A 72,089-nucleotide genomic window follows, 5' to 3' on the forward strand; every position below is an offset into this window, starting at 1 on the left:
TTAGAGGATCACAGTGCAAGAAAAGATCGAATTGCATGGAAAATGTTAGAGAAAGAAGACTTAAGAATACCAATCAACTTTTGCAGTAGAAAAAAATGACCATAACTAAAGCAAGGCTATATATCTGATAAGTAGATCACTAAGGTCTGATGAGGACGTTTCGTTGAACAACATCCATGGTCGACGTGTATCGCGAACTACAGCGCGAAATAAAGGCAAAAGCTGGCTAGAAGCTTATATGTGTAATTGTATCAATTTTCTTTATTTCCTTTTTTGTTTCCTGAACACTCTTTGTAAGAACTGCCTTTATTTTAAATTCAATAAAAGCACAGTAGGGGGGGGGCACCCCCTCCTGTTTCCATAAAAAAAATAAAGGCAACAGAAATAAAGCTAAACATTAATTAGTTCTAATTAACAACCTCCATTGAGCCAGAGCACGAGAGGTTTCTGAGCCGGTGACGTCTGAGCCTCAAAGAACCAGTAGAAGAGCGCCCTCCCGTTGTGCTCGTTCACGGTGACATACCCCGAGAACTGTGACACCGCAGGGCTCCTCAGCTGCCCCGGGAGGAAACCCACCCGGTCGCCTTCCTGCCGATGCCGGTCTTGGGGTACCATCGCTGACACTGACAGCAAGGAGAGAGCAACTAATAAGATGGTGAAGGGTAGATGCCTCACTGCTGTAGGAGAGGCCATTATTGGGTTGCGATCTAATGTTGTAAGCTCGCTTCAGTGCTTCACGTTCACAATGCTGTAGGAGAGTGCAAAGCCGTCGCTAGATGGCTTCAGCTATTTATAGCAGAGGTGCCACTGCTTGATGCTTGTCATTTAGAGACTACTAGGGTGCTTTCCAAATATGCATGTGAGCATAATCGATGGTGAGCTCTCAAAAGGTGTTGACTGGTCAAATTATCCGGTTTATTATCCAAAGAAAAAAAGTAAGATGTTTTACTTTCCTTTTAATTCATTTTTTCCTAACTTTGATTAAGTCCAATTTCTCTATCATTTACTAACATCTAGCTTGCGATAAAAGATTATGATCAAAACTTTTAATAAATGACAAACTATTACGATATAAAATTGTCGGTGCAAAAACGTGTCAATGCGTCTAGCACACAGCAAGCCGGAAGGATCTGCTTGATGGAGCAAGGCTGGAGATCCGCTTGGCTTCAACGCAGAGCTAGCCGATCCTGCGAATTCCTCCCGGACAAAGTTTATCAATAATTTAAGGTGGAACATACCGGTCTTTATACAGACAGTTCCAAGTGTGCCGCTTCGGGAGCAGTCAAACGGGAAAAATCGACTAAATGGCCGATACGCGAAGAAATCGGCTGTTTACATACTGTAAAGCTCGTGGATCGTGATTGATTTTATGTTGACAAGTACAATGCACGTAGATATAAGTAAAATCATCTGCTAGGCGAGTATTACCAGTGTAAAGCAATGAGCCGATGAATCTATCGAGAAAGGAAATAGTATGCGAATAGATCGAATGTTTAATACAAATGGATCTACAAACGGTCTAAATCTAATCTGTTACCATCATCAGTGAGGTTTGAACAGATCGATGGTAGCTATGATGATAATAACAAACTAAAACCAAAGAATCCATAAAACTATCTACATATTAATAGGCTTTTCGAAAGACACGCTATATGTGTGAAAGCTTCAAGCAAATCGGCTGAAATAGCCGATTCAGGTGAAAAGGGACTACATCGTATGAACAATCGACTATTTAACATGGACAAACCTATGAACTTATCAGACTTAACATGTTATCTCTAACAGTGGGGTTCGACCAGATCGATGGCAGCCGTGATAAAGATAACAAATCAAACCTTTAAAGTAAACAGATCTATTCATATTTAACAGAATCATGGAGACACACTGTAGACGTTAAAAGCATAGGCGATCGGCTATTTAGCCGATGCAGGCATAGCAAACAGTCAAGGTCACGCCTGATCGAAAACAAATCTACCAACTAGCATCCTCCGATCTAAAGTGCCATCAGTGGGGATCGACCGGATTGTTACAGCCATAATAGCGAACTATATACCAGATTTAACTAACCAGCAAACCTTCTTAAGATCATACGTGCCTTAACCGCGTACTATACGAGATCAAGATCGAAGTAGAACAGACGATGAAACATAACTCGTCGTTCAAAGTAAGAAACATCGTATTGTAACAAAGCAAAACGACGGACTAAAAGGATATGAGGCCGATATAGATCGATCTCGACCGGGCAGGTTGATGTTGCTGAAAAAACTAATAACAATAAGAACATCAGTAAGATCGGTAACTTAATGAATCTACCCAAAGGATGCCACTCTTAGGTAGAACCGATAACTTGACCTTAATCTAATTCGAGCAGTGGAGGTCGAACTTAACCAATGCAGCCGTACTTAAACTAGATGAAGATCGATAACTAGCTTATGCTAGAGCTCGCAGTAGATGTTGAACTTAACCGATGCAGCCTAACAAACCAAAGCATAAGCCATGACGGTACTTACAGACAAGCCGGAGGTTGATCGGACCGATGCAGCCCTGCTTGTTGAAGAACTTGCCGAGATCTACACTACTCCTACTCCTAAGGGTTGGCATAAAGTAAAAAAAGTAACTTGTATTGATTGATTGGATGTCTGTTACAATAGCTGGTGGTTTATATTTATACCCTAGGCTGATAAGAGTCCTAAACGAACACGACTAGATAACAAAAAAAATATCAAGATACATGGACTCTAATTTCCCTTATGCAGAATCCTTGTTGATGAAGCTTCCTTATTTGATATGTGTCCTTGTTTCTTTCATCCTGATATGCACCTGGACGTCATGTCTCTCTCAAATTTATTAAATAATATTTCCTGGCTGGCTCATAAATATCCCTTAATTAGAAAACTTTCTTGCTTTTGACATCATCGACTAATCTCTTTCTTTCTAGAATAAGCTTATCAAATTTTGGTGTAAACAAAAACTTTTAGGAAACAACAAAATTATCACATAAAGCTACTTCCATTATTTAGAAATTAGAATCATAGCTAAATCAATAAACATCGAGTTATTAACCATGCTAGATGTCTTCATTTGATCCCTTCTCACTGTTAATCTCCTAGCATACTGATTCTTTATCGCTTGAGGAGTCATTGTCGGGTAGCTGGAAGCCTGTCATGGTTCGAGTGAAAGTTGTGGTACCGTGTAAACGAATTTGGGTTGAAACAAATAAAAGTGCAGATTTTCAGAGGAAAGATCACGTCTATTTGTACATAATTGTGAGAGCACCTACTGTTTCCAGTGGACACAAATTTTGAGGCGCGTGAGAAAATCACCAAATAATCACCATGGTACACAAATGCCAACACGGAGTAGTTAAAGAAGATGAGCAGCCCGAAGCCATATTTCCTTGCCGACTAATGAACTGTTTCAGTGGACAAACACTTTTCACCAACGGCAATGCAACAACGAGTTGCGTAGCTTGTTCCGGCTGGCGGTGTAAACCTCTTTCACCGTCAGCTTTGCGTATGGTTCGGTAGCAAAACGTCCCCGATAATCACTACCAAATCGTGTGCTCAGTTGGCAGTGAAAACACTTTTTACCTGCGGTTCAATTGTCCACTGTGCCCTTGGCCTTGGAACCGGTGGTGAAACTGTTTCACCACCGGTTCAGGAATAAACGGCGGTGATAAGGGTGCGATCATGACCATATTTAGTGGTCGACCAAAGCACTTAATGATAATAGATTAATGAGAAAGGATGGAACATACAAAACAAATGATAATATGATTGACGGGATGCATTTGGTTGTATCCACACCTCTAACAGGGTGGGCAGTTCCATCACCGATTTCAATAGTTTCCTTTTCATGGACGGAATGGTGTATATGAGGCAATAAATTAATTCCCCGATGCCCCCAATGACATCTCTAGAGGCACGTATTCAATTTGCATTAAATACACCTATGCTAGGATGAGCAAGGTTGACAAGATTGCCTAGAATTGTCAATGTATCATCTTTTCTTGAAAATTTGTTCCCATCATCAGGCATTTTTGAAATAGACATTAATTATGCACTTCTTGCAAAAAAATATATTTGGGCTAGCTCCACAAGTTCTTTTGGTGTGAAGAGCTCAATTAGCTTCGGATTATGCCACTCTCCGCCGTTGTTTAAGTGCACAAACAACAACAATATGTTTTTTTCTCTTCACTCTGTGCCAACAACTAAAAAATGGCTGTAAGCACTCTGCCTCTTTACAAGGTTGCAAAACTGTAGCTATTTGCCCACTTCAAAATGAGAGCTCTTTTCTCAAATAAGAAACACATAGGTCAAAACAAAAGCCACACAATGTCTTATTTATCTCCCTTAATGCAACAAACTCTAATCACAAATTGCAATTGAGGAAGCACTATGACATCCAACCACTAGGGATGAAAACGGTACGGATATTTTCCGACCGTATTCGAAACCGAATCCGTTTAGAGGAGTTGAGATCTGTCCATATCCGAGTCCGAATATCCAACATCCGATACCGTATCCGTATCCGAATACTCAAATCGCATATTTATGATGTCGATATCCAATCGTATCCTATCCGACATAGTTGACACTATCCGTATTCGAATCCGAATCCGGACAGAAATATGAAAACAAATGTAATATCGGTGATATCCGTCCGTATCCGATCCGTTTTCATCCCTACCAACCACTACCCTTCATGCTATTTGTGTTTATTTGTATCCACCTGCTCCCATCAACCACATTCACACCACCACAAACACAACTATCTCTTTCTTCACAGAGATCAAGAACAAATATCAAATCTACAAAGGTGCCCTCTCACAGCAGGATAACATCATGCACACAGATGCTCCTCTCCTTCTCTCTTCCACCTCGAGTAGTATAGGTTCACCACAGTCGCTTGCAGCCCTTCTCCCCTGGAGCACAGGAGCAAGAAACAACACAAGAAGACACACCTCAATCCTCAGAGCTTCATTCTCCACATAGATTTATGTGAGCTCACCAGCGGATCATGTCAACTACTACACGTGCTGATTCTGGTGCAACCCAACACTTCCGCAGCCAAATTGATAGATCCACAAGTCATGCCCTTCAAATCAAGCCCCATGTTCCTACTGGGTACACCGCAACTCTCACCTCCACTACTACTTCAGGTGCCTTTGCTTCTCCCTCCGCATGCACACACCACATACCTATGCCAGAAAATTTGATTTTTGTTTGCCATTGTCAAACGCTGCTGCTCCAAGACTCAATCACATGTCATCTCCAATCACACTAGCTCTGATACCATGGAGAATTGGGAAGTTCTAAAATCCCCTTGGTCTTGTATGTGCATGTACATTAGATTGGGCTAGGTCCATTACATAAACATGGACCAACATGTAGTATATAATTTATATCTAATAAGGCACCATAAATGACTTCGGATCACTTTTCATCTTAGTGTGCCTTATGTAGCCTTATATTGGCCCATGATTCATGATATGGCATAAACATATTTTTTAGTATTTTTAAGATTTTTTTCTTTAAGCATGTTGAGACATATTCTTATAGTTGTGTGTGGCAAAGTCAGTCATAGTATTAACATTCAAAAAATAAGACAAAACATGGAAAAAACTCCTAACTCTATGATGAGGATATCACTCCTTTAGATGCACTATTTGTTCCTCCAATAGCTATACTCCAATGATTAGAGCTCAAATGTGACATTAAATCTGGAGGTGAGCTTGTTTCAAGTGACCCTTTTCATGATTATGTGAATAGATTGCTTCCTAATTATGTTATCATTCTTATGAACAATGGAGAGGTCATAAAGAGCTTAGAGAAAGTCATGGAGGTGAAGGAGACCAGCAAGGGTGTCTAAGTCAATAAGGAGGTCTAGGCCAAATTGACTTCAAGTCTAGCTTGGACTCCAGGAGCATCCTGTGCTAAACTGGACGCCCATGATGCATACAAACTCCAATTTCGACATTCTACCCACACGCAAAAAAGATATGAACATAACCTAACCAGTGGCATTGGTTTCACAATAAAATACCACCAGAGTCAATAGGAATCATACAAGTTGGTGTCCAGAATGTACTAGGGTGCTATGACACTGTCTTTTGGTCTGCTGGGCCGTGTATCGTCTTAGAGTCCATTAGGGGGCGTGTCTAGGGGTATTCATGACACAAGGATATTATATTGAGTCATCATTGCTCATGTTAGGGATGAATTTTTCTTAGATTATTCTATCATTGAACCGTTGCTATTCACTGGTTTGTGAGACCCTAACTTTGAGTGCTTAATTATACATCTGCAAACACCTAGATCAACTCATGGTGGGTTTCTCAGGATTGTTTTTAAGGGTCTCATCCCATCACGAGTGATTCTCCAAACACCTAGGTCAACCGCTTTTAGGTAGCATGCCATTCGAGCACTCCAATAAAGGAAATTAGTTCAGTCAAATTAAGGAGGCCAAGAGGTATCCATCCTTCTGTCTCTAAATAACATCGGCTCAATGATGATTAGGCCTAAGATCCAAATTGAGCCAACCGGCTCTGATACCACTTGTAGGACCATGACGTCGAAGAAGGGGATGAATTAGAGTTTCTAAAATTCTGTTATAAACTCTTTCCTCTAATTTCCACTTATCAAAACATATGCAATAAAGTAATCTATCTAGATGTACAACTAATGTTTTACTAAGTGCGTTGCTATCTCTAACACAAAAAAGTTATGCAACCTAGGTACCAATCCTATCAATTATCCTAGCAAGCTAAACAGTAATAGTAAAGTACATAATACAAATGCGGAAACTTCATTGAGATACAGATGCAAACTCCCATCGGCAACTCTAGTATCTGCCCCTAGTACTTGTTGTAGCCCCTCACAAGGCCAAGCTCCCAGTCAACTAACTCCGTGGATATCCCATGGGCCTTCCCTACATGCAAGTGGGTCTCCGAGATGGCCACTCCTGGACTGCTCACTGCTATCTTCACTATTGAGCTTCCAACCAAAACGTTGTGGGCCTTGTTCCCTCCAGTACGTACATCAGTGGTGGCCACACCACAAACGCAGTTGGTGTGGTCTCACAAGACTACAAACCCCTCCAATTATAATAATGGTACACGTAAGCACTGAGTAATGAGAGGTGTGCAAACCTCACTAAATACTGGGTCTAAACCTAGTGCAAGTGCATAAATGGTGGTCTAACTAACCTAAGCACTTCGCAAAAAGCATCTATGCTAATCATCGAGTGATTTCTTAAGCACAATTGGTGGCAGGAGCACTAGAGTGGTGCCTTAACTCCCTTGATATGTTCCTCAACTCATAGACACCTCAAATGGCTAGTGGGGGGGCTATACAGCCCCAACATCCAAAACAAGTCATTGCCAAAGCCTATAGCTTTATGCGCACACACCAGAGAGGTCTAGTGGTGGCACTGGAGAGTTTCCATGTTGCTTAACAAACTAACCATTGGATTTCAATCATCACTGAACATTGGAGGATGATCTCTCTAGTGCTTCTTCTGGTGAGAGGTCACCGGACAATTCCGGTGCGTTGATTTTGCCTCCACTCCACTCTACAAACTCTTTGGACCAAAGGTCTAGTGGGCACTATCCGGTGACCATCACCAAAGAGTTCTAGTGAATTCTACCAGCTTTGGTCACTTCTCATGATGACACCTTAATAAGCTCCAATGCCTTGCAGTCCTGTGCACCGGAGATATCCGGTGCAACTATTGTAGCTGTCTCCAAAACCTTCCATGCTAACTATTCGGTGCCACTCCTTGGCTGACACCGAACATATCAAGTGCATGTAGTGAGCATGCATTCAACTTTGTTTCTTCGTGTCTTCGCATTCGGGCTTCTTCTATCTTGTGGCTTGGACTTCTAGCATCACTTATAGGTGTTCTATAGTAGCTCAATTGTCTTGCTTAAGGTGTTGATCATGCTGACCTCCATGTTGCTAAGTTCAAGTCCACCCTGCACCCATTTTAAATTTTTCATATATACTAGCAAACATCATTAGTCCAAATGGTCATGTTGTTCATCAAACACCAAAATCAACTACTGGTCCTTACCAATTTCCATTTTCCTTACAAGCCTATATATAAAATGATATGTGCGATCTCAAAGTGTTGGATATTAGCTTCGCTACGTTGGGGCCAACCCTCTCCTCCTTGTCGAGCACCATCACCAAGGTCTCCTGCCTGATTCTCAAGCATCCCTCGCCGTATCCACACACATTAGCACCAAGACCCACATCCCAATCACCATAAAACTAAATATGATAAACTTCTACGCCCAATTCTTCTACACCATGTGCATGAAGCTCGCAGTTCGACATTAGATCGGCTCGTCCCACCATGATCATCTAGCTACATACAAACACATGTGTGTGTGACTAGCTATACGGTAGTGTTGCTAATGACATCCTCAGTACTATATCATGATGCTCGCATGGCCATCAAGAACCTTTTCTAGGACAACAAGGAACCTTGCGCCATCTTCTAGCACCACGAGTTCCACTCGCTCTTGTGCAAAGAGTTTTCTTTATCAACATACTGCTAGTGCATGAAAGTCCAGTCTTTGCATCTATGACTCTCCCATTTTGTCTATAGATAGGTATTAAAGATATGTAAATGTATTGTGCACATATCTTGTAACAAAGTTGTTTGGGCCTATATATGGAAGTCACCCAAACCCAAGGGGTATGTGGTGTTTTTAATGTCTCCTCACAAAGGATCCATATTCCATGGTCCTGATTAAAAGTTACACAAGCATAAACCAAACCTAATGTTTTTATCTTATACTCCCTCCATTCCAAATTATAAGTCGCTTTAACTTTTTTGGTACATCCATTTTGCTATGTATCTACTGTTAGCGGAACTAGTTAGCCCAATAGGGTTTGTTAGCTGGGGCATAGTTGTGAGGAACATGTGCTGCATCTTGTACATGAAGTTAGGAGATATTATTAGGTTGTTGAGTCTATCCCTTGTAACTTGAAGTGTACAAGCTACAACAGGGGCTGTTCCTAGTCCTATAAACACGAAGTCGAGACCCTTAGGGAGAGGCATCTTGTTAACCCTATTCTTTACATGGTATCTAGAGGCTTCTTCCTCATGGACTTGAGCCATGGCTTCTTCCTCCTCCGTGCAGTCTGCTGTGCTCTACCAAGGGTTTGCTCCCATCAGCGAGAAGTTGACCCACGCAAATCATCCCCTATGGCGAGCATAGGTCCTCTCCTTGATCAGGGGGGCATAGATGGCCGTCTACCTCGACCCCTCAGCGCAGCCGCCCCCGAAGTTCCTTCTAGGGAAGAAGGAGGAGCACAATGACAAGGAAACCGCTCTAATCCTAAATAAGGAGTACACAGATTGGGTGGCCAAGGACTAGTAGGTCCTGCGCTATCTACTCATGTCCCTCTCCCGTGAAATTCTATTGCAAGTCTCGACGGCCGAGACCGCTGCTGCGGCATGGACCACAATCGAAGGGATGTACATGTCGCAATCGCTAGCACGTCTAACCAGCATAAGGATGGCGCTGGCCACTGCTTCTAAGGGCGAGTCTTGGATCAGTGAGTACTTCATGAAAATGAAGTCTCTCGCAGATGAGATGGCATCTGCGGGACAACGACTGGAGGATGAGGAGTTGGTCTCCTACATCCTTACTGGCCTGGACCTTGACTTCAACCCGGTGATGTCTGTCGTTGCCGCTAGGGTTGAACCCATATCTGTTGGTGAGTTGTACACTCAATTTGTTAGCTTTGAGCAGAGAATGGAGCTGCATGGCGGTGGAGGTTCTCAGTCTTCCGTGAACATGGCGTCCCACGGTGGCCGTGGTGGCAGCAACAACTCTCATGGCCACAATGATTTCAGCCATGGCGGTGGTGGTGGGTGCAACCAGAAGGGGGGCACAGCGGTGGTGGCTACTCTGAGGGCTCGACTTCTGCTCCAATCATCTGCCAGCTCTATGGTAAGGATGGCCACACCATCCTCCACTACTTCAAGCGGTTTGACGCATCGTTCACCAGCCCTCTGCAAAAGACCATCGCGTCAACCACTACGTCATATGGAGTCAATACCAATTGGTACATGGACTCTGGGGCCATGGATCACATCATCGGTGAACTTGAGAAGCTGACTATCTGCGACAAGTACTCCGGCAATGAACACGTCCGCACCGCCAATAGGATAGGTATGGAAATTGATCATGTCTGTCATAGCACTTTGCATTCCCATACTAGTAATATCCATCTAAACAACATACTTCATGTTCCTAAAGCTAACAAAAGTTTAATATCTATCAATCGGCTAGCATGTGACAATAATGCCTTTCTTGAATTTCATCCCAATCATTTTTTCATCAAGGATCAAGGGACCAAGAGGACGCTCCTTGGAGGTTGATTTGAAGGAGGCCTCTACCCCCTGCAATCGTCATTAGATAGGTCATCACCGAATAAACAAGTCTTGAGTGCTGTCAAGCCATCCATGTCATTGTGGCATTCTAGGCTAGGTCATACTTCCACTCAAGTAGTCCAGCAGATTCTAAGTGGCCACAAACTTCCTTTTGTTAGCAATTCGAATAAACATGCTGTTTGCAATGCATGCAAATGAGGCAAAAGTCATCAGTTTCCTTATCCACGATCTACTAGTGTGTCAACTAGCCCAATGGATCTCATTTTTTCTAATGTATGGGGACCTACTCCAACTTTAATTGGACGAAACAATTATTATGTTAGCTTTATTGATGATTACAGCAAGTTTACCTGGATTTATGTTTTGTGCCATAAATCTGAAGTGTTTCAATGCTTTCGTGATTTTCAGCAACTTGTGGAAAGACAATTTGATCGAAAAATCCTAGCTATCCAAACCGATTGGGGTGGTGAATACCAATCCCTCAATTCTTTTTTCAAGCGTGTTGGGATCACTCATCATGTTTCTTGCCCTCACGCCCACCAACAGAATGGCTCCACTGAGCGTAAACACCGACATATTGTAGAGGTTGGATTATCTCTCGTTGCTCATGCCTCCATGCCCTTGAAATTTTGGGATGAGGCCTTCCTAACTATGGTTTTCCTCATAAATTGGCTTCCATCTAAGGTAATTAGTAATGAAAATCCCCTTGAGTGTCTTACGGGACAGAAAATCGATTATTCCTTTCTTCAAACCTTTGGGTGCGCTTGCTGGCCCAATCTTCATCCCTACAATACTCGTAAGATCTAGTTCTTCACCCGTCGCTGTGTCTTTTTAGGCTACAACAATTCTCATAAGGGTTTTAAATGTTTAGATCCTTCCGAAGCTCGTGTATATATTTCATGTGTATATATTTCATGAGATGTCATCTTTGATGAGCATGTTTCCCTTTCTCACAGCTTCACCCTAATGCTAGTGCCCGGTTGAGAGCTGAGCTAACTTTGTTTCCTGAGGTTCTTCTAAATTCTTCCACTAGCTTCGGAGATGCAAATTTGCAATACCGCACATGCTCTATTTCTGCCCCTACTAATGTCGTGCCAAGCACTGGTGTTTCTGGCTGTGATGTAGGTGAAAAATCGGTGTTAATTGATGGTGATTTGAGTTCAGACGGGCATCATTTTATGTGCCGCCAAGACGGGGACAGATTGGACTTGCGATCCAATGCTAATGCACCTACGCATTTTGGTCCTCTCCCTGACACCACCGCTGGATTTGATTCGGGATCTACGCCATCGAGTGGCCTACCATGCACGGGCACTCCTTCTCCGGGTGGATCTTCTGTGGCTCCCACAGACTCCTCTCTACCTTCATCCAACCGTGTGGCCACACACGGTGATCCGGTCGACGGGGGGACTAGTGCACCTGTCTTTGATGTCGCTTTCTAGGAGGATTCGCCTAGATCGTCTATGGGTGAGCACTCTACATTGGTTCCTATTTCCGCCGCTCATCCTCCTACTTGTCCTATTGCCAAACTACAACAGGGAGTTTGCAACCCAAAAGCAGTACATCGATGGCACTATACGGTGGTGCATGACTACTACTACAGCTGAGGGACCAGCTACTATTGAAGAAGCTTTTCAAAATCCTAGGTGGGTAGCAGCAATGGATGCATAATATAGAGCCTTGTTGCAAAACTAGACTTTGGCACCTTGTGTCACCTCCTCATGGTAAAAATATCATTGATTGCAAGTGGGTTTACAAGATCAAGAGAAAGGCAGATGGAACCTTTGACAGATATAAAGCTCGTTTAGTTGCGAAGGGGTTCAAGCAGCGATACAGAATTGACTATGAGGACACCTTCAGTCCTATAGTCAAGGCAGCTACCATTCATCTCATATTGTCCATTGTTGTATCAAGAGGATGGTCACTTGTCAATTGGATGTACAAAATGCCTTTCTACATGGCATACTAGAAGAGGAGGTGTATATGTGGCAACCACCTAGATATGCTAGTAAAGAAGGGGCCAATCTTGTCTGCAAATTGGATAAGGCTCTATATGGACTCAAACAGGCACCACGTGCCTGGTATGCTAGGTTGTGTGGGAAATTGGAAGCTTTGGGTTTTGTACCATCAAAGGCAGATACTTCACTATTCTATTATCAGAGAGGAAAATATACTATGTTTGTCCTAGTTTATGTGGATGACATAATAGTGGCAAGCTCGTCACAAGAAGCAACTGTTGTGTTGCTCAAGGATTTGGAGAAAGAATTTGCCTTGAAGGACTTGGGTGATCTCCACTATTTTTTGGGCATAGAATTGAAGAAATCTCAGGATGGACTAAAGCTTTCACAAGAGACATATGCTGCTGATGTCATACAATGGGCAGGAATGAGCAAATGCAAGCCTATGGATACTCCCCTTTCTTCTGTTGAGAATCTTAGCGCATCTGAATGTCAGCCTCTTGGATCTAAAGATGCTACTCGGTACGGGAGTACAGTGGGGGCACTACAATACCTCACACTAACTGGACCGGATCTTTCATTCTCTGTGAATAAGGTCTGCCAATTTCTTCACACGCCAACTACAACAACTTCGGTGCAGTGAAGAGGATATCAAGATATGTGTAGGGAACCTTGAGTTTGGGACTCAAGATAGGTCGGTCAAAATCAACAATTGTGAGTGCCTTCTCTAATGCCGACTGGGCAGGATGCCCTGATGATAGGCATTCCACGGGAGGTTTTGTTGTGTTCTTCGGATGAAACCTGATCTCATGGTGTGCTAAGAAATAGGCCACAATATCACGTTCAAGTACAGAGGCATAATACAAATCTTTAGCAAATGCTACAGCCGAAGTGATGTGGATTCAAAAATTGCTTGATGAATTAGGAGTTTAGCATCCTCGGGCAGCTCGGTTGTGGTGTGACAATTTAGGTGCTACCTATCTTTCTGCTAATCCTGTGTTCCATGCTCGGACTAAGCACATTGAGATAGATTTTTTTTTGTTGGAGAAAGGGTAGCACAGAAATTGCTAGACATCTGATGGATTCACATTGAAGATCAGCGAGCAGATGGATTTACCAAACCAGTTATGGTAGCCAAGATTGATAAGTTCAGAGCCAATCTCAACCTAGTGGCCGGCTGAGATTGAGTGGGGGTATTAGCGAAACTAGTTAGCCTGATAGGGTTTGTTAGCCGGCGCATAGTTGTGAGGAACATGCACCGCATCTAGTACATGAAGTTAAGAGATATTGTTAGGTTGTCATTGAGTCTATCCCTTATAACTTGAAGTGTTGTACAAGCTACTCCTTTAGATGCACTATTTGTTCCTCCAGTAGCTATACTCCAATGATTAGAGCTCAAATGTGACATTAAATCTGGAGGTGAGCTTGTTTTAAGTGACCCTTTTCATGATTATGCGAATAGATTGCTTCGTAATTATGTTATCATTCTTATGAACAATGGAGAGGTCATAAAGAGCTTAGAGAAAGTCATGGAGGTGAAGGAGACCAGCAAGGCTGTCCAAGTCAAGAAGGAGGTCCAGGCCAAATTGACTTCAAGTCTAGCTTGGACCCTAGGAGCATCCTGCACTAAACTGGATGCCCATGATGCATACAAACTCCAATTTCGACATTCTACCCACGCACAAAAAAGATATGAACAAAACCTAACCAGTGGCATTAGTTTCACATCAAAATACCACCAGAGTTAATAGGAATCATACAAGTTGGTGTCCAGAATGTACTAGGGTGCTGTGACACTGTCTTTTGGTCTGTTGGGCCGTGTATCAACTTAGAGTCCATTAGGGGGTGTGTCTAGGGGTATTCATGCCACAAGGATATTATATTGAGTCATGTAACACCCTAAAATTTAAAATTTTGGAAATAGAGCTAAAATGATTTAATTTGGAATTTATGTGCTCCTAAAAACATAGGAAAATAATAGTTTTCATTAAATTAAAATTTATCATAAGCTAGCAACATGGATGTGCAAACATGCCGGTGCATTTGTTGCTTTGTATTGGGTGGATTTGATTCAAATTGAAAATATGCCAAAACGTTTTTGAAGTTGGTTTTGAAGTAAAAGTAAAGAAAACTTGAAAATAAAATAATTTTAAAAAGACGTAAAATTTAATTTTGGAAAACTTACCAAAATTTCTCATTCTTATTTGAGTAAAAAGTACATTGAAACTCTATTTGAGTTTGAGTTAGTTTTGAAAACAAAATGAAAAAAAATTGGCAAATGGAAAATTCCCTCTTCCCTTTCTCTGGCCCGGAGGCCATCTTTTTCTTCTTCTTTCCCCGCGCAGGCCTGCTCATCCGTTCGGCCTCGTTTCCCCGCTGCGCAAGCCGGCCCAGCTCGGTCGCTCTATCTTCCCATAGTTCTACCATAGCAAGTCTAGTCGCCTGGCCCAACGAGTGCACCGCCCCGCTCCCTCGCTTTTCTACGCGGCCTGTCTCTCATTTCTTCCCCGTGTGGCTGTTTCTTCTGCACGGCCCAGCATGTAGACAACCTAGTTACGCAGACGCCGAGCGGCCTTCCTTCTCCCTCATGATGGCTCACTGACAGCCCGACCCACGCCCTCTGTCGCTGCTGATGCGGCCTCGCCTGTCAGTCATTTCCTCTTCCTCGTGCCATCACTGAACCAGACTCCATCACCGTCGTCGGCCATGTTCGCCCCGCCCATGTCTCCCTCCATTTTGCGTGCGCCCCAAGCTGCGCCAGCCCTTAAATACCGAATGCCCGTGCCCGCCGCCTCCACCCCAAGCTCCTGCATTGCAGCCACTTGCATTTGTATTATGTACTTTACTATTATTGTTTAGCTTGCTAGGATAATTGATAGGATTGGTACCTAGGTTACATAACTCTTTTGCGTTAGAGATAGCAACGCACTTAGCAAAACCTTAGTTGCACATCTAGATAGATTACTTTATTGCATAGGTTTTGATAAGTGGAAATTAGAGGAAAGAGTTTATAACAAAATTTTAGAAAGTCTAATTCATCCCCTTCTTTGGTGTCATGGTCCTACAAGTGGTATCAGAGCCGGTTGGCTCAATTTGAATCTTTGGCCTAATCATCATTGAGCCGATGTTATTTAGAGACAGAAGGATGGATACCTCTTGGCCTCCTTAATTTGACTGAACTAATTTCCTCTATTGGAGTGCTTGAATGGCATGCTGCCTAAAAGCGGTTGACCTAGGTGTTTGAAGAATCACTCGTGATGGGATGAGACCCTTAAAAACAATCCTGAGAAACCCACCGTGAGTTGATCTAGGTGTTTGTAGATGTATAATTAAGCACTCAAAGTTATGGTGTCACAAACCAGTCAATAGCAACTGTTCAATAATAGAATAATATAACAAAAATTCAACCCTAACGTGAGCAATGATGACTTGTAGCTCCCAGTTTTAAGGACAAAACCAGATACACACCATATGTGAGCCCAGGAAGTCAAATCTTACATATAGCTACAAATAAAGGTAATATCAATAGACAATGCTTAAATACATAGCGTATTAGTATAAGGAATATAACCTTAGAGTATAGAGAGCGGAAAGACAACTCCGATCTTTAGGTGAAGACTCCAAATCCATAGGGGCAACTGATTGGTTGACCACAAGCCTAATTCCTCCAAACTCTACCAATCTGGTACCCATCCGGGATTTTTCCAAAGATTTAAAAAGTAAAGCAAGTGTAAGTACATGTGGTACTAAACAAATATAACATGGGGTTCATGAGGCTCAATAGGCTGACACTAGTTTAACTGCGATTAGCTTTTAAAGAATCATGTTTTAGCAATTGGGTGGCAACAAGTTTATCACAAGCCCATATGAACACATGATCAGGTAAACATGAATAATGAATAGCATAAACAGTAATCATTAATGAGCATATTCATCATCAGTATCATTCATGTTCATCATCATTAACCATTAGTGATCATCTATTCCATAAGGGTTCTAAGGCCGCTCGTGACCGTGAGCACGGCTGATATACCAGTTTTACACTCTACAGAGGTTGTACCCTTTCACTATGAGTCGTGATTTACCCTTTCGCCCGAGGTAGCTAATCTCTTGACCCACTTCCAAGGAAGGTCGGCAGGGTTCACTATGAAGCCTTTCAAAGGTTCATCTAACAAGTTAGGGCCATTAGATTCACTCGGCAAACAGATGTAGGAACCCCGCCCCCTTTCTGATGGCACAATGACACGCAGCCTATACACAAGGGGATAGAGGTTGTCCTATACCTGATTCATCAAGCCATTCTTATGCCAATAAAGGTAACCACTAACAAGGCTAGAGCCATGTAGCCCTCATAGCTATACTGTAAGTCTCTGATGATCACTTACAGATAAGTCCTTAGGGAGAGGAATCTAGAGCACCATAAAACAACCCAATGCTCTAGCCCCCTTGTTCCATGTTGCTAAAAAGCATCTTTTAGTGTTTATTGCATATACCATTAGTCAAGTTACAAGATCATGGCTTTCATTGAGCACTAGCATCATACTACCCAATGCAATTTTCCATAGGAATCAAGGAATCTAGGATTTCAAATAGCTAGAAAAATTACTATGGTTGCCAAGGTAGACACATGCACGTGATTAAAATGATATTAAGGTGAATAGGATAAGGAAGATCCCATGCTATACTTGCCTTAAAACACCGATCCTTCGGTAAGCTTTAATCTTCAACGTTCTTCTTCTTCTCGATCACCACGTATATCTCACCGACTGGATGTAATCATAAAGCACCACACAAACATCCGTACAATCATACATGAAGCAAACAATAGATCTAAATTAGAACAGTACACCAATCATAAAAAAAATAAGTAAAAGAGTTTGAAACATGATTCTACGCATCGCTATGAACACACATAGACGCGAGAGGCACGCTAACCGGAGCTACGATTAAAAAGATACATCTACCGAAAGATCTACTCATAAAACTATTAGTTTCATGTGTTTTAATTATATAAAAACATATATAAGATATTTTATAGATACTATAAATTGAATTAAGTCAAATTTAGATTTGAATTATAAAACTAAAGTGAAACAAATCATATTTTATCTATAAAATCCAGTTGCATAATTATTATTCAAATTAGAGGTTAAACCATGAAATTATAGAAATAGTGACATGGTAACCACTATTACTAATGCGTAGATCTCATCACTATGAATCTAGCACAACTTGAATGGGTTAAAATGGAGTTAAAACATAGAAGATATGATTTAAACAAGATTTGCTTTAATAAAATAATAGATTAAATCTAATCACAAATTTTAAAAGTTGAAAACATACTTAATAGTAGTATGAACATGTAGATTATGAAACTATGAACCTAATGCAAGTTGAATGGGTCAAATCAGAGTTAAAACGGAGAAGTTATGGCTAACTCAAAATCAGTGACAAATCTGTAAATAAGAGAAAACGTATTTTGGATCTAAACCGACGAAACTACGCTTTCCAAAGAAGAAAACGTAATATGTGATTGCGCTTTGGACTGCGGGTTCTATTTTGAATAAACTGAGGGTCTCTTTAATAAAAATTCCTACGAACCGGTATCTTGTAATCAGGGCCATAGATTTCCAGATGGATGGCCGAGAGTGGAGAGAGAGAGATGGGAGTCGCCAGCGTAATACCTAGACGGCGATGCCATGATCGGACTTCGCTGGCGGCGTTGGCTTCGACATTCCCGGTCACCACAGGGCACGAGAGGACTACGGGTAGCAAGAGAAGCTCGAGGCGAGCTCGATGGGGGAAGCTGTGACGGCACGGTGGTGGCCTTGGGTGCGGTTGGGCGGAGTGGAGCTCACGACGGTGTGGCTTCGGGCACAGGCGGTGGCTCGGTGAAGGTGGTTGTAACGCAGGAGCTTGGGGTGGAGGCGGCGGGCATGGGCATCCAGTATTTAAGGGCTGGGGTGGCTTGGGGCGCATGCAAAACGGAGGGAGACGTGGGCAGGGCAGACACGGCTGGCGGCAGTGATGGAGTCTGGTTCAACGACGACACGAGGAAAAGGAAACGGCTAACAGGCGTGGTCGCATCATCAGCGACAGAGGGCATGGGAGCCATCGCGAGGGAGAAGGAAGGTGGCGTGACATTTGTGCAACTAGGCCATCTGCATGCTGGGCCGTGCGGAAGAAACAACCACACGAATAAGAAATGAGAGACAGGCCACGCAGAAAAGCGAGGGAGCGGGGCGGTGCACTCGTTGGGCTGGGCGACTAGGCCTGCTGTGGCAGAGCTGTGGGAAGAGAGAGCGGCCGAGCTAGGCCGGCTTGCGCAGCGGGGAAACGAGGCCGAATGGATGGAGCAGGCCTGCACGGGGAAAGAAGAAGAAAAAGATGGCCTCCGGGCCAGAGAAAGGGAAGAGGGAATTTTCCATTTTCCATTTGCCATTTTTTCCATTTTGTTTTTAAAACTAACTCAAACTCAAATAGAGTTTCAATGTACTTTTTACTCAAATAAGAATGAGAAATTTTGGTAAGTTTTCCAAAATTAAATTTTACATCTTTTTAAAATTCTTTTATTTTCAAATTTTCTTTTCTTTTACTTCAAAGCCAACTTCAAAAACATTTTGGCATATTTTCAATTTGAATCAAATCCACCCAATACAAAGAAACAAATGCACCGGCATGTTTGCACATCCATGTTGCTAGCTTATGATAAATTTAATTTAATAAAATTTTTTATTTTCCTATGTTTTCATGAGCACATAAATTCCAAATTAAATCATTTTAGCTCTATTTTCAAAATTTTAAATTTTAGGGTGTTACAATTCTACCCCCTTAAGATGAATCTCTTCCCTGAGATTTGGAATACGTCGACTAGGAGATAGAGATACTCTGTCTTTGAATTCTTCTTTACTTCCTCGTATAGTTCCATCGTCTTGATAAGGATCCCACTTTACTTTGCATACCTGTTGTCCTTACTCCTAATAACTTACCAAACTGATTTCCAAGATTCTGATAGGTACCTTGAACAATTCTCAGGTAATTCCAATCACTAGGCCACCTTTCCTTTTTAGTCCATAATATTAATTCTCTTTCTTAAAATATTCACCTTCCAATGAAGCCTGTCGAATGTCTTGGTCAGAAGGAAATTTCACTACCAACCTTGAAAACATTAATGATTTCGATCAAGTTGCTCAAACTTGGAATACTATTCTTAGTCCTTGGTGTCACCCGAACCTTCTTAGCACAATTCTCCGTTGCTAAGGGCATCGGCCATGACTTTTTGCTTCTCCAAGTGATAACACTTTTTCCAAGTCATAATCAATTTCATTCGAACGAGGATATCATTAACTCAAGACCAACTTAGTAAAGATGTCCTGTAAATTCTTGTGATCCTCCTAGATATCACCCTTACATCCAAAAAGATAGTACTTCTGTGCTTCATAACTTCCAGATCATACGTCAGATGTTCCATCTCATGTTTTCTTTCATAAGCCTCTACTTTTGTTCTTGCATAAGGACACATCCCACACCTTGACAAGGTGCATCATTATAGATATGAAGCTCTTGTCCGGATCTGGCAAAGCTAATACATAGGTTTTACTTCAACCTCTTCTTGGACTCCTTCAAACATTTAGCTGAGGTCTTTTGATCCAAACTAACTTGAAAACTTCTCCGGTAGCTCTACCAAAATCTTGATGATCTTGGATAAACCTTCCTTGAACCTTTAATCAAACCTCATTAAAACTCTAAGTTTCTCTCACATCCTTGGGTACCACCACGCTTCTACTGCGCAAACTAGAACGTATGATTCTTCATCTTACAAATTCTTTAACTTGGTTACCCCCTTAAGAAAATTAAACTAGGGGACACAAAAATGGTAGCTTGCATCTTCTTCTAGAGGGATTAACAAGCATAAGGACATCCTGACATCTCAATGATACCTTATGTATGGGCAAGAACAAGAAATCTGAAATTCCTCACGAGTAGAAAAACAGCAGCACAGTAAAATAGTTGTAACTCTCATTATGTTAAACCAATGATATTGTATCTTATACCGTTGGAAAGCTTATAAAATTCTCCACAACTTCCTTATGAAACACTTTTCCAAATTCCTCAGTTTTCTTGGTCAAAAACAGTGCACAAGAGAAACTGTTCTAGGTTCTAGACAGCACAAATGCATCGTCTTGTGATTTTCGTATCTCCATAACCAAAATAGCTATCGAGATGATTCTTCTGCTCAGAGAAAGATATTGAAGTCTACTATTGTCCAGAATTTTCTTATGATTTTTGGTCATATTAGATTAGAGATATAAGCCGAAGAGTGCATGCTGCTACGAAAAGACAGGATAGGGAAAACAGAAGAAAACCATACCCCAACTATTTGTTTCACTAATCCTTATACCTTAGGCCTATAGACTAAATGAAATTGTGGGAACACCCAACAAGATCATTGCAATCATTACAAAGATTCAAAACAATCATAAGCATAATGACAATTCAACAAGCAATAAAGATGCACAACTCAATCATTGACTCAACTTGCGATACAATCGTCCTCATTATGCTAGGGGTAACAATCCTAAGACTTATCTTCAGATTACGCAAGAAGGTGATGAGGAACAGTTCTAAAAGCATATCAAACCAAGGAGTGGAGATGAGAACAATGACTTTAAAATAAGCACCAAGGTAGAGATGAATAGCAAGGGTAGAGATATAGTAGAGAAGAAAATATCAAGGTTCATAGATCAAGGGTTTTTGTAGCAACTTCTAAACTTAGAACGATCAGTTTCAACTAGGCTTGCGTCCTACAGTTAGCATTGCTCTGATACCACTTTGTAACGCCCTAGAGTCCAAATGGCTCAGATCCACTCTGTACGTAGAGCAAACCACACCTACCACCATTCCACTTACGCTTTCGTCCTCGCTTCGCATAAAAGGATTAACCCGAGGATGGTGGGATGGACTCTAGAAGCCTTATATGTTGGTCTATCCCACCTTTAACAAACAAGGTGTGACTAAACTCTCCACAATATCTCATTAACTTGCATATGGGCCACTATGGGCCAAATTCCAAACTGGGCCGGATGTCACATTACCTTTATTGGCATAAGAATGGTTTGACAAATTGGATATAGGACAACCTCTATCCCCTTGTGTATAGGTTGTGTGTCATTGTGCCATCGGGAAGGGGGGGTTCCTACATCTATTTGCCGAGTGAATATAATGGCCCTAACTTGTTAGACGAACCTTTGAAAGGCTTCATAGTGAACCCTACCGACCTTCCTTGGAAGTGGGTCAAGAGATTAGCTACCTTGGGCAAAAGGGTAAATCATGACTCACAGTGAAAGGGTACAACCTCTACAGAGTGTAAAACTAGTATATCAGCCGTGCTCACGGTCACGAGTGGCCTTGGAACCCTTATAGAATAGATGATCACTAATGGTTAATGATGATGAACACGAATGATACTGATGATGAATATGCTCATTAATGATTATTGTTTATGCTATTCATTATTAATGTTTACCTGATCATGTGTTTATTTGGGCTTATGATAAACTTGTTGCCACCCAATTGCTAAAAGATGATTCATTAAAAGCTAATTGCAGTTAAACCAGTGTCAGCCTTTTGAGCCTCATGAACCCCATGTTATATTTGTTGAGTACAACATGTACTTACGTTTGCTTTACTTTTTAAATCTTTGGAAAAATCCCGGATGGGCACCAGATTGCTAGAGTTTGGAGGAATTAGGCTTATGGTCAACTAGTCAGTTGTCCCTATGGATTTGGAGTCTTCACCTGAAGATCAGAGTTGTCTTTCCGCTGTCTATACTCTAAGATTATATTCCTTATACTAATACGCTATGTATTTAAGCATTGACTATTGATATTACCTTTATTTGTAGCTATATGTGAGATTTGACTTTCTGGGCTCATATATAGTGTGTATCTAGTTTTGTCCTTAAAACCGGGTGCTACATACAAGCCCCTCCAATTATAATAATGGTGCGCGCAAGCATTGAGTGATGAGAGGTGTGCACACCTCACTAAACATAGGGTCTAAACCTTGTGCAAGCGCATAAATGGTGGTCTAACCAACCTAAGCACTTCGCAAAAGCATCTATACTAATCACCGAATGATTCCTTAAGCACTATTGGTGGCAGGAGCACTAGAGTGGAGCCTTAACTCCCTTGATATGTTCCTCAACTCATAGACACCTCAAATGGCCAGTGGGGGGCTATACAGCCCAACATCCAAACACAAGTCATTGCCAAAGCCTATAGCTTTCTGCGCACGCACCAGAGAGGTCTAGTGGTGGCACTAGAGAGTTTCCATGTTGCCTGACAAACTAACCATTGGATTTCAATCATCGCTGAACGTTGGAGGATGATCTCTCCGGTGCTTCTTCTGGTGATAGGTCACTGGACAATTCCGGTGTGTTGATTTTGCCTCCACGCCACTTTGCAAACTCTCTAGACCAAAGGTCTGGTGGGCACTATCCGGTGATCATCACCGAAGAGTTCTAGTGAATTCTACCAGCCTTGGTCACTTCTCATGATGACACCTTAATAAGCTCCAATGCCTTGCAGTCCTGTGCACCAGAGATATCCGGTGCAGCTATTGCAGCTGTCTCCAAAACCTTGCATGCTAACTCTTCGGTGCCACTCCTTGGCTGACACCGGACATATCAAGTGCTTGTAGTGAGCATGCATTCAGCTTTGTTTCTTCATGTCTTCGCATCCAGGCTTCTTCTATCTTATGGCTTGGACTTCTAGCATCACTTGTAGGTGTTCTATAGTAGCTCAATTGTCTTGCTTTAGGTGTTGATCACGCTGACCTCCATGTTGCTAACTTCAAGTCCACTCTACACCCATTTAAAATTTTCCATATATACTAGCAAACATCATTAGTCCAAATGGTCATGTTGTTCATCAAACACCAAAATCAACTACTGGTCCATGCCAATTGCCATTTTCCTTACAAGCCTATATATTAAATGATATGTGCGATCTCAAAGTGTTCGATATCAACTTTGCTACATTGGGGCCAACCCTCTCCTCCTTGTCGAGCACCATCACCAAGGCCTCCTGCTTGATTCTCAAGCATACCTCGCCGCATCCACATGCATTAGCACCAAGACCCACATCCCGATCACCATAAAACTGAAGATGACAAACTTCTATGTGCAATTCTTCTGCACCATGTGCATGAAGTTTGTAGTTCGACATTACATCGGCTTGTCCTAGCATGATCATCTAGCTACAAAGAAACGCATGTGTACACGGCTAGCTATACGGTAGTGTTGCTAATGACATCCTCAGAACTATATCATGATGCTTGCATGCCCATCAAGAACCTTTTCTAGGACAACAAGGAACCTTGCGCCATCTTGTAGCACCACGAGTTTAACTCGCTCTTGCGTAAAGAGTTTTCTTTGTCAATGTACTGCCAGTGCATGAAAGTCTAGTCTTTGCATCTATGACTCTCCCGTTTTGTCTATAGATAGGTATTAGAGATTTGTAAATTTATTGTGCACATATCTTGTAACACAAGTTGTTTGGGCCTATATATGGAAGTCACCCAAACCCAAGCGGTATGTGGTGTTTTTAATGTCTCCTCACAAATGATCCATATTCCATGGTCCTGATTAAAAGTTACACAAGCATAAACCAAACCTAATGTTTTTATCTTATACTCCCTCCATTCCAAATTATAAGTCGCTTTAACTTTTTTGGTACATCCATTTTGCTATGTCTCTAGTGTTAGCGGAACTAGTTAGCCCGATAGGGTTTGTTAGCCAGGGCATAGTTCTGAGGAACACGCGCCACATCTTGTACATGAAGTTAGGAGATATTATTAGGTTGTTGAGTCTATCCCTTGTAACTTGAAGTGTACAAGCTACACTAGGGGATGTTCCTTGTCCTATAAACACGAAGCCAAGACCCTCAGGGAGAGGCATATTGTTAACCCTATTCTTTACGTGGTATCTAGAGGTTTCTTCCTCATGGACTTGAGCCATGGCTTCTTCCTCCTCCGTGTAGTTTGCTGTGCTCTACCAAGGGTTTGCTCCCATCAGCAAGAAGTTGACCCACGCAAATCATCCCCTATGGCGAGCATAGGTCCTCTCCTCGATCAAGGGGCGTAGATGGTCGTCTACCTCGACCCCTCGGCGTAGCCGCCCCCGAAGTTCCTTCTAGGGAAGAAGGAGGAGCGCGATGACAAGGATGCCGCTCTAATCCTGAACAAGGAGTACACAGAGTAGGTGGCCAAGGACTAGTAGGTCCTGAGCTATCTGCTCATGTCCCTCTCCGGTGAAATTCTATTGCAAGTCTCGATGGCCGAGACCGTTGTCGTGGCATGGACCACAATCTAAGGGATGTACACGTCGCAATCGCTTGCTCATCTAATTAGCACAAGGATGGCGCTGGCCACTGCTTCTAAGGGCGAGTCTTGGATCAGTGAGTACTTCACAAAAATGATGTCTCTCACAGATGAGATGGCATCTATGGGACGACGGCTGGAGGATGAGGAGTTGGTCTCCAACATCCTTACTGTCCTGGACCTCGACTTCAACCTGGTGGTGTCTGCCTTCGCCGCCAGGGTTGAACCAATATCTGTTGGTGAGTTGTACACTCAATTTGTTAGCTTTGAGCAGAGAATGGTGCTGCATGGCGGTGGAGGTTCTCAGTCTTCTATGAACATGGCATCCCACGGTGGCCATGGGGGCGGCAACAACTCTCATGGCCACAATGGTTTCGACCATGGCGGCGGCAGTGTGTGCAACCAGAAGGGGGGCACAGTAGTGGTGGCTGCTCCTAGGGCTCAACTTTTGCTCCAATCATCTGCCAGCTCTGTGGTAAGGATGGCCACACCATCCTCCACTGCTTCAAGCGGTTTGATGCATCATTCACTGGCCCTCCGCAGAAGACCGCCGCGTCAGCCACTACATCGTATGAAGTCGATACCAATTGGTACATGGACTTCGGGGCCACAGATCACATCATCGGTGAACTTGAGAAGCTGACCATCCGCGACAAGTACTCCAGCAATGAACACGTCCACACCACCAATAGGGCAGGTATGAAAATCAATCATGTCGGTCATAGCCTTTGCATTCCCGTACTAGTAATATCCATCTGAACAACATACTTCATGTTCCTAAAGCTAACAAAAGTTTAATATCTATCAATCGTCTAGCATGTGACAATAATGCCTTTCTTGAATTTCATCCAAATCATTTTTTCATCAAGGAACAGGGGACCAAGGAGACGCTCCTTGGAGGCAGATGTGAAGGAGGCCTCTACCCCCTACAGTCGTCATCAGGCAGGTCATCACTGAATAAACAAGTCTTGAGTGCTATCAAGCCGTCCACATCATTATGGCATTCTAGGCTAGGTCATGCTTCCACTCAAGTATTCCAGTAGATTCTAAGACACCACAAACTTCCTTTTGTTAGCAATTCAAATAAACATGTTGTTTGCAATGCATGCCAACAAGGCAAAAGCCATCAGTTGCCTTATCCACGATCTACTAGTGTGTCAACTAGTCAAATGGATCTCATTTTTTATAATGTATGGGGACCTGCTCCAACTTTAATTGGACGGAACAATTATTATGTTAGATTTATTGATGATTACAACAAGTTTACCTGGATTTATCTTTTGTGCCATAAATCTGAAGTGTTTCAATGCTTTTGCAATTTTTAGCAACTTCTGGAAAGACAATTTGATCGAAAAATCCTAGCTATTGAAAGCTCTAGTTTGGTTTTGGTTAATTGATGAAACCCTAAGTGCTAATCTAGTTTATCAAAGTGATTATGAGATAGGTAGCACTACTCCAAGTGATGAAGCAATGGCGAAGATCATGACGATGGTGATGGCATGGTGATGATCAAATGCTTGAACTTGGAAAAGAAGAAAGAGAAAAACAAAAGGCTCAAGGCAAAGGTATAAATAGTAGGAGCCATTTTGTTTCAGTGATCAAGACACTTAGCGAGTGTGATCACATTTAGGCTAGACAGCCGTACTATTAAGAGGGGTGAAACTCGTATTGAAATGCGGTTATCAAAGTGCCACTAGATGCTCTAACTCATTGCATATGCATTTAGGATCTAATGGAGTGCTAACACCCTTGAAAATGTTTGTGAAAATATGCTAACACATGTGCACAAGGTGATACACTTGGTGGTTGGCACATTTGAGCAAGGGTTAGAAACTTCATCGGTGGAGTGTCCACCCATAGAGTGCGGAAAGTCCGATGGTGCCACTGGCGCCCTAGACAGAAAAGACAGGGGTTCACAGAGTGATCAAACGCTGGTGGTGTAGTGACCAGACACTGGGTTCAGAGTCCAGTCAGTAGCAGCAGTGAGCACACATCTCGGTCTTGTGACCGGACGCTGGCGCGAAGAGTGACCGGACACTGGCAGGGTGCGTCCGGTCAATGCTAGCGTACGCTGATGTGTGGTGCACAATGGAGACATTGAGTGACTGGACGCTGGGTGAGTCTGGTCGACCGGTCATGAAAATTCACGTTTAGAACCTTACTGGAAATGATCGAACGCTGAGGTCCAGCATCCGATCACTTTCTAACTGACACGTCCGGTCAATTGACCGTTGTAATCGGGCGATCGGCGTTTGAAGCCGATGACACATGGTGCACATCGCATGACCAGATGCTGAGGTCTAGTGTCCGGTCAATCTGACTGGAGCGTCCGGTTGGCCCGTGTTCAGTGCAGTGAGTAGCCCAACGGCTCTATTTCGTGGGGGCTTCTATTTAAGCCCCAAGGTCAGCTCAAGCTCACTCTCTTGGCCATTTGCATTGACATAGCAACCTTGTGAGCTCTAGTTTGGTTGCCACCACCTAGATGGCTTGGTGTAGCGGTGGAGGATTGGCACAAGTTGGTGATTGTTCGTGGCCATCTCCGGTGATTGTGAGGGGATTTGTACCTTCCCCGACGGAGCACCAAAAGATAACTCTAGTGGATTGCTCGTGTCATTGAGTTACCTCACTTGTGGGTAGGTTCTTGCGGTGTCCAATCGTGTGGACGAGGTTTGTGCAACACCTCTTAGCCGCCGAACCACCAAGTGTTGGTCGACACAACGGGGACATAGCGTGTTGGCAAGCACGTGAACCTCAGGAGAAAATCAGTTGTCTCTTGCCATTTGGTATTCTCCTGGTGATTGATTTAATATTCATCTTGTGATTGGTTCACTCCTCTACATGGCGGTATAATCACCCTACTCACTCATTTATATTCTTGCAAACTAGTTGTGGCAAGCTCTTTAGTGTACTTAGAATTGAGAGCTTGCTTTGTTATTTTAAGTTCATCTAGTGGAGCCCTTTAGAGTAGCAAGATTGAGAGCTCTTAGTGAGTAGTAACTTTGCAAGTTGTGTGCCTAGGAATTGTTGCAACTAGAATTGTTGGATAGGTGGCTTGCAACCCTTGTAGAGCTAGAGCAAGTTTGCTTTTCTCTATTTGTCATACTAATCAAATTGCTCTAGTTGATTTGTAGATTTTTAAATAGGCTATTCACCCCCCCTCTAGCCATATTAGGACCTTTCAAGTGGTATCAGAGCTGTGGTCACCGTTTGATTGAAGGCTTAACAACCTCGGTGTCAAATTATGGCTCAAGTTGTGTTCAACCATGTGGGGGGCAAACCACCGTTATTTGATGGCACATGCTATGATTATTGGAAGAGAAAGATGAGGATATATCTTGGTTCAATCAATGATCAAGTGTGAGAAGTGACCGAGAATGACTATGCTATCATCGATCCCAATGATCCCACCAACCAAGATAAGATCAACAAGCAATGCAATACAATGGCTCTCAACACCATATACAATGCCATTGATTCCAAGGTGTTTGAGCAAATAAAGGATTGTGAAAGAGCAAATGAAGTGTAGAAAAGATTGGAAGAAACTTATGAGGGCACACCGGTGGTGAAGAGTGCCAAGTTGTATATCCTTAAGGATAAATTGACAAGCTTCAAGATGAAGGAAGATGAGAGCATTCCGGAGATGTTCTATCGATTGCAAGTGATTGTCAATGATTTGAAGTCATTGGGAGAAAAGATCAAGGATGATGATGTCTCTCATCGGTTCTTGATGTGCCTACCTCCAAGATTTGAGATGTTGAGATTGCTCATCATAAGAGGAGGATTGAAGGAGATTACCCCCAACCAAGTACTAGGTGATGTCATGACCCAAGAGACATACCATGTGGAAAGGGAGGGGGGTGACAAGAAAGAAGAAGACAAGAAGAAGAAGATTATAGCATTCTAGGCTAGCTCATCATCATCCAAGAACAAGGGTAAGTCCAAGAAAGAATCAAGCGATGATGATGATCTTAGTGATATTGATGATGAAGCTATGGCCCTCTTTATCCGCAAGATGGGAAAATTCATGAAGAAGAAGGGCTATGGTGCAAGAAAGAGAAGAGATCACACCAAGAGCAAAGAGTATGTGAGAAGATGCTACAATTGCAAGAGCCCCGATCATGTTATAGCAAATTGTCCCTACAATAGTGACAATGATGAAGATGAGAAGAAGAAGCACAAGAAAGATAAGAATGAAAAGAAGGAGAAGAAGGAGAAGAGAATGACCTTCCAAAAGAATAAGAAGGGTGGAGGCTATGTAGTCACTTGGGATAGTGATGGTTCCTTGGATGGTGATAGCTCTAGTGATGATGACAAGAAATCTATCAAGAGAGCACTAGCAAGCATCGCCATCAACAAGAAGCTCTCCATCTTCGACACTCCATCGACATGTCTCATGGCAAAGCCTACCAAGGTAAAATATGATGAGAGTGATGATGATGAATGTGAAAGTAACTCTTGTAGGAATGATAATGATGATGATGGGGATGAGGAGTACACCAAGGAGGAGCTCTTGGACATGTGTGAGCAAGTGCACGCTTGCAATGAGATGAAGAGAAAGGAGTGCAAAGAATTGCGCAAGAAAGTAAAATTTCTTGAGCAATCCTTTGATGAGCTCAATGCTACTCATGAGAGGCTAATGGAAGCCCATGAGAAGCTTGGCAAAGCTCACTCTAAGCTTGAAAAGGCTCACTCCTCTCTCATTGAGCAAGTCAAAGTGGAGGAAGCTAGGAAGGAGCAAGTGATCATATCATGTGATGTGGGATTAACATGTGATCTTATTGATGAATCTATTTTTGTTGCTCCCACTAACACTTCTTGTAGCACTACCACTTCCACTTCACCCTTGAGTGAAGGTCTCACTTGTGAAAACTCACTAAAAGTGGAAAATGAGACCCTTAAGAAGGAGGTGAATGAGCTCACTCGTGCCTTAGGCAATGCCTATGGTGGAGATGCCCGCTTGCTAAAGTGCTTGGGTAGCCAAAGGTTTTCTCTCAATAAAGAGGGATTAGGCTATACCCCCAAGAAAGGCAAGGTGGCCTTTGTCACTCCCAAAGTTAGCTTTGTGAAGGGCAATGGTCGATTTTGCAATAGATGCAAGCAAGTTGGGCATATAGAGCAATATTGCAAGATTAACAAGAACAAACTACCTAATGTATCCTCAATTAAATTTGATTCTTGTTATATGCTTTTTAAGGGTGCCAATGGTGTGAAGGCTAAGTTCATTGGTACACCAATTGTGGGCCCAAAGAAGAAGGCCATTTGGGTACCAAAGACCTTGGTAACTAACCTTCAAGGACCCAAGCAAGTTTGGGTACCAAAAAGGAATTGATCCTCTTTTGTAGGTCAATTATAAAGCCGGAGGAAGGCATTGGGTGCTTGATAGTGGGTGCACACAACACATGACCGGTGATCCAAGAATGTTCAATTCAATCAATGAAAACAAGAGCAATGGGATTGATAGTATCACATTTGGTGACAATGGCAAAGGCAAGGTCAAAGGGATTGGTAAGATTGCAAAATCTAATGACTTCAGCATTTCCAATGTGCTACTAGTAGAGAGCTTGAACTTCAACCTATTATCGGTAGCTCAATTGTGTGATCTTGGTTTCAAGTGCATATTTGGTGTGGATGATGTAGAGATTATAAGTGTAGATGGCTCTAACTTGATATTCAAAGGATTTAGATATGAGAATCTATACTTGGTTGATTTCAATGCTAGAGAAGCTCAATTGTCAACATGTTTGATCACTAAGTCTAGCATGGGTTGGTTATGGCATAGAAGTCTTGGTCATGTTGGAATGAAACAATTAAACAAGTTAATCAAGCATGACTTAGTTAGAGGCTTGAAAGATGTCACTTTTGAGAAAGATAAGCTATGTAGTGCATGTCAAGCCGGAAAGCAAGTTGGTAACACACATCCTAAGAAGAGCATGATGAGCACATCTAAGGCATTTGAGTTAATGCACATGGACTTGTTTGGACCAACCACATACACTAGCATTGGAGAAAATAAATATGGATTTGTGATTGTGGATGATTTCACTAGATACACATGGGTATTCTTTCTTGTTGACAAGAGTGATGTGTTTGCAACATTCAAATCATTTGTCAAGGGCATTCACAATAAGTTTGAAACAACCATGAAGAAAGTTAGAAGTAACAATGGTAGTGAATTCAAGAACACTAGAATTGATGAGTTGTGTGATGAATTTGGAATTAGACATCAATTCTTAGCCAAGTACACTCAATAATCAAATGGCTTAGTTGAAAAGAAGAATAGAACTTTGATTGACATGGCAAGATCAATGTTGAGTGAGTACAATGTGAGTCATTCATTTTGGGCCAAACCAATCAACACGGCTTGCTATTATAGCAACCGACTCTATTGTCACCCCATGATGGAGAAGACACCTTATGAGCTTTTGAATGGAAGAAAGCCAAACATAGCATACTTTCGGGTATTTGGATGTAAATGCTATATATTGAAGAAAGGCACTAGATTGAGCAAGTTTGAAAAGAAATGTGATGAAGGTTTCTTACTTGGTTACTCCACTACTAGCAAGTCTTATAGAGTTTGGAATTTGGCTAGTGGTACTCTTGAGGAGGTTCATGATGTGGAGTTTGATGAAACAAATGGTTCCCAAGAGGAAGATGAGAATCTAGATGATGTAAGAGGCACTCAATTGGTCAATGCAATGAAGAACACAAACATTGGTGATATAAGGCCTAGAGAGGTGATTGATGTTGAAGATGGCAAGAATCAAGTGCTCTCTAACTCAAATGTGCAAGCTAGTGGTTCTCATGATCAAGTTCAAGCAAGAACTAGTGATGACAAAGTGCAAGATCAACAACAAGTGGCTAGTTCATCATCTCAACCAAGTGATCTATCAAATGTAAGCAATCAAGTGCAAGTGCTTCAACCAACCAATGTTGCAAGAGATCATCCCTTGGACACTATCATTGGTGATATTTCAAGAGGTGTACAAACTAGATCAAGATTGGCTTCATTTTGTGAGTATTTCTCATTTGTGTCATCCATTGAACCTAAGAAGATAGATGAAGCTTTGAAGGATGTTGATTGGGTCAATGCTATGCATGAAGAGCTAAACAACTTCACAAAAAACTAAGTATGGGAGTTAGTTGAGAGGCCTAAGAATCATAATGTGATTGGAACCAAGTGGGTCTTTCGGAACAAGAAGATCAAGATGGGATAGTAATAAGGAACAAAGCAAGATTAGTGGCTCAAGGTTACACTCAAGTTGAAGGTCTTGACTTTGGAGAAACATATGCCCCGGTTGCAAGATTGGAAGCAATTAGGATCTTGCTAGCCTATGCTTGTGCCCACAACATCAAGTTGTACCAAATGGATGTGAAAAGTGCATTTCTAAATGGGTACATCAATGAGCTTGTGTATGTTGAGCAACCTCCCGGTTTTGAGGATGAAAAGAAACCCAACCATGTGTATAAGTTGAGAAAGGCTTTGTATGGATTAAAACAAGCACCTAGAGCATGGTATGAGAGATTGAAGGACTTCCTACTCTCTAAGGGATTCAAGATGGGAAAGGTTGACACCACTCTCTTCACCAAGAAGCTTGGAAATGACTTGTTTGTGATGCAAATCTATGTTGATGATATCATTTTTGGGTCAACAAATCAAGAATTTTGTGAGGAGTTTGGCAAAATGATGGCTAATAAGTTTGAAATATCTATGATTGGAGAGCTTAGCTACTTCCTTGGTCTTCAAATCAAGCAAATGAAGTATGGCACATTTGTGAGTCAAGGCAAGTATATCAAGGACATGCTCAAGAAGTTTGGAATGGAAGATGCTAAAGCTATTAGCACACCAATGGGGACAAGTGGAAGCTTGGATAGTGATGCTAGTGGCAACATGGTGGATCAAAAGATGTATCGGTCCATGATTGGAAGTCTACTCTATGTGACCGCATCAAGGCCGGATGTGATGTTTAGTGTATGCATGTGTGCTAGATTTCAAGCCTCACCAAGAGAAAGTCATTTGAAGGCAACTAAGAGAATATTGAGGTACTTGAAGCATACACAACATGTTGAATTATGGTATCCCAAAGGAGCAAGATTTGAGTTGATTGGATATTTGGATTTCGATTATGCAGGATGCAAAGTTGAGAGAAAGAGCACATCAGGCACATGTCAACTATTGGGAAGATCACTTGTGTCTTGGTCATTAAAGAAGCAAAATAGTGTAGCACTTTCAACCGTCGAAGTGGAGTACATTTCGGCCGGTAGTTGTTGTGCACAATTATTTTGGATGAAGGCCACTTTGAGTGATTTTGGAATCAAGTTCAAGCAAGTGCCATTGCTATGTGACAATGAAAGTGCCATAACGCTCACCAACAACCTGGTTCAACACTCAAGAACAAAGCATATAGATGTCCGTCATCACTTCATAAGAGATCACCAACAAAAAGGGGACATTTGCATTGAGAGTGTGGGCACCGAAGATCAACTTGCCGATATCTTCACCAAGCCACTTGATGAAAAGAGGTTTTGCAAGCTAAGGAATGAATTAAACATACTTGACTTCTCCAATATGTGTTGATGCACCCCCACTATATGACATGCCTCTCCTTTGAGCAAAGCAAGGTAAAATTGATTGACATGTCATCCATCCATCCATTGCTAAGGACTTGTTTAGTGCATCTAGTCATTCCTATCATGTCCTAGGCTCATTCATGAAAATCGAATGAATTTGATGCTTGTATGGTACAACTATTGCTTGTATGCTTGAAATGATCTAGTGGTACCATATGACATGTTTGTGGGCTTGTAAACCTAGTGTTTGATCTATAAAATGAGCTATAAGTGTTTAACTCAACATGGTACAAGATAACCCTTATTTGGAGGAGTGAAGAAGCTTGTCCTTGGATCAAACTGAGTTAAATAACTTTTGCAAGTAATCTAGATTAAACCAATTTGGGAAAATGATCCTCACTTCACATGGTTTCACCCCAACCTATCTAAAATTTGAGCCCTCTTTTTGTGCTAATTGTTGACAAAGGGGGAGAGAAATGCACAAAGATAGTAAGATAGATAGGGAGAAATGCACAAAGATAGTAAGATAGATAGGGGGAGCAAACAAATGAAATGACATTGTAAGGGGATCAATCAAAATTGCACACAAGTAGGGGGAGCAAGCTCATAAACTTGTATGATGCATTTGAATGTGCATTTCATATATTTGCTTGCATGGCACAAGTTTTAAATTTCAATATCCATGCTTGTGTGGTGTATGCTAGTTATAAGCTTGAATGATGAAATGAGAAACTAGCATGCATAGGCTAAAGTAACTAGACTTATGTTCATTTTATGGAAACTAGACCCTTGCTTGTAATGTTGATCTCATGGGGTATTCTAGTTTTTGTGTATGTCTAATTACTAATGGTGCTAAGGAAGGTATATTGGTGCACTTCGATTGGTATCACGCTTCAAAGGTCCATCTCTTATACCTTAGCATCATTTGGTAGAAATTGACTCCTATATTTCCTATCTAAGCATATGTGCAAGCTATAATCCAAACTCTTAGCACATATGTAGGGGGAGCAATTACTACCATTTGGAGTTCATGAAACTTGTCCATATTCTTTTACACATGGTAAATATGCTTGGGCAAGCAACATGGATTCAATTAAATCTCAATTCATATCTTTGTGAAAGGGTTGTCATCAATTATCAAAAAGGGGGAGATTGAAAGCTCTAGTTTGGTTTTGGTTAATTGATGAAACCCTAAGTGCTAATCTAGTTTATCAAAGTGATTATGAGATAGGTAGCACTACTCCAAGTGATGAAGCAATGGTGAAGATCATGACGATGGTGATGGCATGGTGATGATCAAATGCTTGAACTTAGAAAAGAAGAAAGAGAAAAACAAAAGGCTCAAGGCAAAGGTATAAATAGTGGGAGCCATTTTGTTTCGGTGATCAAGACACTTAGCGAGTGTGATCACATTTAGGTTAGATAGTCGTACTATTAAGAGGGGTGAAACTCGTATTGAAATGCGGTTATCAAAGTGCCACTAGATGCTCTAACTCATTGCATATGCATTTAGGATCTAATGGAGTGCTAACACCCTTGAAAATGTTTGTGAAAATATGCTAACACATGTGCACAAGGTGATACACTTGGTGGTTGGCACATTTGAGCAAGGGTTAGAAACTTCACTAGCGGAGTGTTCACCCGTAGAGTGCGGATAGTCCGATGGTGCCACCGGCGCCCTAGACAGAAAAGACAGGGTTCATAGAGTGACCGGACGCTGGGTTTAGAGTCTAGTCAGTAGCAGTAGTGAGCACGCATCTCGGTCTTGTGACCAGATGCTAGCGCGAAGAGTGACCGGATGCTTGCAGGGTGCGTCCGGTCAATGCTGACGTACGCTGACGTGTGGTGCACAGTGGAGACATTGAGTGACCGGACGCTGGGTGAGTCCGGTCGAGCATGACCGGACGCGTCCGGTCGTGAAAATTCACGTTTGGAACCTTACTAGAAACGACCGGACGCTGAGGTCCAACGTCCGATCACTTTCTAACTGACGCGTCCGGTCATCAATTGACCATTGTAATTGGGCGATTGGCATTTGAAGCCGATGACACATGGTGCACATCGCATGACCAAACGCTGAGGTCCAGAGTCTGGTCAATCTGACCGGAGCGTCTGGTCGGCCCGTGTTCAGTGCAGTGAGTAGCCCAATGGCTCTATTTCATGGGGGCTTCTATTTAAGCCCCATGGCTGGCTCAAGCTCACTCTCTTGGCCATTTGCATTGACATAGCAACCTTGTGAGCTTAGCCAAAGTCCTCCCACTCATCTCCATCATTGATTCATCATCATTGTGAGATTGGGAGAGAATCCAAGTGCATTGCTTGAGTGATTGCATCTAGAGGCACTTGGTATTCGTGTTTTGCTATGGATTTCACTTGTTGCTCTTGGTGGTTGCCACCACCTAGATGGCTTGGTGCAGCAGTGGAGGATTGACATGAGTTGGTGATTGTTCGTGGCCACCTCTGGTGATTGTGAGGGGATTTGTACCTTCCTCGGTGGAGCGCCGAAAGTTAACTCTAGTGGATTGCTCGTGTCATTGAGTTACCTCACTTGTGGGTAGGTTCTTGCGGTGTCCAATCATGTGGACGAGGTTTGTGCAACACCTCTTAGCCGCCAAACCACCAAGTGTTGGTCGACACAACGGGGACGTAGCGTGTTGGCAAGCACGTGAACCTCGGGAGAAAATCGGTTGTCTCTTGCCATTTGGTATTCTCCTGGTGATTGATTTAATATTCACCTTGTGATTGGTTCACTCCTCTACACGGCGGTATAATCACCCTACTCACTCATTTATATTCTTGCAAACTAGTTGTGGCAAGCTCTTTAGTGTAATTAGAATTGAGAGCTTGCTTTGTTATTTTAAGTTCATCTAGTGGAGCCCTTTAGAGTAGCAAGATTTAGAGCTCTTAGTGAGTAGTAACTTTGCAAGTTGTGTGCCTAGGAATTGTTGCAACTAGAATTGTTGGATAGGTGACTTGCAACCCTTGTAGAGCTAGAGCAAGTTTGCTTTTCGCTATTTATCATACTAATCAAATTGCTCTAGTTGATTTGTAGATTTTTCAATAGGCTATTCACCCCCCCCCTCTAGCCATATTGGGACCTTTCGGCTATCCAAACCAATTGGGGTGGTGAATACCAATCCCTCAATTCTTTTTTCAAGCGTGTTGGGATCACTCATCATGTTTCTTGCCCTCACACCCACCAACAGAACGGCTCCGCTGAGCGTAAACACCGACATATTGTACAGGTTGGATTATCTCTCATTGCTCATGCCTCCATGCCCTTGAAATTTTGGGATTAGACCTTCCTAACTGTGGTTTTCCACATAAATCAGCTTCCATCTAAGGTAATTAGTAATGAAAATCCCCTTGAGTGTCTTACAGGACAAAAAACTGATTATTCCTTTCTTCAAACCTTTTGGTGCGCTTGCTGGCCCAATCTTTGTCCCTACAATACCCATAAGCTCCAGTTCCGCACCTGTCGTTGTGTATTTTTAGGCTACAACAATTCTCATAAGGGTTTTAAATGTTTAGATCCTTCCGAAGGTCGTGTATATATTTCATGTGCATATATTTCATGAGATGTCATCTTTGATGAGCATGTTTTCCCTTTCTCATAGCTTCACCCTAATGCTGGTGCCTGGTTGCGAGCTTAGCTAACTTTGTTTCCTGATGTTCTTCTAAATTCTTTCACTAGCTTTGGGGATGCGAATTTGTAATACCACACATGCTCTATTTCTGCCCCTACTAATGTTGTGCCAAGCACTGGTGTTTCTAGCTGTGATGTAGGTGAAAAATCAGTGTTAATTGATGGTGCTTTGAGTTCAGGCGGACATCATTTTATGTGCCACCAAGACGGGGATAGATCGGACTCCCGATCCGATGCTGATGTGCCTGCGCGTTCCGGTCCTATCCCTGACACCACCACTAGATCCAATTCGGGATCTACGCCATCAAGTGGCCTGCCACGCACGGGCGCTCCTTCTCCAGGTGGATCTTTTGTGGCTCCCATAGACTCCTCTCTGCCTTCATCCGACCGTGTGGCTACACACGGTGATCCGGTCGACGGGGGGACTAGTGCACATATCTCTGACGTCGCTTTCTAGGAGGTGTCGGTGTTTCGAGTAAACACCAATTAGTAAATTTGTATTATTGCACGTCTGGCCTAGATGATGTGGTAAAAAGACACAAGGTTTATACTGATTCGGGTAGAATGTCCCTACATCCAGTTCGTGGCTGCTGCTCATGTTATTAGCACTAAAAAGTTCATAGTAGGGGTTACAAACGGGTGAGAGAGGGACAGGTCCTAAGTCTCTGATGGAAAGATCGAATGGGTGCCGAGAGCTCGGTCGCTACTCTGCTATGTGTTTGAGGTTCGATGCTAGTGGTTCTGCTATGATGTGGTGTGATGTGCGATGTCGTGAACCGATGCCCCTTAGTGGGGTGCCCGGCTTTCCCTTTTATAGTCCAAGGGAGAGCATGGGTTACAGATGGGAGAGCAAGGGACATGAGAGGCAAGGGAAGTCCTTCAGGGTCGTCGGGTCTTCCTTTTCCTCCATGTGGTCCCCGCTAACATGGCAGGCAATGATAGAGATAGCCCCACGCCGAGCGCCTATCCGCTGACAATGCCATGCCCTGGCACTATCAGTGGGCCATCACGTCCCACTCCACCTCGGCGGGTAGCATGGCGAACTAGCATGTTGATCAGCGGCCATACAGGGAGTAGGTAGCACAGTGACCACGCGTCTGTCACTATAGGCGATGTGAGTTCCCTAGAATGACATGTGGTGGGGATGGGTCGTGCTGAGAAGTGATCGCTCCCTGCATGATTCTAGAAGTTTGACCTTAGGTCACACCTTTTGGACCGTAGTGGTTGTCGTGAGCTTCCGTAAGGATCCGTGCTTGAGAGATTGGGTGAGACGGAGCCAAGCCTCAGACGTCGGGCAAGGCGGAGCTAGCCCTTAGACGTCGGGCGAGGCAGAGCTAGCCCTTAGACATCGGGCGAGGTGGAGCCGGCCCTCAGACATCGGGTGAGACGGAGCCAGCCCTTAGACATTGGGCGAGGTGGAGTTAGCCCTCAGACATTGGACGAGGTGGAGCCAGCCCTCGGGAGTCAGCCGAGGCAGAGCCAACCCTCGGGTGTCGGGCAAGGCGGAGCCCGTGGCCACAGCGCCAACCAAGGTGGAGCCAACCCTCGATGGTCAGACGAGGCAAAGCCCATGGCCTCGGTGGCCAGACGAGGCGGAGCTCGGCGAGAGGCATAGTCGCGCTATTGACCGCGCGGACAAATCAATGTTGATGGACATTAGCTCCTCCTCTTCGGGTACCCAAGTATTGGTTCCCGACAAGAGGATTCGCCCAGATCATCTACGGGTGAGCACTCTACATTGGTTCATATTTCTGTCGCTGAACCTCCTACTCGTCCTATTGCCAGACTACAATAGGGAGTTCGCAACCGAAAGCTGTACACCGATGGCACTGTATGATGGTGCATGACTGCTACTATAGCTGAGGGACCAGCTACTATTGAAGAAGCTTTTCAACATCCCAGGGGGTAGCGGCAATGGATGTAGAATATAGAGCCTTGTTGCAAAACAAGACTTTGGCACCTTGTGTCACCTCCTAGTGGTAAAAATATCATTGATTGCAAGTGGGTTTACAAGATCAAGAGAAAGGCAGATGGAACCTTTGACAGATATAAAGCTCGTTTAGTTGCGAAGGGGTTCAAGCAGCGATAAGGAATTGACTATGAGGACACCTTCAGTCCTGTAGTCAAGGCAACAACCATTCGTCTCATATTATCCATTGTTGTATAAAGAGGATGGTCACTTCGTTAATTGGATGTACAAAATGCCTTTCTACATGGCATACTAGAAGTGGAGGTTTATATGTGGCAACTGTCAAGAATAGGGTTAACGAGGTTACCCTCCTGGGATCCTCGGCTGCGTGTTATGTAGGTGGGAAGAGCCCCCACCGTGGCAAGTTACATCAATTGAGGAATCACAACCACATATTCCTAAAATAGCTCAACTATCTATTTCTAGTATAACAAACATGCAAGGTACAATGAACTCGGTCCATGCTTCCAAACCGCAGCCCCTATACATGTGCTAGACCATTCCTTCTAACACCCTCCTCAATCTCAGCCACTTCTAAGGTTGAGATTGTTCCTGAATTGTCGAAGCTTCACAATCGGTAGTGCCTTGGTGAACCCGTCTGCTACTTGATCACCTGTGTGTATGAAATGAATATCTAGTAGCTTTTGTGCAACTCGCTCCCGCACGAAATGAAAATCAATTTCTATATGTTTGGTCCTGGCATGAAAGATTGGATTAGCAGCTAGATATTTTGCTCCTATGTTATCGCACCACAATAGAGCTCGGGGTGGATGTGCAACACCAAGTTCAGTGAGCAATTTCTGAACCCAAATCATTTCCGTAGTAGCATTTGCTAGTGCTTTGTATTCAGCTTTAGTACTAGATCTCGACACAGTTGGCTGCTTTCTGGCTGTCCAGGAAACCAGATTTTCACCAAGAAACACGGCAAAACTACCTGTTGATCTTCTATCATCAACACAACCGACCCAATCTGCATCAGAGAAGGAACTGACAAGCATAGACCTAGACCTCTGAATCTATAGACCAAGATTTACAGTCCCCTTTACATACCTCAGGATTCGTTTTACGACGCTCCAATGTACAGTGGTTGGTGCATGCAGGAACTGGCATACTTTATTAACTGCAAAGGCTATGTCAGGACGTGTTAAAGTAAGATATTGGAGAGCTCCAACCATGCTACGGTACTTGGTAGAGTCATTAGGTCCTAGCTTATCACCACTCTCAATGCTTAGTTTTTCAGTGGGTGACAATGGTGTATCAACCGATTTGCAGAGTTGCATGCCTGACCGTTTCAAAATATCCAAAGCATACCTTTCTTGGGTGAGAGTCAAACCATCACGCCCCTCTTGACTTTGATGCCCAAGAAGAAGTGAAGATCACCAAGATCTTTGAGGGCAAACTCGGCCCGCAGATCGGCTAGAAGTGCATCTGTTTCCTGAGAAGACGAACTAGCAACAATAATATCATCGACATAAACAAGAACAAATATACTGTGGCCCCTTTTGCTATAGTAGAAGAGGGAAGTGTCGGCTTTGGAAGGCACAAAACCAAGACATTGCAACTTACTGCACAAGCGAGCATACCACGCTCTAGGAGCTTGTTTGAGCCCATACAATGCCTTGTCCAACTTGCAAACGTAGTTGGGATGAGATGGATCTTCATACCCTGGAGGTTGATGCATATACACTTCCTCCTCAAGAACACCATGGAGGAAAGCATTCTAAACATCAAGCTGCCTCAGTGACCAGCCCCTAGACATGGCAACCGACAAAACAATACGAATAGTTGCAGCCTTAACAACGGGACTAAAAGTGTCCTCATAGTCAATCCCATATTGTTGCTTATACCCTTTAGCCACCAAGCGAGCCTTGTAACGATCAACAGTTCCATCAGCCTTCCATTTTATCTTATAAACCCATTTGCACCCAACGATATTTTTACCTTTCGGTGGAGGAACAAGATGCCAAGTTTTGTTGCGTAGGAGGGCTTGGTGCTCAAGGTCCATGGCCGACACCCACTTCGGATCACCTTGTGCTTCTATCACTGAGCTAGGTTCATCATAAGAGGTGGTGGCGAGCTGACACCATTGTACAATCCCATCGGTGTAGACTTTTGGCTTGCTGATCCCTTGCTGAAGCCTGGTAACTGGCCCCTGTGGCATTTGTGCAGCGACCGGTGATGAAGCCACGGGTGAAACCACAGACGGCGACGGAGCAGCAGATCCCGCAGGCAAAACCTACGGACCCCCACTCCCTGGATCATGATGTGGTGGTTCCGTTGGTGCAGTCCGCGCAGCACCACCAGATCCTGGCGTAGAAGATCCGCTCGCGTGGGGAGACAGTGTCGGAGACATGCCTGGTGAGAGGACAGGCGTCGATCCCACAGTAGATGCGCCACCAGGATCAGATGCCACGTCAGTGAGATCCACTCCGGGCGCGCTGCTATCCTCGACGAGGGGCACATGAAATGACGCCCCCCCCACTTGAACTTTGTGAGCTGCATGAATGTGGCAATGCGCTGAAATTTTGCCCTGCAACACTTTGATCTCCAGCAAAAACATTTGAACCATTAGAAGGTAATGGAGAAAACAGCCCAAGGTCAGACATTTGTGCATCCCCAGTACTAGTTGGATTGATTAGGACATCGGGTAGAAGTGCAATCTCGGCACGCAACCGTGCACCAGCATTAGGATGGAGAGAGGCAAAAGGAAACACATGCTCATCAAACGTGACATCCCTAGAAATGTAGACACGCCCTTCTTTTGGGTCTAAACATTTAAATCCTTTATGTTGGTTACTATATCCTAAGAACACGCATTGTTTGGAATGGAATGCAAGCTTCTTGGTGTTGTAGGGGCGAAGATGAGGCCAGCAAGCACACCCGAAGGTGCGGAGAGAAGTGTATTCAGGTTCTTTTCCAAAAAGACGATAGAAGGGTGTCTCATTGTTAATTACGCGTGATGGTAATCGATTAATCAAGAAGACAACAGTTAAAAAGGCCTCATCCTAGAACTTGAGGGGCATCGAGGCATGCGCTAGAAGGGTGAGACCAACTTCCATGATGTGTCTATGTTTTCGCTTAGCTGCGCCATTTTGCTGGTGGGCGTGTGGGCAGGAAACACGATGCGTGATGCCAACACACTGGAAAAAGGAACTAAGGGCTTGGTATTCACCACCCCAGTCTGTTTGTATGGAACGAATCTTTTTGTCAAATTGTCTTTCAACAAGAATTTGGAAATCTCTGAAGCACTGAAAAACTTTAGATTTTTTCCGCAACAAGTAAATCCAAACAAATTTAGTATGATCATCAATAAAAGACACATAATAGTTGTTGTGACCAACAGAAGTGGGGGTCAGACCCCATACATCACTGAAAACAAGGTCAAAAGCACTATCAGAGATGGTGGATGATCTTGGGTATGGCAATTGGTGGCTCTTGCCTTGCTGACAGGCGTCGCAAACATGATTGTTATTGGACTCTTTTGCAACTGGGAGTTGATGATGATGAACAACTTGTTGAACTACGGCGGCAGCAGGATGACCGAGGCAATGGTGCCACAAGGACACAGTGGGCTTGATGACTCCAAGGACCTCTTTATTAGGCGAGCGCATAGGATAAAGGCCATTCTCACATCGGCCTTCGAGGAGAGGTTTCCTCGTTGACTGTTCCTTAACAACAAAGTAATTTGGATGAAATTCAAGAAAGACACCATTGTCATGAGTAAAACGATTAACAGAAAGCAAGTTTTTGCTAGCATCAGGAACATGTAGAATATTTTTAAGATGAAGATTTGTACGTGGGGAGCGCAAAATGCCATGACCAACATGACTGATTCTCATACCTGAGCCACTGGCGGTGTGAACTTGCTCACCACCGTGGTATTTGTCACGCACCGTGAGTTTGTCCAACTCACTCGTGATGTGATCAGTCGCCCCTGTATCCATGTACCAATTGGAGTCTACTCCATAGTAGGACTAGGTCGCTGATGACGCCGACTTCTGTGGCGGTGTATATGAGGCATCATGCCTCTTAAAGCAGTCAAAAGTGGAGTGTCCTTCTTTGGTGCAGATCTAACAGTACACGCCCGGTTGAAACGGGACACGCCTGCCACTTCCTCCGTGGCCACCGCCACCGCGGTTGTTGTTGCCACGATTGTAGCCACCGCGACCGCCGCTGTTGCGGCCTCCACCTCTGCGGTTCCCGCGACTATTGCTGCGCCCTCCTCTGGACGCCAGATTCACCGAAGACTGGTTCCCGCCGCCGCCACGCATCTCCAGGCGCTGTTCGTGGCTGATGAGTTGAGCATAAAGCTCATCGACGGAGATCGGCTCGACGCGGACGGTGACTGTGGTCACCACGGGATCGTAGTCGACATCGAGGCTGATGAGGATGAAAGACACCAGCTCCTCGTCTTCCAGCTTCCGGCCAGCGAATGCCATATCGTCCGCAAGGCCCTTCATTTTGCCATAGTATTCGGCGATGGAGGATGTGCCCTTGTTGGCGGTGGCGAGGGCCATCCTCGTGGAGATCACACGCGCACGTGACTGCGAGGCGAACAATTTTTCAATGGCCGCCCACGCGCCCGCCGCGGTGACCTCACTGTTCACCTGTCCAAGGATCTCCTTGGACATGTTGGAGAACAGGTAGTTCAACACCATCTGATCTTTTGCCACCCACTCCTCAAACTCGGGATTGGGCTTTGGTGGCTCCTTCGAATCTTCTTTCCCCTTCTCTGGGGCAAGGAACGGGGACGGCGCCTCAGCCCCCAGATGGATGAATGTCGCAAGCCGCGATCCATGCAGCGCGGACAGAACTTGCGCATGCCATGATGGGAAGTTCGCTCGGCTGAGCTTTTTGTTGGTGGGCAGGAAAGTGATGGGGAAGAATGCGGCTGGCGGCGTAGAGGAAGAAGAGGAAGATTGGAACGCCATCTTTAATAGTCCGGTGGGAAGAAGGCTCTGGATACCATGTCAAGAATAGGGTTAACGAGGTTACCCTCCTGGGATCCTCGGCTGCGTGTTATGTAGGTGGGAAGAGCCCCCACCGTGGCATGTTACATCAATTGAGGAATCACAACCACCTATTCCTAAAATAGCTCAACTATCTATTTCTAGTATAACAAACATGCAAGGTACAATGAACTCGGTCCATGCTTCCAAACCACAGCCCCTATACATGTGCTAGACCATTCCTTCTAATAGCAACCACCTGGATATGCTAGTAAAGAAGGGGCCAATCTTGTCTGCAAATTGGATAAGGCTCTATATGAACTTAAACAGGCACCACGTGCCTGCTATGCTCGGTTGTGTGGGAAATTGGAAGCTTTGGGTTTTGTACCATCAAAGGCAGATACTTCACTATTCTATTATCAGAGAGGAAAATATACTATGTTTGTCCTAGTTTATGTGGATGACATAATAGTGGCAAGCTCGTCACAAGAAGCAACTGTTGCGTTGCTCAAGGATTTGGAGAAAGAATTTGCCTTGAAGGACTTGGGTGATCTCCACTATTTTTTGGGCATAGAAGTGAAGAAATCTCAGGATGTACTGAAGCTTTCACAAGACAGATATGCTGATGATGTCATACAATGGGCAGGAATGAGCAAATGCAAGCCTATGGATACTCCCCTTTCTTCTGTTGAGAATCTTAGCGCATCTGAATGTCAGCCTCTTGGATCTGAAGATGCTACTCGGTACAGGAGTACAGTGGGGGCACTACAATACGTCACACTAAATAGACCGGATCTTTCATTCTCTGTGAATAAGGTCTGCCAATTTCTTCACGCGCCAACTACAACAACTTCGGTGCAGTGAAGAGGATATTGAGATATGTGCAGGGAACCTTGAGTTTGGGACTCAAGATAGGTCGGTCAAAATCAACAATTGTGAGTGCCTTCTCTGATGCCGACTGGGCAGGATGCCCTGATGATAGGCGTTGCACGGGAGGTTTTGTTGTGTTCTTCGGATCAAACCTGATCTCATGGTGTGCTAAGAAATAGGCCACAATATCACGTTCAAGTACAGAGGCATAATACAAATCTTTAGCAAATGCTACAGCTGAAGTGATGTGGATTCAAAAATTGCTTGATGAATTGGGAGTTCAGCATCCTCGGGCAGCTCGGTTGTGGTGTGACAATTTAGGTGCTACCTATCTTTCTGCTAATCCTGTGTTCCATGCTTGGACTAAGCACATTGAGATAGATTTTTTTTGTTGGAGAAAGGGTAGCACAGAAATTGCTAGACATCCGATGGATTCACACTGAAGATCAGCTAGCAGATGAATTTACCAAACCAGTTATGGTAGCCAAGATTGATAAGTTCAGAGCCAATCTCAACCTAGTGGCCGGCTGAGATTGAGTGGGGGTATTAGCGGAACTAGTTAGCCTGATAGGGTTTGTTAGCCGGTGCATAGTTGTGAGGAACATACGCCGCATCTTGTACATGAAGTTAGGAGATATTGTTAGGTTGTCGTTGAGTCTATCCCTTGTAACTTGAAGTGTTGTACAAGCTACACCAGGGGCTGTTCCTAGTCCTATAAGCGCGAAGACGAGAGCCTCAGGGAGAGGCATCTTGTTAACTCTATTCTTTACATCTAGATAGAATATATGTCTATATACATAGCAAATTATATGTACCAAACAAAAGTCAAAACGGCTTATAATTTGGAACGGAGAGAGTATAAGGCATGAAGGTCTGAGAGGTTGTTAATCGACATCAGCAGGATATTCACTAACAACTAACACACTGGACTCAAAGTTTTAGCAGCTTCGAGATCTCTTAAAGCTACAACCATGTACCAACAATGTGGCCTTTCTGACTCAGCAATTTAAGCCCTTAAATATACCAATGATCCTATACTGCATGACCTGTTGTGTCGGTCGCAACATAAATTATTCTGCAGCCATCAGTTGTTTTCCGTTGGCAGTTGTCTGTCTGAAAGGAAGGAACTGATTAAGACAAGCGCCTCTGCTGGCTTGTCTTGAGGCACATCGTGGCCTCCTCATCTGATAGTCAACAGTGTCAATCCTTCATACTCAACAAACCTTCCAGTAACCTGCATTGTGTTCAACATCAAACGAACATTGCACATAAGCTGAATTTCCAGTTTTCATTTTGTAAACACTTTATTGTGACCCCGTTCGCTTCGCTGAAAAAACAAGCCAAAACACTGTTCTTCCGATTTGTTGTGAGAGAAAAATACTGTTTCGGCTGAAAAAACAAGCCGAAAAAGACGGATTATAAGAGAATCGAACAGGCCCGACCATGGTTGCCACTGTGACTTGACAGGAAGGCCAAGCGCTTCTACCCAGTACCGTGACCCAATAATTGGAACTCTGCCATCCATCAGCCTGTTCGTTTGGCTGTGGCTTGTCGTAAATGATCGTAAATTTCTAGCTGGAACAGTATTTTTCTCCAGCAGTACTTCTTCACGAACCAGCAACGATACAAACCAGCCAACCGAACAGGCTGCATATCTCCACTGTAACAGAAGAAAGAAAAAATATACTGTAAGTGCCAAATATCAAGTAACCATAATTCCGATCAGTATCAGAAATCAAGCGAAATATAAGAACAGGTCCCGAATCATTTCTTGCAGTTAAGGAATTCAGTAAGTCAACTGAAAGTATTTAAGGGCAGACCGAGTTATTGCAAGAAACTAAAGGGCGTACTCAGTGCAGAGAGCTCCCGTTCAAATTTGCTTAAAACATAATGGAACATTGTAAATATAGAAGCAATGGAAATCATATAGATCTACTCCTCTTTCCAATTTCTAGTGTAACAGTTGATCCGTTGCTTTGATTCAGAAGTAAACAAGTAAACTGCAGAAGCCAAACCTGTAGACCCAAACTCTTAATCCAGTCTTGACAAGCTTTGAGTAAATAGGACGAACAGTAAATATGGTGTCATAATAGTTGTCAAAAACTGAGTCGCTGCAACAATGTTATGAAAATAAGTTATGTCCGGTATTCAATTACTACTAGGGATGGATAACAAGGAAGCTCATGCACATATATACCACCTGCAGATACTCCATCTTCTATCCTTGATCCATCCACTGACATTCGCGTGAAGTGATTTCTGTACATCAATCCTATTCAAGTAATCTTCATTGTGGATTGAGTAACATAGATCATATCCTGAGAACATCCTCAATCTTTTGAACTTCTGATAGAAAAAAACATATCCAGTTATCTTCATTTTCATTCTATTGCAATATTTCTAAAGTACCAGCAGAAGTTACTGAAATGTGCAATTACCTTGGCTGTCTTTTCTATTGTATTTTTAGAACTGGATGAAAGTGCTGACTCATCAGTATTGCACTTGGGTGCGTATACGTTGTAGATATCAATCTTATCGTATTGTGTGTATACAAGGCTCATTGCATGGGCGCATTCCCCGAGAAGATAGTCCTGAAGGTGCAAACGTCTTTTACGTGCTTGTAAAGTTGATCTGATATCACCGAGTGGCTCCACGCAAACTCAAGTAGCCCCTTGTAGTCATAGTAAGCATCAGTCTCTGCATTGCAAACCTATCAAAGATAGTTCCATATAAACTCCTCGAGTTACAAATTAATTCCGGATTCTGAAATACAAAAACGAAAATAAAATGGTTTTTGGTACTTACAATAAATCCTTTCAGATTGATACGCTGATTTGTTTCAAGATGTTTGTTGCGCTCATACAGTAAAGTAATCTGCTGCTCTCTCTGCTGTACGCGCGGCAAGGGCAGACGTCGAAGGGCTCCCCTGTTGATGCACTGTAGCCGCGGCAGGGCAGGCGTCAAAAGGCTCTCCTGCCGCACTGCAGCCACCGCAGGGACAGACGCTAAAGTCAGTTCTTCTGCCACATCTAGTCACTGTAGCAGCATGACAGCCTGGTATGTCAGTGTACTGGGATTAGATGTGTAGAATTGTATATATAGCTTCCCACTACAACTCAATAAAAAGAGAGAGTTCAGTTTTGCCATCTTTTATGCAGGGCTCCGGCCAACGCTGGTGCTTGTGCTGTGTGTGTGCGCTTGTTCTCCCTCCCTCATCTACCTAAAGTCGTAGAGTGTGTGCGAGAACGCCGGTGAGCGGTTGGCTCACCCGTGCGGGAGATCTCGGGACCAACAAGTGGTATCGGAGCCGTACAAGCGCCGTCGTCGGACTAACCGCTGGCGATGACGGACGGTTCGAAGATGGACACCAACAGCGGTGCTGCTGGGGCTACCCAGCCACGACAGGAGGTCGTCGTACGCACGGTGCGGGAGGTCAGCGGCACCAGTTGGCCGACGCTGACTCACACCAACTATGGTGAGTGGGCGGTGACCATAAAGGTCAAGCTCAGAGCCCGACGGCTCTGGAATGCTATTGATAAGGGCATCGACAACGATAAAGACAATATGTTAGCGTTGAAGGCTATCCTCGCTGCTGTGCTAGTGGAGTACAGGGAGCCAATGGGGGTGAAGAACTCTGCTAAGGAGACGTGGGAGGCCATTGCAGCGATGCACGTCGGCTTCGACCGCACAAAGAAAGCAACAGCGTAGCTGCTGAAGCAGAAGTACACCAACATCAAGTTCAAGGATGGTGAGTCGGTGGAGGACTTCTCCCTCCGCCTGCAGTCGCTCATCAGCAAGCTAAGAAGCCACGGCGTCACCATCGACGAAGAAGAGGCGGTCTACAAGTACCTACACTCCGTGCAGGTGAAGTACATCCAGATCGCTCTCTCCATAGAGACGATGTTGGACTTGTCCACCCTCACCATTGAGGATGTGACAGGCCGTCTATGGGTGGTGGACGAGCGCATGGAGCAGGCCACAGCAACGAAGGACAGCGGCAAGCTGCTGCTGACAGAGAAGGAGTGGGCTACCTAGATAAAGGAGAAGAAGTTCGGGGAAGCCTCCTCCAGCCGCGGTGGCGATGGAAAATGCCACGGCAAGGCTTCTTCGGAGAAGAAGAAGAAGAAGAAGGTCGACCCCAACGCCTGCCGGCGCTGTGGGAAGATGGGCCATTGGGCAAAGGAGTGCCCAAATCGCAAGCAGAAGAAGAAGGTTGAGGCTCATTTAGCACAGGCTGATGAGGATGATGAGGCCACTCTCCTAATGGCGACATTCTGTACATTGCATGACGTTGAGGCCAAGGAGAAGGGAGAAGTGATGGTGGTGGAAGGGCACGGCAAGGCTCTGAAGGCTTTCAACCTCAACGAACCACGCGCCCAAGTCCACCTCGAACGTGTGGGCAGTGAGCAGGAGCAGCGGTGGTACTTGGACTCCGGCGTTAGTAACCAAATGATAGGCTCCAAGGAAGCCTTCTCCGATCTCGACGGCAACATGACCGGCACGGTGAAGTTCGGTGATGGCTCAAGGGTGGCGATTCGAGGGCGCGGCACCATCATCTTTAGGTGCCAGAACGGTGAGCACCGCACACTGATGGATATGTACTACATCCCGTAGCTATGTTCAAGCATCATCAGCATCAGGCAGCTAGATGAGCGCGGATGCGAGGTACTGATCGAGAGCGGGATCCTGAAGATTCGGGATCGGGAGTGCCATCTTCTCGTGAAGGTAAAACGCTCACATAATTGATTCTACCTGCTCGACTTGAAGGTAGAGCTGCCGGTGTGACTAGCAGCACGGCACACCAAGGAGCCGTGGTTGTGGCATGCCTGGTTCGTCCATCTTAGCTTTGACACGCTCGTTTAGCTGGAGAAGATGGTCTGAGGGCTGCCCCACATCAAGCACGCAGGTGAGCTGTGTGATAGCTACCTGGCCGAGAAGCAGAGGAGGCTACCATTCCCAAAGGCGGCCAAGTATCGCGCGACAGACGCTCTCGAGCTCGTCCACAGCGATCTATGCAGGCCAATCATGCCAGGCATAAATGGTGGTCGATGGTACTTCCTCCTGCTCGTGGATGATTGCATTTGCTATATGTGGTTGCAACTCCTAACGAACAAGGACGAGGCGATGGAAGCGATCAAGAAGTTCAAGCCACGCGCGGAGGTGGAGAGTGGCATGAAGCTACGCGTGCTCTGGACTGATCGCGGTGGTGAATTTACTTCGGTGGAGTTCATTGCGTACCGTACGGATCAGGGTGTGGTGCGACACCGCACTGCGTCGTACTCGCCACAGCAGAATGGCATGGTGGAGCGGCGGAACTAGATAGTGGTCGGCATGGCTCGATTCATGATGAAGGCTAAGAGCATGTTGGCAAGGTTCTGTGATGAGGCGGTGACCATGGCGGTGTTCATCCTCAACCGCGCGCCCATAAAGGCCCTAAATGGCATGATGCCGTTCGAAGCTTGGTATGGGCGCAAGCCAAGCGTGTCCTTCCTCTAGACATTCGACTACATCGGCCATGTCAGGAAGACGAAGTTGATCCTCACCAAGCTAGAGGACAAGAGCACACTGATGGTTCTCTTACGCTATGAGGAAGGTACCAAGGTGTACCGACTCTATAACCCACGTGGAGGCAAGGTGGTTGTCTCGCGCGACGTCATGTTTGACGAGAAGGTGGCCTGGGACTAGGATAGTCTGGGCATAGGGGAAGCTAGCGGCTTCACCAGCACCTTCGTCGTCGAGCACTTGGTCATCCATGGTGGTGGAGACGCTAGAGAGGAGGTGCCAACCACTACAGCAACAGAGCTGAGCACTCCTAGGGCAGTGCCGATCACTACGAGAGGGGTGCCGAGTGCTCTAGGAGTGGTGCTGAGCGGTCCTACAGTGGTGCCGACCACTCTAGGATGGGTGTCGAACGCTCCTGTAATGGAGCCAAGAGGTCTTGCAGTGGTGTCGACCACTCCAAGACTGGTGCCGAGCACTCATGCAGTGGTGCCAACCACTCTAGGAGTGGTGACAACCGGTCTAGAAGTAGTGCCAAATAGTGTAGCCATGGTGCCAAGCACTGCAGGTGCTATGCCAACCACTCCGGTGGAATAGGGGACTCCATTGACGCCAATTGAGTTTGCCTCACCTCCAAGCGACATCACTGAGTTTGTGGATGCCTTCCACAGCAGTGAGGAGGTGCGGTTCCACAGGCTGGATGACATCATCGGTGGCATAGGGTCCTCAGGCCTAGCAGGTCGGCTGCTCAATGACCTAGAGCTGCTTCTCATCAGTGCAGAGGAACCACCCACATTCAAGCTGGCCGAGCGTGATACAAATTGGCGACGGGCGATGCTAGAGGAGATGAAGGCGATCGAGGAAAACGAGACTTGGAAGCTCATCAATCCACCTCGAGGATGCCGTTCGATTAGCCTAAAGTGGATGTACAAGGTCAAGTGGGACGAGCGTGGAGCCATTGTCAAGCATAAGGCGCACCTCATCGCCCGAGGCTTTGTCCAGTGCGAGGGCATTGACTTTGAGGAAGTCTTTGTGCCGGTAGCACGCATAGAGTCTATCCGACTACTGTTGGCTTTAGTAGCAGCAAAGGACTGGTGTGTCCATCACCTGGACATAAAATTGGCCTTCCTCAATGGTGAGCTGGTGGAGATGGTCTTCGTTAGGCAACCTTCGGGTTTCGTCGTTAAGGGAGCGGAGCATACGGTGCTCTGACTACACAAGGCACTCTACGGGCTATGGCAGGCCCCGCGAGCATGGAACGCCAAGCTTGATGCCACGCTGGGCGAGCTTGGGTTCACATGGTGCGCAACCAAGCACGCGCTCTACACATGATGATGGGGGAAGGAGGAGCTTGTCATCGATGTATATGTGGATGACTTGATCATTGTCGGCGTGCGTGTGGAGGACATCGACAGCTTCAAGCATGAGATGGCGGCTTGTTTTCGAATGAGTGATCTTGGCGCGCTCTCCTACTACCTCGGCATCGAGGTAAGACAGGGGAAGGAGGCGCTCATGCTCGGTCAGAGCGCATATGCCTCGAAGCTATTGGAGCAGACCGGCATGGCTGAGTACAAGGCGTGCGTGACTCCGATGGAGGAGTGGCTGAAGCTAACAAAGGCCAGTACTACGATGAAGGTAGATGCAACACTCTACCAGAGCATCGTCGGTGGTCTGCACTACCTAGTCCACATGAGGCCGAACATTACGTTCGCCGTGGGCTACGTCAGCCGCTTCATGGAGGATCTCGAGAGGATCACTGGGCCATGTTGAAGCAGTTGTTGTGCTACATCAAGGGGATGGTGGATCAGGTGATCGTCTTCCCCATGACCGGCGAAAGTGGGCTACATCTCACTGTGTTCAGTGATGTAGACATGGTCGGGGACATCGATGGATGGTGGAGCACCTCTGGCGTGATCGTCTTCCTTGTGTCGGCTCCAATCTTATGGTTGTCGCTGAAACAGAAGGTGGTGGCGCTATCCACGTGCAAGGTAGAGTATGTGGTGGCGACCACAGCGGCATGCCAAGCTGTGTGGCTACGCTGGCTGTTGGGCGAGTGGACCAGTGTGGAAGCTCACCCACCAGCACTGATGGTAGATGACCAGCCCACCATCGCCCTCGTGAAGAATCCGGTTCTCCACGACTGGAGCAAGCACATCGATGTGAAGTTCCACTTCATTAGGGACTATGTCGATGGAGGGCATATTGCCATTGAGTTCGTCGAAACTGGTCGGCAACTCATGGATGTCCTCACCAAGCTGCTTGGCCGTCTTTGGTTCACAGAGCTGAAGAAGATGATCAGTATGGTGGATGTTATAGGGTTAGCAGTAGGATTAGGGGAATAATTATAAAGTAACCTACTGCTCTCCCTGCTGTACACGCAGCAAGGGCAAGTGTCGAAGGGCTGCCCTACTGCTGCACTGTAGCCGCGGCAGGGGCAGGCGCCGAAAGGCCCCCTACCGCACTGTAGCCACAGCAGGGGCAGACGCTAAAGTCAGCCCTGCCGTCATATCTAGTACTGTAGCAGCATGGTAGCCTGGCATGTCTGTATACTAGGATTAGATGGGTAGAGTTGTATATATAGCTTCCCACTACAACTCAGTAAAAAGAGAGAGTTTAGTTTTACCATCTCCTCTGTAGAGCTTTGGCCAATGTCGGTGCTTGTGTGTAGGACCCAGTTTTAAGAACAAAACCAGATACACATCATATGTGAGTCCAGAAAGTCAAATCTCATATATAGCTACAAATAAGAGTAATATCAAAAGACAATGCTTAAATACATAGCGTATTAGTATAAAGATTATAACCTCAGAGTATAGACAGTGGAAAGACAACTCCGATCTTCAGGCGAAGACTCCAAATCCATAGGGATAACTGACTAGTTGATCACAAGCCTAATTCCTCCAAATTCTAGCAATCTGGTACCCATCCGGGATTTTTCTAAAGATTTAAAAAGTAAACCAAACGTAAGTACATATCGTACTCAACAAATATAACATAGGGTTTATGAGGCTCAAAAGGCTGACACTGGTTTAACTACGATTAGCTTTCAATGAGTCATCTTTTAGCAATTGGGTGGCAACAAGTTCATCACAAGCCCATAAACACATGATCAGGTAAACATGAATAATGAATAGCATAAACAGTAATCATTAATGAGCATATTTATCATCAGTATCATCCGTGTTCATCATCATTAACCATTAGTGATCATCTATTCTGTAAGGGTTCCAAGGCCGCTCGTGACCGTGAGCACGGCTGATATACTAGTTTTACACTCTACAGAGGTTGTACACTTTCACTATGAGTCATAATTTACCCTTTCGTCTGAGGTGGCCAACCTCTTGACCTACTACCAAGGAAGGTCGACAGGGTTCACTATGAAGTCTTTCAAAGGTTCGTCTAACAAGTTAGGGCCGCTAAGGTTTCCCCATTAGTAAACATGAACCCCCCTCCAAGGAGTGACTAACAAAATACAAAGAAACCAAAGTGCACCCTCTTGGCAGGCCAAGATCATACAAACCGAAGCCTCTCTTGCGCCATAAAGGTAACCTCTAATAAGCTAGAAAAAGGTCTTCATACTAAGCTAAAGCCAGAGCCATATAGCCCTTATAGCTGTACTGTAAGTCCCGGATGATCACTTACAGATAAGTTCTTAGGGAGAGGAATCTAGAGCACCATACAATAGCCCAATGCTCTAGCCCACTTGTTCCATGTTGCTAAAAAGTATCTTTTAATGTTTATTGCATATTACATTAGTCAAGTTACAAGATCATGGTTGTAGTTGAGCACTAGCATCATACTACCCAATGCAATAACCCAAATGTATCAAGGTACAAGGTAACAAAGTACTAGGAAATCCTTAGTGACAGTCAAGGTAGACACATGCAGTATGAATTAAATGATTAAAGGTGTATAGGACAACAAGGAAGATCCCATGATATACTTGCCTTAAACTAAGATCCTTCTTCTAGTCCAAAACTTTAATGGGACTCCTTCTTGATTCACCACTGGACAAGATCATAAAGCACCACACAAGCATTCATGCAATCATACACGAAGCAAACAATAGATCTAAATTAGAACAGTACATCAAACATAAAATCAAGATGAAAAGTTTGTAAAACGAATCTACGTCTTGCTATGAACACACACACACAGACGCGAAAATCACTCTAATCGGAGCTACGGTGAAAAAGATACATCCACCGAAAGATTTGCTCATAGGAGAAAATATAAAACTATTAGCTTCATGTGTTTTAATTATATAAAAACATATATAAGATATTTTATAGATAATATAATTTAAGTCAAATTTAGATTTGAATTATAAAACTAAACAGAAAGAAATCATATTTTATTTATAAAACCCAGTTGCATAATTATTATTCAAATTAGAATTTAAGCCATGAAATTCCAGAAATAGCGACATGGTAGCCACTGTTACGCGTAGATCTCGTCACTATGAATCTAATGCAACTTAAATGAATTAAAACGGAGTTAAAACGTAGAAGATAGGATTTAAATAAGATTCTCTTTATTAAAATAGTAGATTAAATCTAACCTCGAATTTTAAAAGTTGAAAACATACTTAACAGTACTATAAACATGTAGATTATGAAATTACAAACCTAACGTAATTTGAACGGATCAAATCGGAGTTAAAACGGAGAAGTTATGGCTAAAACAAAATCAGTGGCAAATCTGTAAATAAGTGAAAACATATTTTCAATCTAACCGAAATAAAGTACGCTTTCAAAAGAAGAAAACAGAATCAGGAAGCCGTTTTGGACTACAGATTAAGTCTCAAATATTTATAAGGGGCTTTTTGTAAATATAACAGCGAAGGGGTATGATGAAATCTCGATCGTCGGATCAGATGCGGGCGGCCGAGATTGGATCGACGGTGTAAGTGGCCGTCGACGAGGTGGGTGACGGCGGTGCCATGGCGGGAGCAAGGAGTGCTCGCCAACGACGTTAGTTCTTGACCTACGGAGCACGGTTTTTTGAACGGAAAAGTCCGGGAGAGAGAGAGGAGAGTGGGGGAACTCACCGGACCCAAGAGAAGCGAGCGGGAACCTACGGAGGGCGGTGCGGCGCTCGACGGGCGACGGCGGACGGCGGCGCTAGATGGCGGTGCGGCTGCGGGCGCTCGGGCGATGCGGCTGCAGCGTTGGTGCGGGATAGCGAGGCAGCGCAAGGTGCGGCTCGGCTTATATGGGGCCAGGAAGCGTAGGGCACATGGCACGCGCGGCGTAATGGAGCCGGACATGGCGGCGTCGACGCGGTCGTGTTCGGAGCAGACACGGCGTGGAGAGGAAGAAGGCGCCCTAACGGGTGGGCCAGCGCTGTCAACGGGATGGAAGGAAGGCGCGCGTGCGGTGCGACCTAGGCCGTGCGGGAGGAGCAGCGGCGATGCTGGGCCGGTGCGCGTAGCTGGGCCAACACGGGAAAATCAATGCCGCACAGGAAAAAAACAAACACGTGGATTGGGCCTGCGGTGGAGAAGGGAGAAAGAAAAGATTGCACTAGGCCGGTGACAAGAGGCCCACGCGGGTGAGAGAGAGTTGGAGGCGAGCGGGCTATGGCCTTGGGCCAGCAGGCCGAATAGAGGGAGAGGGTGAGTTTCCATTTTCCCACTTTCAATTTTTTTCCTATTTCGTTTTCAAAACTAAATTCAAACATGACCAAGTCAAATTCAAATGGGGTTTCAAATATACTTTTTCAACTCAAGTAAAAATGAGGAATTTTAGTAAGTTTTCCAAAAATAAATTTTACAACTTTTTAAATGCTCTTATTTTTCTATTTTTTTTCTTTTATTTTAAAGCCAATTTCAAATTTACTTTTAAAAAACATTCCAAATTACTTTGGAGTTTTGAATCAACACCACTCATCACAATAAACTTTATGCACCAACATGTATGCACAACCAGTTACTAAACCTTGTGATGAATTTTAATTTAATGAAAATTTTTATTTTCCTAGGTTTTTATGAGCACAAAATTCATAAATAAATCATTTTAATCTTATTTTCAAAAGTACAAATTTTAGGGTGTTACATTATGCTGTGTGTGCACTCTGTTCTTCCTCCCTCTTCTACCTAAAACCATAGAGTGTGGACGAGAACGCCGGCTCACCCGTGCGGAAGATCTCGGGACCAACACATAAACCATCTCAGCTAGCTGTGGAAACTTAATGACCTGTCGCATTAGACTTCATCAGAATCCGAATAAATTAAAGATTGTGTCGCATGTATTTTAAAGATTGACTGGTTGTCCCTTGCTGCATATATAGATCCTCATGTGTTTGTTGTGTCAGACTCAGGCCAGTAGGATAACCACCATACTTAATTTTGATACCTTTCCACTTCAGATTTGTTGGATCAGCCATTTTTCTACTCAATATCAGTGTTCCTTTTTGTTTTAGAAAGGAGGAGCTTAGCTCGGCTGGTTGGGTTGGGACTTGAATTTGGGAGCTGATTTTTTTTTTCTCTAAAAATCATCTACTTTCTCTTAGGTAGGTTAGGTCTCATTTTCGTTTATGTTTTTTTTATTTCTTTTGCAATAACAACCAAAAGGAGCTGTTCCAATCTACAAAGCCTTGACGCATTTTTTTAACAGAACAATTCCCGTCGAGTTGGTTCAGGACCTAACGAATTATTCCTGTGACGTCATGGACCAAAGACTGTACAGAATAGGAACGCGTGTGACCTTTTTTGACTAGAGAATAGTGTACAGTGGAAACATAGGAACGAATTATTCCTGTTCTTCGTTAAAAAAAAAACATATTCCTGTTCTGCGTGCTAACTTTACCAAATATTAAAGAAAGGCGAAAGGCAATCATCGTGGGCTTGTTCAACCTTGCAATTTGTTTGTTGGGAGAAAGGGATCGAGCTGTCTGCCCACTGAATTACCTGCATAGCTCTCTCCTGAGATGTAGAAGTCATGGCTCTTGTACTGAGGAAACCTTCTGAACCAATTCACTAAGAAGGTGTAGGAGTCCTCGGCTGGATTGTTCATAAAATTTTCGATTAGGAACCAATTCAATCTTGACTTTCAGTTCAGCAAAAGAATCAAGAGAGGAAGTTCACCAACAAAGCCGTCGTCTATGTTGTCCTGGTCATAGGTGGTATTTGAGTATGAGAAGCCAACTCCAACAAGAGACTCCAAGAACAGCAAATTTGTCTCTGATCAAATTTAGACCAAGGAAAACAAAATTGAGTTATAGGAAATTTGTGAAACTATACTGAGCATCACCTTATTTTGCATGAAACATAAATCAAAGGAAAAAAGTGGACAATAACAAGTTCTATGTATGCTAGATTTCTTGAGGGGCTTCTGGCATAAAAAAAAAACTGATGAGTTATCTGCTGATACATGGTAACATGGACAAATTCTTTTTTTTCCTGAAAATAGAACAGTTTTGGCCTCTACAACCACACACAGCCAAGTTTTACAGAGTTATTAGGTAAACAGCTGATCAAATAAATAGAGAAAAATGAACCTTAGGAAAATCATAAAATCAGATACATCGAAAGAGGAAAGATATAGAACCTATTTCATAGATGAAGTGTTGGTTCCCATAAAAAAATAAAATCATCAAACTTTGTATGTTTTTTGTTTTGAGGCAACAATTGTTTTTTTTGTTCCCTAATTTGTTTGTAAATTATGTGCTCTTTTTTTCTGCTTGCAATATATTTTATCTGTAGGGGCTTCGGCCCCTCTAGTTTTTTTTAAAAAAAAAGAGGGTGGACACGCCCTGAAATTGATTAAAGGGGTGTTTGGATCCAGCTACTAAAATTTAGGAGGTGTGTCGGGAGGATGTTGCATAGGGTGTTCAGATACTAATAAAAAAATAAATTACATAATCCGTCAGTACTCTACGAGACGAATTTTTTAAGCCTAATTAATCTATCATTAGCATATGTTTACGGTAGCAAAACATCGTCAAATCATGAACTAATTAGGCTTAAAAGATTCGTTTCACAAATTAGTCGCAAACTATGCAATTGGTTTCATAATTAGTCTATATTTAATACTCAATGCATGTGTCTAGATATTCGATAAGACAGAGCGACAAAGAGGGAGGACCCGCCGAGAGGCCTGACTTAAAATATGAGCCCGGAAAAACAAAATGGCGAGAGAGAGAGGGCCTAGGTTACATCAACTAGACAAGTGGAGAGGGATCGACACGCCATGGCCCCGTCACGGCGAGCCCTGGGCCTGGCAGCGTTACTGATGTGACTAAGCAGTAGAAATTCAGAGCATCCACTCAAAAAGAAAAGTAGAAATTCAGAGCAGGAAAGAGAGCAGCAGACCTCTGGTCCATGCAAATTTGTTGAACTCCAAGCCGGTCCCGTTGCCATTGACCAGGAAAGGCCCCAGTTCTGACGATGCTCCATAGCCTACAGACGATCAACCAGGGCCTGATAGAACATGCACATTCAGTTTACTGAGGAGTATGTACGGATCAAATGTTTTCTTTTTTAGCGGGTATGTACAGATCAAATTAGAAAAATAAATTATACGCAAATTCATTTCACTGTACGTCTTCCTCAGTAGACAATGGCTGTTCATGACCAGTCGTTGTAGTGGTTACTTTGTAATGCCTTCGTTCTAAATTATAAGTCATTACAACATTCTTGGAGAGTCAAATATTTCAAGTTTGATCAAATTATAAACAAAATTACAAAGATTTATGACAATAAATACGTATACTTTGAAAATATAATTAATGAAGGATTTAATGATACTTATTTGTTATCATAAATTTTATTATTTTATTATATAAATTTGGTCAAACTTAAAAAGCTTTGACCTCTTCAAAAATGTTGAATAACTTATAACTTGGGATGGAGGGAGTAATAGGTTAGTCTAAATTTCTTTTTTAAGGATGAAGCTGGATTCTTTTTTCATTATCTAAAAAATGTATTGACAGTTCCGTGCAGGAATGAAGTAATAATTAATTAATCAACGTGACTCGTTGGGCACTGCATAGTCGTGTGAATGAAGTATATAAGAAATGACCATGAATAAATAAAGAGAATAGGAGAGTATTTTTGTATGAACAAACAGAGCAAGCAAGTGGTCGAGTCGAGTACGTCCATTGAGCCAGAGCAGGAGAGGTTTGTGCGCCGGCGATGTCTGAGACTCAAAGAACCAGTAGAAGAGCGCCCTCCCGTTGTGCTCGTTCACGGTGACGTACCCGGCGAACTGCGACACCGGAGGGCTCCTCGGCTGCCCGGGGAGCAACGCCACCCGGTCGCCCTCCTGCTCGCCTCTAGCTGCTGCGACTGCCAGCGCCGCCGGCAGCACTGTCACTCAGAGAGCAACTAGGATGATGGTGAAGAGAGGACGCTGCAGCCATAGGATCACTGGAGACGAGGCGGCCATGGAGTTACGCTCTGGTGACTCGAGCCTCGTCAGGGGGATTGGTGCAGAGCTCTGCGTGTGGACAGCGTGCACACTACTACTACCATCCACACACAAACAAGCACCGTGGGAAGGTTTGCGCCATTTATAGCAATGTGCCCCTCGTGATGGTTTGTCATCTAGGGTGCTTTTCATATAATGCTTGTTAGCGAATTTTTTTGTCTTGTGTGCTCTCTCAAAAGGAGTTGACTGTCTGACTGGTCAGCTGTTTGCTTTTATATATTACTTCAGTTGTGCTCCATGACTGTGATTGTGAGCCACACGTGTCGATTGCTTGTTTATGTTGCACCCTCTCTTGAACTTGGAGGATGATTATCAGCAGAAGCTCTTTTGTAAAACACTGGAAAGGATATCATGTATATCTACGCATGAAGCACCTATTTTTTGGGTGCCGTTTTACTCGAGCTGTCTCGTCTAGTATTCAACGGCTTCAAGCTTGTCTCAACCGCATGGTGTATCGAGCTTGTTTGGGTCTTAGCTCTGCGGTCTTAGTAAAGAATTGAAATCGTTAGTCTTGTTAGGAGCAGCAGCTATATGTTAGTTGCTTTGGTTACGAGGAACGACCTAGTTTTTGAAAAGAAATGTACTTCTTTTCCTCTATAGGTTTTCTACTCGATTATATATTGGCTTCGTATATGGATTGTTCTACAGAAGCCAACTTCACAAGATTTGGTTATAGCGGCATCTCAACAATTGGTGCGGATGGCTAAAGAGTTTTTTACCCGAATACATGCGTGGCAGTTTAGCCTTCGAATTGAGTGGTATTACGTATTAGTGTGTCTATTTTTTAAAGAATTTTTTAAGGCTGTGTGTATCCTTATTATAGAGAGGCTAAAAGTGTTTCACACTACGTAAAAAACGATTTTTAGCAACGGGTCGAATTTTTTGTGGGGGCGGGTGATGGAGCCGCCCCTACAGTGGCGTGCTCGGGTGTCCAGACACCAGCCGTCCCTACAAATAAAACATCAGGGGCGGCTGGTGATACGAGCCGCCCCTACAAATGGGGTCTGATTTGTAGGGGCGACTCAATCACCAGCCGCCCCTAGAATTTCTATTTGTAGGGGCGGCTGGTGATTGAGCCGCCTCTACAAATGCCCACGTATATATAGCTCGGATTTATAGGGACGGCTCAATCACCAGCCGTCCCTACAAATGACCCACATATAAAACAGCTGCAGCACTTCTTCCTCCTCGGGTCACTCACTCCAACCTGTGAAAGAACGGTGGAGAGGCCTTGGGCACCTCCCAAAAATTACTCTACTAAGGAGAAAAGGTTTTGATCTCAAATCCTTTGGTGGAGAGGTTGTAGAAGGTAAGAAAATACTATTCCACACTTTTTTTGAAATTTTAATGGTTGGTTAGTGAGTAATTAGAGTTTTGTTTTTCTCTCTCTTCTATGGTGCTTGAGCTACTTATGAAGCAAATTAGAGCCAAGTTTTAAATGTACTAGGGTAAATTAGGGAGGAGAACAAGATCAGTACCTTATTTGGTCCATGTTTTTTTATTTTAGTGAACAATTAGTTAGTTTTATGGATGTTTGATGTGCATGTGGATCTAGATCTAAGGTTTGGTTTTTTTATTAATTTTGTTTTTGTAAATTTATGTTTGATGAAATTGGACTAGGGTTTGAATGAAAGATATTGGGTAAAGTATAATTGTTGCTAATTGTTGTCTTTGAAATTGTTTATTGTAATCAATAAATATGTATTTTAATTATTTATGGATAAATGGGCCATTAATTAATTTTCTTCTACCATGGTGTGTTCGTATGCTTTATGTAATTATATTAGATTTATATTCATATATATCTGAAGTATATACAATTATTCTCAAGTAATTATTAATTTGATTCATTTTTATATATATCTGAGTAAGTAGTCCTTTAATGTTTTGTGTTATTGTTGTTGTAAAAGATGGAGTACAGGAACTCTTGGATGTATGGTTCGTTAAGGTTTAAGGCAGGTTTCCGTGAAGAGGTGGATAAATTTATTGAAGCCACAAAGAAGCATGCAACGACATTGAAAGAGAATAAGGATACAATTATTTGCCCCTGTAAAGATTGCAAAAATCGTATGGCATGGACAGATGTGACTATCATCAGATCACATTTGATTATGCGAGAATTTGTTGAGGACTACAAAGTGTGGATTCATCACGGTGAAACGGTTATTGTTAACGACGAGGATGAGGAGGAATACGACGACGAAACCATAGAATCCCTGTCCCAATATTCAGCAGAGCTTGATGCACGAATGGATTTCGAGTTTGACAATGAACAAGGTGGTGATGCTGGTGGTTGGGATGGTAACGACGAAGGTGGTGCCAATAATGATGGTGGAGCACGTGTCGGGGATGAAGATGATTTGGAGGACATGATTCGAGTCCTTGGATCAGAGATTTTACTAAATAGCTCGAAAGGTCTAAAATTTTTGGAAAGGGTGACAAAAGCATCGAAGGAGACTGTGTATGGTGTTGAAAAGTGTTGTCCGACACATTGGACATTGCTACGTTTTGTGCTTGAGCTGCTCATCCTGAAGGCTAAGTACGGCTGGTCAGACTGTAGTTTTAATGATCTATTGCATCTCCTGTCATGGGTGCTGCCACAACCAAACTCAGTTTCCGCCAACACATACCAAGCGAAGAAGGTCATAAGTCCATTGACAATGGGGGTTGAAAAAATCCATGCATGCCCCAACCACTGTATACTTTTTCATGGCGAAACGTTCAAGTCACTAGATAAATGTCCCCGGTGTGGGGCCAGCCGATACAAGAATAATGACCTTTATGGTGGGGACGAACCCTCCACGGGGAAAAAGAGGAATAAGAAGGGTACAAAAAAGGTGGTACAAGAATCTCAGCCCCTAGAGGACACTCCATTAGGCAACGATGCAAAGCAGAGAAGAATTTCTGCCATGGTAATGTGGTACCTGCCAGTGACCGACCACTTGAGACGTATCTTCCTAGACCCTAAAGAAGCCACACTCATGACATGGTGGGATGATGAGCTTAAGGTGGACGATGATAAGATTTCACACCCGGCTGATTGTAGTCAGTGGCAAAGGTTTGATGAGAAGCACAAAGAATTCAGCGATGACCCAAGGAATGTACGGTTTGGCTTGAGCACCGATGGAATGAATCCCTTCAATGAGACGATGAGCGACCACAGCACATGGCTAGTGATCTTGACCATGTACAACATCCCAACACGGTTGTCTCAGAAGAGGAAGTACCTCCTCCTCACTATTCTTATTTCTGACCCTAAACAACCAGGCATTGATATAAACATGTTCCTCGAGCCTTTGATGCAAGAAATAGAGAGGCTATGGAGGCATGGGGAGCAGATGTATGATGCGTTCTGAAAGGAGGACTTTATATGTAGAGCAATAATATTTGTTACTACCAATGATTATCCCACGCTATTTGCTTTGTCTGGACAGATCAAAGGAAAGACGGGATGCTTGGTTTGCTTGGATGGTACTACATGGGTGTACCTAGATGCATCCAAGAAGATAGTTTACCTAAGGAACCGACGCTTCTTAAAGACAAGTCACAAGTACCGCAGCAAATTGTTCTTTAGATTTTATGACAACGCCCCGAAGATTGAACCCCCTCCGGAGAGACGTCATAACGGAGAACACGTGTATAGAATGGTGAAAAACATACGCATCGTCTATGGAAAGAAGAATCCAGATGGGACAAACAGAGATAGAAGCACACCTCCTGTCAAAGGCGTACCTTTCAAGAAACAATCGATCTTCTTTCAGTATGTGCCTTATTGGCCAGACTTGGAGGTCCCCCATGCCATTGGTGTTATGCACGTGCAGAAGAATGTCTTTGAGAGTCTCATTGCTACCTTGATGGACACAGGCAAGTCAAAGGATGGTCTGAAAGCATGGAAAGACATGGTGCAGCTAAACGTGATGCCACAGCTTCACCCGGTACCTGAGGCTAATGGAAAATACACTCTGCCTGCGGCGTGCTTCAACCTAACACCAGACAAGAAGAGAGCTATATGCACTTTCCTGAGAGGGATCAAAGTCCCGACTGGGTTTTCAGCAAATGTTAAGAAGCTAGTGTCGATGAAGGACTTGTCAATAACACACTGCAAGGCTCACGATTGTCGTGTGATGCTGACAGTGTTTCTACCTATTGCAATCAGTGCTATAAAGCCAGAGTTCTTGAAAATGGCCATCACCCGCATGTGCTACTTCTTTTTGAAGATCTCACAAAAGACGATTGGCAAGCAAGAGCTGAGTGACCTACATGAATTTGTGGTGGTGACACAAAACCAATTGGAGATGTGTTTACCTCCTGCTTTTTTTGATATAATGCCACATCTCATGATTCACATGGTTCATCAGATACAGGCGTTGGGCCCTTGCTACTTGCATGAAATGTGGTCCTACGAGCGGTTCATGTCGGTTCTAAGTCGATATGTGCATAATCGAGCATACCCAGAGGGCTCCACGATAGAGGGTTACAGTACTGAAGAAGTCGTCGAGTGCTGTCAAGAGTACCTAAAAGTACAGAAAGGGATTGGTAAACCCAATTCTCGTCACAAGGGTAGGCTGGCCGGGAAGGGCACCAGTGGTAGAAAAGTGTTCATCGACCATGATTACAAAGAGGTAAGTCGGGCGCATTACAGTGTCTTGCAGAGTATACAACTGATGCAACCGTACATTGATGAACACTTGGCTACCGTTATGGCGGAGAGAAATGGCCGTTCGGATGATTGGGTCATGAAACAACACAAGCAACGACTAACTACATGGTTGAAGGATCAAAACATACCGCCTGGAGAAACCACAGACTCTATTACCATCAGTAGGTTGGTAGAGGGGCCATCGAGACAGGTGACATCTTCGAATGCTTATGACATCAATGGGTATACGTACTATACCCACGCAAAGGATAGTAAATATGTGAACCAAAACAGCGGCGTTCGAATAAAGGCTCTCGATGGATTGGGGCGAAAGATCCAATACTTTGGCATCATTGAAGAGATATGGAAACTTGACTATGGAAGGGATATAACGATGGCCCTGTTTTGATGCCGCTGGATCAAACAACACCAACTAAATGAGATCGGATTGAGAGTCATGGACCTTGAGAATCTAGGCTACCAAGATGACCCTTGGGTGCTTCGCTTCACGTGTTGCACAAGTTTTCTATATGTCTGACCCACAAAGTAACCTCCCCCCGAAGAAGAAGACAAAGCACGTGGTTGCCTCCAGGAAACAACACATTATTGGAGTTGATGGCGTGGACGATGTTGAAGCTTACAATAACTACGATGAGATGCCGCTATTCACAGACTTTCCTAAGAAGACCAGTGTTGTGGAAAAGAACCTCCCCAAAGACATTGCCATGGGAACGAAAATGTGTCAAGGGGAAAGTCATTACAGCGGGCTAGCTAGTTGTTGAACGTGGAGTGTTTGTGTAAGTGTGTGTTTGTAAGACTTCATTTATGCATGCGTGTGAGACTATATATTTATGTACGTGTGTAAGACTACATATTTTTGTATGTGTGTGAGACTACATTTATGCATGTGTGTGAGACTACCCTTTGCAACATTCAGATGACTCTATTTGAACATCCACACCCTTTGCAACATTCAGATGACTCTATTTGAACATCCACTGTATTACTACTAAAACTTTATGAAATCACTTAACACTTTATGAAATGAAGAAATGACCAAAATAAAAGTAGGAGATCTTGATGGGTTATACAGCTTTTATATTCATCACCTTTACAGCTGAAATCATTTAGTGTTTGAAAATCAGGTTTAAAGCTGTCATTTTCTGAAATTTAAAATTTAAATTGTTCAAAATTAGTGATAAAGATAGATGACTAGACTAAAATGATAGAGCATGATTTTAGAAAATTTTAGGGAAAAAATCATCACATTTGGAGTTAGTATGAGGGAGAAAAACTAGTTATAAGTTTCAGCAACAGATTAAAAAGAGAAATCACACTTGTTCATCATTGATCATCATGAACAGTTGTAATTTTTCTTTTTAATCTCTAGGTAAAATTTGTAACTAGTCTTTCTCCCTCATACTAACTCCAAATGTGATGATTTTTTTCCTAAAATTTTCTCAAATCTTGCCCTATCAAGTTAGTGTGTTGATTTTGTCATTCTTTTCATTTGACAAAGTTTGAGCACTTCAAATTTTCAAATTTAAAAAAATAACAAGTTCGAACGAGATTTTCAACCATTAAATGATTTCAGCTGAAAAAGTGATGATTACCAAAGTTGTTTAAGTCATCAAGATCTATAACTTTTATTTTGATCATTTCTTCATCTGACAAAGTGATAGTAAACATTGTTTATAAATCAACATGTTTCTCGTATAGTTCATGAAACTATGAGTCATATGTGAATTTATGAACAATATTTACTAATACTTTGTCACATGAAGAAGTGACCAAAATAAAAGTTATAGATAGTGTGGAGTTCAACAACTTTTATGTTCACGACTTTTATTGTTGAAATCATTTAAGGTTTCAAAATCTTGTTTGAAGTTGCCATTTAGTGAAATTCAAAATTTCAACTGTTCAAATTTGGTCAAATGAAAATTTGATCAAAATAAAAGTTGTACATATTGATGAGTTCTACAACTTTGGTATTCATGACTTTTTCATCTGAAATCATTTACTCTTTCAAAATATTATTTCAAGTTGAAATTGTTTGAATTTCAAAATTTGAATCGTTCAAACAAAGTCACATGACAAGATGACCAAAATAAAAATTGTACATGTTGATGAGTTATACAACTTTTATGTTTACAACATTTTCATTTTATTTCATTTAATGTCATAAAATTATAGTCAAAGTTTTAAAATTCAAATTTTTAATTTTTGTTTTCTATATTTTTTTACCACAATTGTTTATATATATATTTCTTCATATATAGAATAATACAAAATATTATATTTGTGCATATACATAATTTTTTTATATTACTTTGTGTTTTTATGATATAAAAAATATAGAATTTATAATTTAAAAAATAGAAACTATTTGTAGGGGCGACTGGATCAGGAACCGCCCCTACAAATCATCCCGGCTATATATTCAAGGCCGCACACGGGAGTTGTCTGTTGGGCGCTCTCTTCTTCTCCGATGCCGTCAGGCTGTCTCCCGGACCTGTCCCGACGCCGGCCCCGCGCGCCCCCCTCCCCGTACCCGCACGCCCCCTCCCCCCACCCGCGCGCCTGCTCCTCCCCGCCCTAGGGTTTCCACTTCCATCCCCCGCCGCCGACACCCGCCCGCTCGCCTCCACACCACCGCCCCCGCCGGCTGCCTGGCCCCGGACACCACCCGTCCCGGTGGTTGGCCCCGGCCACCTAGCTGCCCCAGGACAGCCTGTGCGCCCCAGGACAACCGTCGGAATCATCACCGAACATATCCAAAAGGTGTCTCCTTCCACCCTCCCCTTCCCTAAGACCCTGAAGATCCAAAACATGCTTTGTTTTTCTTTCTAGATGCTGGGTTGGTTCCAATTAGTGGATTACTAGAGATGCTAGGTTTTCATTTCTAGATTTCTTGGTGGATTTTACCAGCTTTGTTTGAAGTGGATCACACCTTCACCGTAGTTAGGGAACCCTCAAGAAAGCAAACTGAAATAAAAATCTCTCCACTTCCTTTTGAAGTAGTATTTTGTTTGTAGTCATCCAACAATGATGTGATGTCATGTCTGGTTGGATTATTCTTGATTTTAGTTTACATGTTTGTATGAAAGCAGGTTAGCTGTCAATGAGTTTTTATTGTGGTATAGTGCCAGTTATTAGCAGATTGTAACTTGTGTGGGGAACACGACTTTCTTCTAATAGGCTACTTTAAGCGCGTTTAGTGAATGTCTGAAATGTTTTATCTAAAGCACCTACACTTGGTTGGTTTCATTAAGGATCGGTAGCATGATAGCAGGTTAGTCACTAACATGTTCCTTGCTTGATCGGTCAATGAAATAACAGAGTCTCATATGCATCAGCAGAAATGAATCGATAACTCAATTGCAGAAATCTTTTCTTATATGTGTCTGATCATTTCAGAAGCTTGAAAACTGAGCCGCCTTTCAGTTAGCTAGTACTCAGTTCCTGTTTGGTCTCATATGCATCAGAAGCTAGTACTGTTTGGTCTTAGTTCTCAACTCTGAAGGAAAGCCACTTTTCAGTTAGCTTGCTTTGTTAAGTTTATTAAACAGTTCTGACCCCCTTCCTATTGGCATTAAATTTCTTTGCTTTGTTCTGTTTACCAAGCTGTTTCAGGTGTCGATCTATAACATGTTTTAGTCTGGTGCACCAGACTTGACCTGTGAAATGAGATGACTCATCTAGTCTGGTCTCCACTTAAACTCATTATAGCACCAGACTTGACTTTTGTTGACACATTTATAAACTCCTTCTCTGTTTTTTGGTTATATACTGCTGGTGTGTAGTGGCTGTTGCTACTACTACTACTACTTAACTACTACTACTACTACTCCTACCACTACTCCTACTAGTACTCCTCCTGCTCCTACTACTACTCTATTTTTTTGCTTATATACTGCTGGTGTGTAGTGGCTGCTGCTACTACTACTACTATTCCTACCACTACTCCTACTACTCCTCCTCCTCCTACTCCTCCTCTTACTACTCCTACTACTCCTCTTACTACTCCTATTACTCCTCCTCCCTGTACTTGCTACTCCTACTGCTGCTCTTCTTTCAGTGATGCTCCTACTACTACTCCTAAGTGGCTGCTGCTCTTACTCTACTACTACCACTCTACTGCTACACTTACTCTACTCTACTACTTTCTACTTACTACTACTACTTGCTACTCCTAAGTGGCTGCTGCTCTTACTCTACTACTACCACTCCTTCTCTGTTTTTTTGCTTATATATTGCTGGTGTGTAGTGGTTGTTGCTACTACTACTACTACTCCTACTCCTACCACTACTCCTACCGGTACTCCTGCTCCTACTACTACTCCTTCTCTATTTTTTTGCTTATATACTGCTGGTGTGTAGTGGCTGCTGCTGCTACTACTACTCCTCCTCCTCCTCCTCCTCCTCCTACCACTCCTACTACTACTACTACTCCTCCTCTTACTACTCCTACTACTCCTCCTCTTACTACTCCTATTACTCCTCCTCCCTGTACTTGCTACTCCTACTACTGCTCTTCTTTCAGTGATGCTCCTACTACTACTCCTCCTAAGTGGCTACTGCTCTTATTCCACTACTACCACTCTACTGCTACACTTACTCTAGTCTACTACTTTTTACTTACTACTACTACTTGCTACTCCTAAGTGGTTTCTACTCTTACTCTACTACTACCACTCCTTCTCTGTTTTTTTTGCTTATATACTGCTGGTGTGTAGTGGCTGTTGCTACTACTACTACTCCTACCACTACTCCTATTAGTACTCCTCCTGCTCCTACTACTACTCCTTCTCTATTTTTTTGCTTATATATTGCTGGTGTGTAGTGGCTGCTGCTGCTAGTACTACTACTCCTCCTCCTACCACTCCTCCTACTACTACTCCTCCTCCTACTACTCCTCCTCTTACTACTACTACTCCTCTTACTACTCCTATTACTCCTCCTCCCTGTACTTGCTACTCCTACTGCTGCTCTTCTTTTAGTGATGCTCCTACTACTCCTCCTAAGTGGTTGCTGCTCTTACTCTACTACTACCACTCTACTGCTACACTTACTCTACTCTACTACTTTCTACTTACTACTCCTAAGTGTCTACTTCTAGCTACTGACTGTTGGCTGTTGTTGCTTTTTTTACCAAATCTCCCAGGACTCGCCCAGGACTTGTTGTCCTATCTTTTGCCATCAGCTGCTGCACTTTGTTTGCTAAGCAGCTGTTGGTTTTTTTGCCAAATCTCCCCTCTCATCTCCTCTCCTTTGTTTTGCCGATGATTGAAATTGGTCCAAGTCCATACATTATATGGAATAGAGCTGATGATCAAGAACTTGTGAGGAACTTGGCATATTAGCAGCCGCCCCTACATTACCTTCTCCTCTCTTCTCTGTTATGATGCCTTGATGCTCCAAGTTTAAGATCAGATGATGATTAACATGTTTTCTGAGGCCTCTACCATTGCTACTACTCTTTTTTTGATATATTGTTGTTTTATAGGACTACTTTGGTTTATAGCCCTTTTTTATTTCTTATACCTTCTCGCGTACCTAAAGCACACTTCTTGCATCTATTAGAACAAAGCGTGAAATAATGTCGCGGACACCAGACAGTGCAGCTCGATGCCCCGAGCATGATGAGCACCCAACCAATGAGGAGCAAGCACTAGAGGACCAGCTAACTCAGGAGCAGTTCGATAACGAGTTAGAAAAGGATCTAGAAGTGATGCTTACTCAGGAGCAGTGTGACGAGGAGGAAGGGGGAGCAGAAGGAAGAGCAGGAGAGGCTGCTGAAGGCGAAGAAGAAGAGGATGATGATGATGATGACTCAGAAGAGGGATATGAAAGTCTTGAGGATCCTTTCCCACGTGAAGCCAGAAGGAGGCCAACAGAGGAAGATTTGGACAAGGATTTTGACCCGAACGAGGAGGTAGGGAGCCTTAGCTTGTAAATTTTCCTAAAGCTTTGGCTATGTTACCTCTGCTAACACTTTGACCTATTGTATATATAGGTCCCTCCTGAAACTCAGAAAAGACAACGTCGATGTCCGCGACATCTCGCTGGACAAGACGGAGTAGAGGAAAGGAGAGCAGAGGCAATAGCCACAGAGACGATCACGATGCTCTACTCCACAAACTCAAGACACAACCATGACTACCAAGCCTAAGAGGGAAACGAGGGGATAGAAAAGGAAATCTATATCCAATAAGGCAATGCCTATGTGATAACGGAGGTTGGGCCAGCAGGGGAGATCCTTGAGCCGAAGGAATTAAGAGAAAAATTCTGTAATGCAATCGGGGCACTAGGTAAGAGATAAATTGAACCCAGCAATCCCTAACTAGAAAGAGGTACCAGAGAACACAAGAATGCACTATGGGATAGGTAGCTGAAGGTCAATTTTAGATTTCTGGAGGGTAAGCACGAATTGGTAAAAAAATGCTATCAGGATGATGGGAGAGTCATTTCGACGTTGGAGGTCGGAGCTCACATGAAGTATATCCAAAAGGGGTTAACTCCCTTCAATGAGTTTGGCAAAATAACTTCTAGTCATGGGAGGAGCTGGTGGCTCAGAAGACTTCACCCGAGGCATTGGAGCTCAGTGGCCCGTAACACCGAGCTGGTGAAGAGGAACAAACACCACCATCATCTAGGCCCCGGTGGCTACTATGCTAAGGAAGAGTAGTTTAGGAAGATGGACGAAGAGGCCACAACTGCTGGGAATATCAATGTGATGAATTTGAAGGTACGCTCAAGGAACTGGATATATGCAAGGAGTACAGAATCATCTGACAGTAATCTTAAGTTTGATAAGCCGAAGACCCAAGAGGCGGTATCAAGGATACTGAAATATGCTGAAGACAAGGAAAAGGGCTCATTCAATCCTTCCAGAGAGAGGGACAAGCTTAGCCTTGGCTTAGGAAACAAGGAGCACACAGGCCACACCAGGGGGCTAGGGAAAAGGACAACCTAGAAGCAAGGATTCGAAGAGGACAGGCACATGTACAAGAAACATGGCCGAGACTTGGGAGACCTAGTCTTGAGCTCCAAGTGAAGGCTCTAGTTGCAGAAGGCGCTGGAGGAGTAAGGACTGTCTCGGAGCCACGATATTAGTGACGCCACCGAGAGAACTGGCATTGTTGGCAGCCCTCCAAAAGTTCTTAGCAGCCAAGGTTCCACTACAGCCACAACCCCAGTCGATCGCAATACGGGAACCAACTAGTTGCACCTTGGTGTTTCTCAGTAGCCGGGCAGAACACGGTGATGGAGGTGGCAACGGGTATGGCACATCCTCCCGGTGGCTTACACCACAATAATAAGATACCTCTGGACTACACTAGGGTCGAGGTGCATACAGTGAAGCCTGAGTTCATGCAGTGGAGGATAGACTATGCAACTCCCAAGGGGCTGGTGTTACTCGGAGACGTTATGGGGTAGTTCATCCTCTGACACAAATGGGACATTATATTGACTGCTTCTTCGCCGCCTCCCCCTCTCCCAAATTTGGAGCGAGTTGTTGAGGTCGGGGAGATATTTTCACCGTCTCGTGACCTCCATATTCCTGAGATGCCACATTCTTCCCTGCCTCCTAGCGAGCATGTGCCTGATGAGATGCCACAACCTTCTCCAGCTCGTACCGAGCAAGTGCATCATGAGATACCATAGTCTTCTCAACAAGCATAGCCGATACATGAACAACGAGTGCCTCCTGAAGAAGCTGCAGCACAAGAAGATGAGGACGTGCCTGAATGGGAACTTCAAAAGAA

General features: G+C 43.7%; 3 protein-coding genes, 1 long non-coding RNA gene and 3 other non-coding genes across 9 annotated transcripts in view; 3 read left to right on the forward strand and 4 right to left on the reverse strand.

Annotated features, from left to right (window-relative positions):
- LOC136449935 (serine carboxypeptidase-like 26) overlaps positions 1–693 on the reverse strand; it is a 5,913-nt gene extending 5,220 nt beyond the window's left edge. The window contains exon 1 of the mRNA XM_066450163.1: positions 420–693. Coding sequence (XP_066306260.1) covers positions 420–693 — 274 coding nt within the window. The remainder of the gene's footprint in view (positions 1–419) is intronic.
- An 8,932-nt stretch (positions 694–9,625) lies between these two features.
- On the forward strand, positions 9,626–9,764 carry LOC136455731 (small nucleolar RNA Z247). The gene has a single exon (XR_010759205.1). It is a non-coding gene; the product is annotated as a small nucleolar RNA Z247 (small nucleolar RNA).
- A 15,118-nt stretch (positions 9,765–24,882) lies between these two features.
- On the forward strand, positions 24,883–25,021 carry LOC136455739 (small nucleolar RNA Z247). Its single transcript, XR_010759212.1, has one exon. It is a non-coding gene; the product is annotated as a small nucleolar RNA Z247 (small nucleolar RNA).
- An 18,193-nt stretch (positions 25,022–43,214) lies between these two features.
- On the reverse strand, positions 43,215–43,353 carry LOC136455751 (small nucleolar RNA Z247). The gene has a single exon (XR_010759223.1). It is a non-coding gene; the product is annotated as a small nucleolar RNA Z247 (small nucleolar RNA).
- Positions 43,354–44,001: 648 nt separating this feature from the next.
- LOC136449936 (serine carboxypeptidase-like 26) lies at positions 44,002–53,186 on the reverse strand. 3 transcript variants are annotated; one of them, XM_066450166.1, is made up of 6 exons: positions 53,055–53,186; positions 47,557–47,805; positions 47,190–47,461; positions 46,952–47,097; positions 46,767–46,862; positions 44,002–46,411 (listed from the first exon to the last, which is right to left on the reverse strand). In XM_066450166.1, exons 3-6 carry the CDS (start codon positions 47,310–47,312, stop codon positions 46,276–46,278), a joined length of 501 nt encoding a protein of 166 aa, XP_066306263.1. In that variant the 5' UTR covers positions 47,313–47,461; positions 47,557–47,805; positions 53,055–53,186; the 3' UTR covers positions 44,002–46,275. The 3 variants fall into 3 exon arrangements, with proteins under 3 accessions (XP_066306263.1, XP_066306261.1, XP_066306262.1); XM_066450164.1 differs by having other exon boundaries at positions 47,557–47,732; positions 52,874–53,186; XM_066450165.1 differs by having other exon boundaries at positions 52,874–53,186.
- On the forward strand, positions 51,679–52,020 carry LOC136454606 (uncharacterized mitochondrial protein AtMg00810-like). The gene has a single exon (XM_066454976.1). It carries the CDS (start codon positions 51,679–51,681, stop codon positions 52,018–52,020), a length of 342 nt encoding a protein of 113 aa, XP_066311073.1.
- Positions 53,187–54,014: 828 nt separating the features above from the next.
- LOC136449938 (uncharacterized) lies at positions 54,015–58,747 on the reverse strand. Its single transcript, XR_010758191.1, has 4 exons — positions 58,565–58,747; positions 57,338–57,433; positions 57,161–57,253; positions 54,015–54,257 (listed from the first exon to the last, which is right to left on the reverse strand). It is a non-coding gene; the product is annotated as an uncharacterized lncRNA (long non-coding RNA).
- Between the last annotated feature and the right edge of the window lie 13,342 nt (positions 58,748–72,089).

Source organism: Miscanthus floridulus, chromosome 5 (genome assembly GCF_019320115.1).
Source record: "Miscanthus floridulus cultivar M001 chromosome 5, ASM1932011v1, whole genome shotgun sequence".
In the NCBI taxonomy this organism is placed as follows: Eukaryota; Viridiplantae; Streptophyta; class Magnoliopsida; order Poales; family Poaceae; genus Miscanthus; species Miscanthus floridulus.

Excerpts from the sequence above, each read along its gene's own strand:
- LOC136454606 (XM_066454976.1), top strand. The coding sequence starts at position 51,679 with ATGGCGGCTTGTTTTCGAATGAGTGATCTTGGCGCGCTCTCCTACTAC.
- LOC136449936 (XM_066450166.1), bottom strand. The coding sequence starts at position 47,312 with ATGAGCCTTGTATACACACAATACGATAAGATTGATATCTACAACGTA. Across the intron at positions 47,098-47,189 it reads CAATAGAAAAGACAGCCAAG|AAGTTCAAAAGATTGAGGAT; the intron begins GTAATTGCACAT and ends TTTTTCTATCAG. Across the intron at positions 46,863-46,951 it reads AGAAGATGGAGTATCTGCAG|CGACTCAGTTTTTGACAACT; the intron begins GTGGTATATATG and ends ACATTGTTGCAG.